Below are 71,149 nucleotides of genomic sequence, written 5' to 3' on the forward strand. Positions count from 1 at the left end.
ACCCCTTCCCCCTCAAATTCACATAGTTGTGCTAGTTACCTTTACATTGCTGACACAAAACACCCAACAGGGCTGGAGGGATGGCTTAGTGGTTAAGGTGTTTGCCTTCAAAAACAAGGGCCCAGGCTCACTTCCCCAGAACCCTCATTAGCCAGATGCACAAGGGGGTGCACATGTCTGGAGTTCGTTTGCAGAAACTGAAGGCCCTGGCATGCCCATTCTCTCTCTCTTTCCCTGTCAAATAAATAAATAAATAAAAATAAAATAGTTAAATTAAAAAAAAAACAACAAAGAGCAGCTGATAAGAGGAAAATTTTTAGTTTTGACTTATGGTCTCCAGGGAAAACTTCATGGTGGCAAGGGAAAGTGTGGCATGATCAGAGGCTGGTGAGCATCACCTCTGCCACAGCAGGTGGAAACAGCAGCAAGAGAGGGAGCCAGATTCTCGCCAGGGGGAGCTGGCTGTGACAGCCCTAAACCCACTCCCGCCCCAACAACACACCTCCTCCAGCAAGGCTCTTCCTCCCAGACTGCCATCAGCTGGGACCATTCAGAATGTGTGAGCATTTAGAATGTGTGAGACTGTAGGGTCATGGATTGGAACCGCCACAAGGGGATACCTTGCTTTGTTTCTCTGATTTCCACGGCGCCTCCTCTCTCTTTCCCCCCACCCCTCTCTCTCATCTGCCTTCAGACCCCACAAGACCACCTTCTGCACGTTGCTTCTGACTCTAGGAAAGGCATGATTCTGAAAGGGCTTCTCACCACACCAGCCCGCTGCTCTTCCTTCCTCCAGGATTATCATGGCCTTGGAATGTCTGACCTGATTCCACGGGGCTGCAACCCAGCACCCTGTGACCCCCACCCCACACACCACCCTTTGACTTGAACTGCCCTCATTTGCATGACAGAGATCTCACAGAAGCACCTGGCCAACCAGGACCATTCTTCACCAAGTGTGGGTTGAATGCAGAAAGCAGCACACAGAGAAATTAACCCTAACCACAGAAGACCTCCCTAGGGCTAGAGAGATGGCTCAGGGGTTAAAGCGCTTGCCTGCAAAGCCTAACGCCCGGGTTTGATTCCCCAGTGCCCACATAAGTCAGATATACTGAGTGGTGCATGCATCTGGAGTTCGTTTGCAATGGCTGGAGGCCCTCCATGCCCATACTCACTCTCTCTCTCTCTCTAGCTGTCTATCTACCTCACTGCTTGCAAATAAATAAATAAAATATTAAGAAAGAAAATTCTTTTAAAAAAACAGAAGTAGGGCCGAAAGCAAGCATCTCCAAGTTCCCAAAGAGGATTACAGATTTACGAGAACATGCTCTTCAAGCCCAGGGAGATAGAAGTCCCAGCCGAGGAACACGCGGCGTCCCGTGCCGCACAGCCATTTCACGGCCGAGGCAGAACGTGCTGGGCTGCAAGGTAACTGTGGCTGAGGTGTGCTGCATGTGAAGAGCAGAAGTCGCAGAACAGGGAAGTGGGATGTGACAACTATAGACCCCTGAGGAATTTGTTTATACATTCATACAAACATTTCTTTACACAGTCATACAAAAGAACATATATGGACTGGGAAGATGGCTCAGTGGTTAAAGATGCTCGCTTGCAAAGCCTGACAAGCCAGCATTTAATTTGCCAGTGCCCATGTAAAGCCAGATGCACAAAGTACTTACTCTCTAAGTGAATAAATTCTAGATGTATAGATATGTAGATAGATATAGATATATAATGAGAGAGACAGAGAGAGAGCGCGCGCATATAGACACACCAGGGCCTCTAGCCCCTGCAAACAAACCCCAGATGCATGTGCCACCTTGTGCATCTGACTTACGTGGGTCCTGGGGAAGCAAACCCAGGTGATCAGGTTTTGCAGGCAAGCGCCTTAACTGCTGAGCCATCTCTCTAGCCCAACAAAAATACTTTTAAAAATTAAGAAAGGAATTTAAAAAAATAACAAGCAGCAGAAGGAGGAAGAGAAGAAGAAAAGAAGAAGGACTACATCAGCATGAAGACCTGAGTTCAGGGCCCCAGAGCCTCCAGAAAGCCACATGAGGTGGTCCACATCTCTGATCCCTGTGTGCCCATGGGGAAAAGGGGCAGAGACAGGACAATCTCTGGAAGCTCACAGGCCAGCTGGCCTGAGGTTTACAGGGGAACAAAAGACCCTGCTTCAAATGAGGTAGAATGTCCAAAAAGGGTAGACACCCGAGGTCGTCCACTGACCGTCACACACACACACCATGGCACGCATGCACCTGCGCTCACACACTGACACATGTACATGTCATTCACACAAAAAGATAAAAATATATTGCTGTGGTGGTGTATGCCTTTAGTCCCAGCACTCAAGAGGCAGAGGTAGGAGGATCGCTGTGAGTTCAAGGCCACCCTGAGACTACATAGTGAATTCCAGGTCAACCTGGGCTAGAGTGAGACCTTACCTCAAAAAAAAAAAAGATAGGTCTGAGAAATCTTAGAAGTTAAGGTATTTGTGTGTAAAGCCAAAGGACCCAGGTTCCATTCCCCAGAACCCATGTAGGCCAGATGCATAAGGGGTGCATGCGTTTGAGGTTTGTCTGCAGTGGCTGGGGCCCTGGTGTGCCCATTCTCCCTCTCTCTCTCTCCAATAAATAAATAAATAAATACAATATTTTTAAAGGATAAAAATCTAATAACACCAACATCAACAACCAAGCCACAGAACATCTCCTCGTCTCAGCTCTCCTCTCAAACCCAGGGCCGGCATTTTCCCGCGTTCGGCAGCTCAGTGGTGGGGTGTTTCGTCTGCTTGCTCCTCTCCCCTTGCAGAGCAAACTGCTTTGACCTGGCCCATGTGGTGAGCAGAATTAGCTGTAGCCGAGTTGTAAAAAGCAGCAGAAGGGTGAAGATGAGGAGCAGCGTGAAACCTTACCCCAAGCCCCACACAGTCTGGCAGGAATCTGCCAGCTCCGCAAGCGGAGGCGGGCAAGGAAAGGGAGAATCCATCCTCCAACGCAGCCACAATCAACGGGACCTCTCACCGTCAAATGAAAGCCGCCCAGCACCTCACACTTGAGGTTGCGGGTGGACTCTGAACTCGGGGGTTTCACAAAATGCCAGAGATGAAGAACCTGGAAGAACCCGTGCTAAACCCTGGTGCAAGAGACCCTGTGTGGTCCTTTGAGCCGGTTTCCTGGGCTTGAGCAGGCCCCAGGGACAGAGGCAAGCGTATGGTTGAAAATAGGACTAAGGGACCTGGGGAGGTGGCTCGGTGGATAGAGTACTTCCCCAGCACCCCCGAAAGTGGCAGGTGGGCTTGGGAGCCTGTCTGTAGCTCTGGAAGGCAAGATGGGATCCCTAGAGCAAGCTAGCTAGCTAGACTAGCTGAATGGGTGAGCTCTGGATTCAGGTGAGAGGCCCTGCCTTAGTCAATAAAAGGGAGAATGATCTAGAACAGCCAGTATCTGCCTCCACACACACACATTCACATGCGCACCTAAGCACATGTGTGCCCCCCACAGAAACATGCATGCACCTATGCATAGACGCCACACACAAACACATGCAGAAAAAAAAAAGTAGACATAGGGTTGGGGAGATAGCTCAGGGGTGAAAGGAGCTTGCAAAGCCTGTTTACCCCAGATTCAATTCCCCAGTACCCACTTAAAGCCAGATGCACAAAGTGGCACATGCCTCTAGAGTTCTATGCACTGGCAAGAGACCCTGGGGCACCAATTCTCTCACTCTCATAAATAGATGGATAAATAGTCTTAAAAATATTTTATTTACTTATTTGCAAGGAGAGAGGGAGAGAGAAAATAGGCGTGCCAGGGCCCCTTGCCACTGCAAATGAACCTCAGACATATGTGCATCTTTACGTATCTGGCTTTACAAGGGTACTGAGGAAGGGAACCCAGGCCGTCAGGTTTTGCAAACAAGCGCCTTAACCTCTGAGCCATCTCTCCAGCCCCTATATATAATACTATTTTTTTAAATAAAAAAGGCAGGACTAAGCCGGGCGTGATGGCGCACGCCTTTAATCCCAGCATTCGGGAGGCAGAGGTAGGAGGATCGCTGTTTGAGGCCACCCTGAGACTCCATAGTGAATGCCAGGTCAGCCTGAACCAGAGACCCTATCTCAAAAAAAAAAAAAGGAAAGGTAGGACTAAAGATGCAGAAAGAAAATCTGACAACTCTTGGGACAGTATGGTTCTTGGATATTGTTAACTGTTTCCCAAAGTACAACAGACACCCCGCTAGGAGCCTTGTGGGAGGTTGAAAAACAACAGGCGCTCCACCCCATCCCGTGGTCCCATATCTGTTCCCAAAGAGGAGCAGAAGAGGAAGACGTGGTGCCACATAAAAGATGGACCCGGGAAAGGAGCGGTGGAGCTGGGGCCCCGCCAGGCCGGGCCCCGGCGAGCGGGCGGGAGAGCTGACTTTGCTTTGCCGGGATAACGAGCCGGCCTCATTATAAGATTAGCTGCTGGGCTGAACAATGCCCTTAATAATGCACAGATCGCTATGACAACCACCCACTTTGGTACCTAAAGATAACTTCACCATGAGGCAGCGTGCCCTTATTGGAAAAGAAACACAGTTGGTTCACTGTGAGCCCCAACACGACGCCCCTCTCCAAGGCCTTTGGCTCTTGTGCCTCTAAGCGTGTGCAAGCAGTCCTGTGCATGTACGCACGGGCTGTGTGTGAACAGATACGAGTGTAAGTCCAGCGCAGGTGCAAAGCCCAAGTCCCTGTGGCATGCCTGGCTACAGGGATACTATCTAGTTCTCAAGGTTGGCAAAATTTCTCTGGGGCCCAGGCACCCGAGCGTGTTGACATAATTATTCAGGAAGACAGTCTTGGCAGGAATTAATACTGTGATTAATTATGGTGGGTGACTTCCACCAGCGGGTGCGTGCTTGGGGGGGTCAGGAGAGGACATGACAGCCTCTGGCTGGCCGGCAGGATGGGCGGGTATGCGGGGTGTTGAGTTGGGAAGCCAGCCGCCTGGGCCTGACGACTGTAATGAGGAATGAGAAAAAGTACTGAAAAATTGATGTTACCCACAGATTGCACGGCTGGCTCACAGCAGGGGGCCCCCAGCAGCCAGTGAGCCAGGCATGGTATGCTAATGCAGACGCCTGGGCCCAAGGAAAGAGAGGGAAAGAAGAGCCAGCACAAAGGAGAGAAATGCAAATGACAGGCCCGGAGATCAGGGTAGGGAATCCGGATTAAGAGTGTGGGGAGCTGGTGCTGGCCTGCGTTTAACCCGTTCTGGGCCAGAGGGCTGCAGTGGGGTGCTTGGGAGCGGTGGTCTGGATCAGATCCAGGGCAAAATGGGGGGTGCAAGGAAAATGGAGTTGGGAGGTGCCAAAAAGCTGAGGGAAGAGGCCAGCGCCTGTTGGAGCATGACTTCTCTGAGAGCGGCCTGGGGAAAGGCATGCCTGGTGTGTTTGGAAATGGGGGCAGCTCACAGTCAGGTGAGCTTTTGCATAGACCAGTGGGAAGGGAGGGGCAGGACAGGAATCTGGGGGGGTCTAGGATGGCCCGTGCTGATGGATGGCCACAGTGTCATTTTCTAAATACTTTATGTATTTGCATTTTAACGTATTTTTTAAAAATATATTTTACTTATTTATTTGATACAGAGAAACAGGCAGAGGGAGAGAAAGAAAAAGGGAGAGAATGGGCGTGCCAGGGCCTCCAGCCACTGTAAATGAATGCCAGATGCACGCGCCCCCTTGTGCATCTGGCTTACGTGGGTCCTGGAGAATCAAACCGGGATCCTTTGTCTTTGCAGGCAAATGCCTTAACTTCTAAGCCATCCCTCCACCCCCTTATGTATTTATTTATTCGAGACAGAAAGAGAGAAGAGGGAAGAGAGTGGTTGCATCAAGGACTGCAAATGAACTCCAGATGCACTCGCCACTTTGTGCATCTGGCTTTTTACATGGGCACTGGGGAATCGAACCCAGGCTGTCAGGCCTCGCCAAGCAGGCATCTGAGCCATCTCTCCAGCCGCAGCGATGTGTACTTAACATTTGAGATACACCAGTTCTTCAGTGTTAAGTCATGAAGTTACACTAAGTCACGCTGCCACCAAAAAGTAATGAAACCAGGCCACAGAGAGGAACGGAGCCTATCTAGAGCATCTGGGACTCGCAAGGTGGGGGAGAGAACCTTGGAGGAGGCTTGTGAACATCAGGAATTTCAAAACACAAGCCCGGGTCCAATGCCAAACATTCCTGTCCCAGGCTCCCCTCCTGGGGAAGTGTGCTGATGGGAAGGCAACAGTAACTCCAGGAAGCCCCTAGTAGAGGCACAACAGGAAGAGGTGGGTGGGAAAGTCCAGCTGACAGGTCTGTGGAAAGATGGGCAGACCTAGATGGATCCTGATGGGGTACAATGTTTGATTGACAGTCAGACACGTAGATTCCATGCTTAGGTAGATGATAGCAAGATAGAGATATACACGTGTAGATGCGTAAGTAGATGCCATAGAAATACACATAGACATACATCAGTGCTTACTCACATACATCAATACTTACATACATACATCAATACTTAAATACATACCTCAATACTTACGTACATACATCAATACATACATACATACATCAATACTTATGTACATATAAACATAGACAGACTGTTGGCACAAGAATAAGAAGGAGAGAGAAGCATCAAGATTAACATGGAAGAGCTGGAGAAATGGCTTAGCGGTTAAGGTGCTTGCCTGCAAAGCCAAAGGATCCTGGTTCAATTCTCCAGGACCCACATGGGCCAGATGCACAAGGGGGTGCATGCATCTGGAGTTCATTTGCAGTAGCTAGAGTCCTTGCCATGCCCATTCTCTCCCTCCCTTTCTTTCTCTCTTCTTCTTTCTCTCTATCAAATAAATAATATACATATATAATATATTATATATAATATATATTAAATATATAAAAAATATATATTTTATATATATGTATGTATGTATATATATATAGTATATAATATATATATACTATATATATATAATTTTTTTAAGTTTTTTTGAAGTAGGGTCTCACTTTAGCCTAGGCTGACCTGGAATTCACTCTGTAGTCTTAGGGTGGCCTCAAACTTGTGGCAGTCCTCCTACCTCTACCTCCTGAGTGCCACCACGCCCGGCTATAATAATATATTTTAAAAGATTAACATGGAAGGCTGGGGATGTTGGTGGGTTAGCAGAGTACTTGCTCAGCATGCAATAAGACCCCGGGCCCCATCCCCAGCGCCACATACAGTGAGCACAGTGGCTTATGCTTGTAATCTCAGCACTCAGGAGAGGTGGTGGGAGTAGGATCAGGAGTTCAAGACCAGCTTTTGCCATATAGCTAGTTAGAGACTAGCCTGGGCTACACACAACCTTAACTCAAAAAGAAAGAAAGAAAGAAAGAGAGAAAGAGAGAGAGAGAGAGAGAAAGGGAGGGAGGGAGGGAGGGAGGGAGGAAGGAAGGAAGGAAGGAAGGAAGGAAGGAAGGAAGGAAGGAAGGAAGGAAGGAAGGGAGGATTAACATGTGAAAGAAGTCAGATGGCCAGGTGGTACAAAGACTGGAAACCTTTCCTGCCAGGGCCACCTGTCTGTGTGTGATAAAAGCCTGTAATAAACAAATACAGGAGCGGGAGGGCTGTATGTTCATAACCTAGAAAGAACCACCATTCGCGCGTTGCAGGGTCTTTGTGAGGCTGTAAACTCCCCGGCTCTGTGACCCGCTTCCATTCTCGGGATGCTTTTCACACTTAATAAATGTCTACTTCTACCATGCTCCATGTGTCCCTGATCCAACTCTCTCTGTGATCCAGGACACAGAGTCCGGATCTCCCATGGGGTGCCTTTCAGATCCATGTATCTAACCTTCTAACATATTACACACACACACACACACACACACACACACACACACACGGGAGCAGAATCCAAAATTCCATTTATGAAACAGAATGTGTTATGCAGATTTATTTATAAATTTTTTAAGGTTGAACAACCATTAATAATAGCTCCCTCTGTAATAAACTAGATCTTTCTCTGCTGGATTTGAATTTACCAAAAAAAAAAAAAAAAAGTTTCAGTTATGGGGAACACGCAGGAAACAGGCATAAAGACAGCTCTATTTTGAAAGAAGAAAATGGCAAAGTCACTGGGTCCAGAGAGGAAGGCCTCTGACATGGAAGGACCAGGGGCAGGAGGCTTCTCTGTGGGGACTCCGCAAACTCTTCACCAGAGAATCCACACCTCCCTGTCCCCCAGCTCCCATCCGTTCAATGCCTAGTAACCTCCTTCAACGAGACAGGAAGGACATGCCCCACCCCTCAAAAACGGTGCTAGAAGGGGAGGTTTTGGGAAAAGAGTCTTCAAAGTTCTTCCTAAGAACTCACAAGTGCACCAAAGTGCTGAGACTAAGTGACTGTTGAGGGCTCAGTGCTAGTGAGTTAGCTGTAGCTCACGCTGAAGGTTCAGGGAACGTTGCAGGAGAAGCGCTAAAACTAAAGAGTTGAGAACTCCCCACAGGGACGTGCGCCCTTGACAGGCTTCTCCTGATTGATAACCCTCCCTCAGCTCCGAAAACCTCGAGGAAACAGAAACCGTCTGCTGGGATATCCTCCCTAGACAATTTGCCTAAAAAAGCTTATTCTGAGCAAGGACACGAATAACTACAGTTCCTTATCTACTTCCCTTGGACCTGCGGCTGGTACAGTCTGTTTATCTTAGGGTCCCCCTTACAAGCTTGCACCCCAGCCTGGCCCAGTGCTTCAGCCTCCATCCCGCGGGAAGGCTGCTGCCCCTCACTGTTTCTCTCGATGAACAGTCTGTCTGCAGAGATCAAATCCGGCGTTCTCTTTTACTTTTCTCTTATACTTTCCTTACATGGGTATGGTAGCTCACGCATTTAATCCCAGCACTCGGGAGGCAGAGGTGGGAAGCTCACCATGAGTTCAAGGCCACCCTGAGACTACATAGTGAATTCCAGGTCAGCCTGGGCCAGAGTGAGACCCTACCTTGAAAAACAAAACCAAACAAACAAACAAAGAATGTAAGAGCCCAAGGATGGGGGGGGACTGTGAAACACTGTCTCCTAGCCATGTTGCACCCGTAAACTGACCCTGACTACCGCTGCCAGACCCGCAGGAGATCGGGCCCCGCCCTCCCCTGAGGAGTGACTGGCATTTTCTGCAGTGGTGTAGCCGCTAGTGAGTTGCATACGGTCTGATAAATAATCCCCAACTTGGTGCCAACAGCCCTAATTAAATTCAGTGGGAAACACGAATACAAAAGAAAAAAAAATGAGACATTAAAGTAGAAAAAGGGCTGGTTGGTAAGAAGGGCACAGTTGAAAGGGGGTGGGAGAGAAGGCAACTGGAGGGGATTGTGATCAAAATACATTGCAGCAGTACATAAAAATTGTCAAAAACAAACATATAATGAACAAGGAGAAAAGTTCCTCCTTAGGAATGGCACTGCACCTGCCCAAGTGAGCACAGGGCTTCACGTGTCCTCACCTCCGGAAACCAAGCTCCCAGCCCTATGGACTCGCCTTGCAGAGAGGCTCAGGCCGTGGATCTAAGGGCAGAGTTGCGGGGTGTCTGCAGACAGCGCAGGAGTGGGGGTCCACACCATGCGGGGCATGCTGGGAGCACCACCTCAGACCACGCCTCACTCACCATTCCCAGCAAGGGGCTGCGAGTGAGACCACCTGTGCCCAGGGAAACTCCGGCACCATGGAATGACTCTTTAGCCTGGAATATGGCCAGCTGGGGGAGGGGGGTCTCACACACAGGGTCCAGGACAAAGGCAAAGGTTGTGTTGTTGCTTATTTGTTTAATGAGCTGCAGCCTCCATAAATATAACAATGCAGATTGTCTATGATGCTAACCAGAAAAGTTAGTCTGCTCCGAGAGGCAGGGTTACAAGACGCTTTTTAATGTTTTATTTATTGATTTATATTTGAGAGAGAGAATGGGTACACCAGGGCCTCTAGCCCCTGCAAATGAACTCCAGATGCATGCGCCACCTTGTACATCTGGCTTATGTGGGTCCTGGGGAGTCAGACCTGGGTTCCTAGGCATTGGAGGCAAGGACCTTAACCACTAAGCCATCTCTCCAGCCCTACAGAACATATTCAATGGCCTCCTTGTCTCCTTCCCATGCAAAACCCCAGTGAACTCCAAACTCCAGAGCATTGGCCAGAACACAACAGAGGAATGACGGCAGGGAAGGCCTCTAAGGCCCGCGTCCGTGCGGGGCCTGTGTGAGCTCAGGCTGCGGGAAGCCCCGCACAGAGACCAGCTTCCTAGGCTCGGCCCAGCTTCCTCCACCAGGGAGAGCAAGGACTCTAGAATTGTTATGGTGCTTGGAGATGGAAAGCACCAGAAAGATGGTGGGTGGGGTTTGTGCCTGGGCTGGTCACTGTGCAAGGCAGCTGCCTTAGAAGCCTTCCTAGTAAGAGAGAGGGAGCCCTTACCTCTTTCTCTACCTGTGCTAAAGGATGGCTGAGGTTGAAGTCACGTGGGTTAGGACAGCCCCCATCCTTCTTCACTGGCCCAACCAGGAAACCCGATACCACAGAGCACTGCTGGGTCCTTATCCAGCTTTCGATTCCTGGTTAAGAGGTATGTTTACATTGTTCTGGGAGTGGAGTAGGCCAGAGTCTCTTCTCCCTGCAAAAGAATGCAAGATTGAGGTCCCATTTACTGGGTGCTAGGGACTCGAACCTGGGCCAGCAGGCTTTGAAAGACTTTAATTGCTGAGCCATCGCCCCACCTCTGCTTTTGATTTCCTGTTAAGAGATATGTTTACAGCTACAGAGATGGCTTGGTGGTTAAGGTGCTTGCCTGTAGACGGGACGCAGGACTCAGCGCCTTCAACATGAGCTGCAGACAGCAGTGCGACTGACCTGAGGAGAAATAGGTGTAAGAAGGTTGCTGAAAGAACAAAGGTACCCCAAGAAGGAATGAAGAGTACCAGTATCCCACTTAGCCATTTGGGGGGCCACAGACATGGTAGATGAACCCTAACTCTTCATCCATTGGAGCAGGATATCTACAATCACTACTGAAGCCACTATTATTGTCTGGTAAACGGGTAGGCTGTGTCCACCAAATTGCCCTCTAAATATACTTGTACCCGTAGAGCAGCACTGCTCTCACCTCTGGTCAGAGAAGCTGCTTTCTGCAGTTGGCAGTGTCCACCAGGGAGACTCAGAACTCATCAGAATTGCCAGGTACAGTGGCACACAGTGTGAATCCCAGCACTCAGGAGGCTGAGGTAGGAGGATCACTGTGAGTTCAAGGCTAGCCTGGAAGTACAAAATGAGTTCCAGCTCAGCCAGGGCTACAGTGAGAATGAAAAACAAACAAACAAACAAAAAATGATCAAAGCACTGAGAAGAGGTGACTGTTGAGTGCTCAGCGCTAAATGAAACACGTCCATCACGGCTCCGAGGCTCAGCGAGCACAACAGAAGGGAGGACAGGAGGAACGTAAGAGCCAGCGGAAGGGAGGCGTGCTAGGGAATGCCGTCTTCCAGACGCGATGTGACTATTGGATTCATGACCACACAGAAGTGGTCATTACCTGTACAAGACTGGGTTCATGGACATTTTGTCATGGATGATGGAGGGCACAAAGAAAATGATAACATCAAAATAGAGGGGCTGGAGAGATGGCTTAGTGGTTGAGCACTTGCCTATGAAGCCTAAGGACCCCGGTTCGAGGCTCGGTTCCCTAGGACCCACATTAGCCAGATGCACAAGGGGGTGCACGCATCTGGAGTTTGTTTGCAGTGGCTGGAGGCCCTGGCACCCATTCTCTCCCTCTCTCTCTCTCTCTCTCTCTGTGTGTCTGTCGCTCTCAAATAAATAAATAAAAATATTAAAAAAGGGTTGGAGAGATGGCTTAGTGGTTAAGCACTTGCCTGTGAAGCCTAAGGACCCCGGTTTGAGGCTCAATTCCCCAGGACCCATGTTAGCCAGATGCACAAGGGGCGCATGTGTCTAGAGTTCATTTGCAGTGGCTGGAGGCCCTGGCGCGCCCATTCTTTCTCGCTCTCTTCCTCTTTCTCTCTCTGTCTGTCACTGTCAAAATAAGTAAATAAAAATTAAAAATATATATATTAAAAAAATAGAAGAGGGGCTAGTTGAAAGAAGGGGTTCAGTGGAATGGGGTCAGGAAGTACTAGAGGGGATTATGATCAAAATGCATCGGGTATGTGTATGAAAATTGTCAATAAAAAAAGCTTATAAATTGGGCTGGAGGGATTGCTTAGTGGTTAAGGCCATTTGCCTGCAAAGCCACAAAAGACCCAGTTTTGATTCCCCAGGACCCACGTTAGCCAGATGCACAAGGGGGCTCATGCATCTAGAGTTCATTTGCAGTGGTTGGAGGCCCTAGTGTGCCCATTCTCTCTCTCTCTCTCTCTCTCTCTCTCTCTCTATATATATATATATATATATATTTATTTATTTATTTATATACATATATATATAGATGTATATGTATGTATGTGTATATATATATATATACATATATATATATATATATATATATATATATATATATCCTTCTTTCTCTGTCAAATAAATATATTTTTCTTTATAAATTAATTACCCTCCTGGAGTGATCAACCGCTGAGTTGTAGCAAAGTGTACTTTAACACCCTGGAGGGGCTGGCGTGGTGGCACGTGCTTTTTGTCTCAGCACTGTGAAGGCTGAGGTAGCAGAATTGTCATGAGTTTGAGGTTAATTTTGGGCTAACGAGAGAGTTCCAGGTTAGCCTGGACTAGAGTGAGACTCTGCCTTGAACAAATAAAAATAAGTACTAAAGGCAACACATTGAGAAGAAAGTCCTGGAAGCCTTGGCCAGGGAGGCCTTGCAGGAGTGCAGACTTGGGATGGGAAGATGAGGAAGATGAGGCAAGGAAGGGCGGTTTTGTTTTACGAGTCTTTGCCTAACATTTTGATTCTTTTTTTAAAGCAAGAACATGTGTTATCCCATTTTAAAAATCCACATTAAACACACAGTTAAAAAAGAAACTGCACAAAACAATCTGGGGCTTATTGTGATCTCCTGGATATATGTTTTCTCAGTTGTACAAAACATATTGACAGAGTTAACAGGAAGACAACTCGGCAAGGGGAGGATTCTCGATACCACTAACTACCGGGGTTTCTTAGTCTTGGAGCGGTATGTCTCTAAATTATTCATGTTTTCTTTTATGTCACTCAGTAAAATTCTTGTCTGTTTACAGACTATTTCTGTATATTGCTTTCTTTTTTTTTTTTTAACCTTTCCACCCTCAGTATTCCACCTTCTACTTACATATTTACTATCTCCTCCACCACGCCCTCCTCTCCTCTCTCCTACACAGCCCCTTTCTAGCTGTCGACTTTTTTTTTTAATTTTATTTTTATGTGTTTACTTATGGAGGAGAGAGAAAATAGGCCCTACAGGGCTTCCAGCCACTGCAACTGAACTCCAGATGCATGCGCCACCTTGTGCAACTGGCTCATGTGGGTCCTGGGGAATCAAACCTGGGTCCTTGGGCTTCCTAGGCAAGCATCTTAACCACTAAGCCATCTATCTCTTCAGCCCTAGATGTTGGCTCTTACTTTAACTCACAAATCTAAAAATTGCAAGCTAGGGTCCTCATATGAGAGACAGCATATGGCATCTGACTTTCTGAGCCTGGGTTACCTCTCTTACTATAATCTTTTCCAGATCTATCCATTTTCCTGCCATTTTCATAATTTCATTTTTCTTTACAGCTGAATGAAGTTCCGTTGCATATATTGCCGTGTCTTTATTTTCCCACGTATCAGTTGATGGACATCTAGGCGGATTCCATTTCTTTTGTGTAAGGTCCTGAGGGTATATACCTAGGAAATGCACAGCTGGGTCGCATGGCGGATCTATTTTGAACCATCTCAGAAACGTTCGCACTGATTTCCATAACAGCCGCACTAGTTTCTACTCCCACCATCTCACTGGGTCTCCTTCCCAGACTGAGCTGAGCAGAGGCAGCTGGGACAGACGCCAGGGTGGAAGCCCCCGCTGAGCATCTTGGGAGATCCTGACAAGGAGCCGGGGTTCCTCTCTCTTCTGCCCTGGCAAGCCTCTTCCCCTGTGGGGCTTGAGCTCTCTCCACCTGGACCTGTTCAAGCCCTTAGTCCTTCCAGAAAAGTGCCCACAGCCCAATGTTTTAGTCATGTTTGGCCCAAAGGAATGCATTAGTGCACAGGTACATCTGCAGGTAGCAAAGAGACACTCAAATAGGCTGAGTCTCGTCCAGCAAAGGCCACAAAACACACGAGAAGCACACCCACTGTCAGTCCTAGTTGACACAGATGAGCAAGATTGCATCTAGGAGCCGGGCGTGGTGGCGCACGCCTTTAATCCCAGCACTTGGGAGGCAGAGGTAGGAGGATTGCCATGAGTTCCAGGCCACCCTGAGACACCATAGTGAATTCCAGGTCAGCCTGTGCTAGAGTGATACCCTACCTTGAAAAACCAAAAAAAAAGATTGCATCTGGAATTTGTTTACAGTGGCTAGAGACCCAGCACATCCATTCTCTCTCTCTCTCCCTCTCCCTCTAGCTGTCAAATAAATCTGGCTCACATGGGTCCTGAGGAATCAAACCTAGGTCCTTTGGTTTTGCAGGCAAGCACCTTTACTATTAAGCCTTCTCTCCAGCCCAGAAAAATATTAAATAAATGAAATGAAATGAAATATAACAGAAAGGGAGAGGAGATGGTAGAGAGGGAGATGGACTACTGAGTAACAAGCCATTCCAACTCTGTCATCCATCCCTGCAGAGGGAGAGCAGAGGTGACTGGGACTCACATTTCCCCTAGGGCAATGGCTCAGTATTCCCTAGCCCAGTATTCCAAGAGACTCAGTAACTACCACAGATAACAAGACTCAACAGGGCTACAATGGAAGAACAAAATCTTTCTGCATGCCTGGATCTGACCCCTGGAGCCAACCGCTCTTCTTGGCCTACTTCCTGTACCCCTTCCTCCAAATTGTCCCCCAAATTAGCCAAATCATCATTATACCCATCAAGGGCCTGAGAAACCACATCCCTTGCGACTGTCTTATAAACCAAGTCCTGGGAGGCATCATGAACAACTCCATCCAATTGGGTGTGGTGGCCCTTGCCTTTAATCCCAGCACTCAGAGGCAGAGATAGGAGGATCACCATGAGTTCAAGGCCACCCTTAGACTCCATAGTGAATTCCAGGTCAGCCTGAGCTGCAGCCCCTACGGAACTCCATCCAGCATAAATGACCAGATGACCAGCCTGTCTGCTGATTATTGACAACTCCCCCATTGCCTTTTTAAATTTATTTTATTTTAGTTTTTATTTTTTGAGAGCAACAGACACAGAAAGAGGCAGAGAGAGAGAAAGAATGGGCACACCAGTGCTTCCAGCCACTGCAAATGAACTCCAGACACATGCGCCTCCTTGTGCATCTGGCTAACGTGAGCCTATATCCAGGGTCCTTAAGCTTCACAGGCAAGCGCTTAACCGCTAAGCCATCTCTCCAGCCCCCATTGTCTTTTTTTAAGTGAATATCAATGCTCTGCCCCCATCAAGCACACTTCCTGGGTGGCTTCCAGCCCCCAGTGAGCACTTCCCCCATGGGCTCCCTCTTGGGATTTATTTATTTATTTATTTTGGTTTCTTTCAGAGTAGTGTCTCACTCTAGCCCAGACTCATCTGTAACTCATGCTATAGTTCCAGGCTGGCCTCCAGCTCACAGCGATTCTCCTACCTCTGCCTCCCGAGCACTGGGATTAAAGGCATGGGCCACCATGCCTGGGTTATTTGGGATTTTTTTATTTTGCATGTGTATGTGGCGTGTGGGTGTGTGTACGTGGATGTGCATACATGTGTGTGCACATGTGTGTGGCAGCCAGAGGTCAACATTGGTATCTTCCTCATCAGCATTTTCTGCCTTATTTTGAGATAGGGCCTTTCGCTGAACCTGCCGGTCTCCAATCTGGCCAGACGAGCTAGCCAGGAAGTCCAAAGGGCAGTCGGCTCTTTACTTCCTCTGTGATGGGATTACAGTCACGCGTCCTGTCCCCAGCCACAGCACATGTGTGGAGGTCCGACGACAGCCTTGGGGTGTTTCTCTTCTCCTCCCACCTTCTTTTAGGGCCCAGCTTCTGGATTCTCCTGGCTCCGCCTCCCATTGCCATAGCCACTGCAGACGAGGGCCTCTCTTTGCGTCTGGGCACTGAGGAAGATGGAACTCAGGTCCACCAGCTTGCAAAAAAAGAAGCCTTTAACAACTGAGCTATTTCCCAGCAGCCCCCCACCCCAACATTTCACATTCTAATAGCCGCTGCCAAGTCGTCTTCAAAGTGGCTGAACCAGTTAACACTCCCACCAGCCTTGTGAGCCAGTCTGGGCTTCCCACACTCTGGCCAACACTTCATTCAGCGAGCATCTCTGGAATCTGAATCTTCTGTGCTAGCAAGCAACACTAATGAGGTGACGGGGCTGGAGAGGCCGGTGGCAGGGCGACTGCTCCCCTGAGAGACAGGCACGGCGAGCCCAGGACGAGAGGTCTCCCTGCCCTGCCCCCGCCCAAGACCACCAAGGACTCACAGAACAGAATGGTAGAAATCAAAAGCAAGCAGGGGATTCAAATAGTATCCTGTGGGGGATTCAAATATTATCCTGTGACCCACCTATAGAAATTAACTCACTTTGGAATGTTACAGTGTATCGATACTGATGATGCTACCCTAAGACTGCTGTTTGCTTAGTTTTCTACATGTGGATCTACATTTGGCTATGCACATCCGAATACTCTTCAATCACGCATGACAATAACCAAGCAAATTCTCTGTGTGTGTGTGGGTAGGTAGGGTGTGTGTGTGTGTGTGTGTGTGTGTGTGTGTGTAGACAGAGAGAGAGAGATTCAGTGATTAGCTCAGCGGGGAGCCCGTCAGTCCAGTGGTTTGCAAACCTAAGATGCTCTGGGAGCCACTGGTATTCCTCCTCTTCTTCCTGATGGGGAGGGTCGTGGACCAACACAGGCCTGGAACTGCTGGGGACACTGGGCTGAATAATCTTGAGAAGAACTGATTGTCCTAAAATGTGGTTCAAACCCAGGGCATCCAACCCTTTATGAAAACATGCCAGGACTCCAGTTATATAGGGCTAATCAAGTCTCTCTTCTCTTCTCCTCTTCTTCGTCCTCCTCCCCTCCCCTCCTATTCTCTCTCTCTCTCTCTCTCTCTCAGTGGTAAGGTGTCGATCAGCCCAGGCTGATCTGGAATTCACTTTGTAGTCTCAGACTGGCCTCAAACTCACGACAATCCTCCTACTTCTGCCTCCAGTGTGCTGGGGTTGAAGGTGTGCACCGCCACATCCGGCCTCCCTTCTGTCTTCTCTTCTCGTCTCTTCTCCTACTGTCTCTTCTCCCTCCCTCACTCCCTCATTCTCTCCTTTGCTTCTTCCCTCCTTCTTCTCTCTCTCCCCGCACACTCTCTCTCTTCCTGCGTCTCTCTCACACACATTTTATCTCTGCTCCCCATGAAGATGACCTTGACCTGCCTGGTGGCACAGGCCTGAAGTCCCAGCACTCAGGAGGCTTAAGCAGGAGGATCCTAAATTCAAGGTCTAACTGGGCTACAGAGCAAGTTCAAGGCCAACCTGGATAGCTTAGTGAGACCCTATGTCCAAATAAAAAGTAAAAAGAGGGTTAGAGCTGTAGCTTGATGTTAGAGCATTCGCCTAGCCCTGGATTCAGCCCTCAGTAAGGTTCGGGAGTGACCAAGAGCACAGAGACCACTCTGTGGCAAAGATGAAAGCTTTTATTTGGGAAAAACCCGAGCTGCCAGGGCTGAGTCACAAGAGCGGAGTACAGTCAACTTTGAGATTACAGATAGTGGGCTAAATAGAGCTCTTCAGTTGGGGGAAGGTAAGGAAGGAAAAAGAACTCCTTTGTTCTTTACATTAGCCATTTCACATAGCTAAGGTGTGAGACCAGAAGTGACCAGGTGACCTGGGAGATAAGGGAGCAGGAAACCTAGACCTGGAGGATTGTCAGGCAAGGAAGGGACGATGGCTGGGCGGTTCTTGAGGATCGTGGGTGACCCACTTCCTTATGTCTCTGTCGTCCTCCTGCTGTCCTCAGTGACTCCATTTTGTCCTGATCTAACACTCAGGATCAGAAGAAAAAGGAAAAAAGAGAGAGAGAGAGATTGATCCTGAAATAAGAATCCATGTTCCGTCTCACGAAATGAAAAAGCAATCCCAGAAACCGCCTGTAGGAGGAGGAAGTGGGACAGCAAGGAGTCAGCCAACACAGGGGGCGCTACTGAGCACCGGGGAGCTGAAGAGAAAGAACCCAGGCTCAGCCCCACTTGGGAATTAGTGGAGCCCACTTTTCAGAGGGATGCCATTCGTAGGGCAAAGAAGCTGGGGTGTTCCCCCCTCCTGCCTGTCCCCAGGACTCCCTAATCCACCTTCCTCACTTCTCAGACACCCCTGCAGCCAGAGGTCAGGCTGATGTGCACACTTAAGTGGTGTGTGGGCGATAAGAGACATGCTTGCTTGGTATTGTCTGGTTTTGTGTGAAAGATGCTTGGACTATTTTTTTTTCTGCCATTTGCCTTTCTCCCTCTTTCTGTCTTTTTTCTCTCCCTCTCTCCTCTCATGGCCAAGGTATATAAAACTCCCCACCAGCCTCTGTAACCTTCAGATGGTGCTGGGACAAAGCAGCCCCAGATTTCTTCCTCAGTTGAACCGCATCTCAGACGGGAAACCATGCCAGCTCTAGGAGAAGCCTCTACCAAATGTCCTTTGTGCCCTGGCATTCAGCCTGGCCATGGCCAGCGTGACCATCCATATGGCATCCTAGAGGGGGAGAAACATCAGCCTGTAGCCTCCCAGAATCAGCTGGCTCTCCAGGAAACCAGGACCACTGCCCATGGCACCTGGCTCCATTTAATGCCCTGTGCCCTGCCATGAATGTGGGCAAAGTTTACAGAAATCACATGTGCTTCCAGCAAGCCCAACAGACCCCCTGGCGGCTGCCCAGAGTTTGCCCCTTTAAGGGGCCTCAGAAGAGACAAAAGCATCCCACCCAGGGAGCTAAGGCAACACCAGTAGCAGTGCCCACTCCCATCTGGGCAGAGGTGCGAGGCACAGAGCCGGGCAGCAGTACATGCTGCAGCCCAAGCTGCTCTCTTTGCCCACCGCAGGAGGATGGCTGGACAGAAGGAAGAAAGCACAGCACACGTATCTTCTAGGAGTTAGCTCCAAGCAGATAAATATCTTTTGCTTCTATTGTGAACAAGATCTTTCTTTTCCATTATTTTTTCTAAGTGGTGACTGTTGGAAATAGGAAAGGTATTGATTTTTGTACATTTATTTTGTAACTGGCTGCCTCACTGAACTCTCATTATTTCTAATAGTTTTTCAGTTCGGTTCTCCCAAGGGTGGGTGTGGGTTGAGGGTGAGCTAAGTAATATGACAGACCTGAAGTTAGCCATCACTGCCGTCTGCATTCTGGAGAAGTATGGGGGTCGGGAAAGAAGCGTGTGTGTTACGCACATGTGCTACACGCATGTGCCACCTCTTCCCACCACTTCAGTGTCTCAAGCACCCCACCAGCTCATCACACTCCCAGGGGAGCACTCCTCTCTAATGCGCTCAAGAAAGCCCTAGAGGGCTGGAGAGATGGCACCGCCAATAAAGTGCTTGCCTCAAGAAAGCATGAGGGGGCCTGGAGAGATGGGTTAGTGGCTAAGGTATTTATCTGAGAAGCCTAAGGACCCAGGATCGATTCCCCAGTACCCACGTAAACCAGATGCACAAGATGGTGCATGCATCTGGAATTCATTTGCGGAGGCTAAAGGTCCTGGCGTGTCCATTTTCCCTCTGCCTGTCTCTCTTCTCTCTATCTCTCTCTGCTTGCAAATAAATAAATAATATTTTTTAAAAAAAAAAAGCATGAGGGAGCCGGGTGTGGAGGCGCACACCTTTAATCCCAGCACTCAGGAGGCAGAGGTAGGAGGATCGCCGTGAGTTCAAGGCCACCCTGAGACTACATAGTGAATTCCAGGTCAGCCTGGGCCAGAGTGAGACCCTACCTCGAAAAACAAAACGAAACAAACAAACAAAAAAAGCATGAGGACCTGAGTTTATCCACTAGTATGGATGTATGTCTAAATCTAGGCATAAATGTAAGAACTAAAGAAATAAAAGAACTTATGTATAAATGCTGGGCATTGGTCAGGAGTGGTGGCATACATTTTTAATTCCAGCAGCTGGGAGGCTGAGATAGGAGGGTCACCATGAGTTTGAGGCCAGCTAGGCTGCAGAGTAAGTTCCAGGTCAGTCTGGGGTAGACTGAGATCTTGCTTTAAAAAGAAGTGGGCATGAATTCCAGCCCTGGGGAGGCAGAGACAGGAGGGTTCCTGAGGTCTGCTGTCAATAGGCCGCTCTAACTGGTAAGCTCCAGAGAATGAGAAACCCTGTCTCAAAAACAGGTAAAACAGGGCTGGAGAGATGGCTTAGCATTTAAGGTGCTTGCTAGCAAAGCCAAAGGCCCTAGGTTCAACTCTCTAGTGCCCACATTAAAGCCAGATACACAAAACGGCGTATGTGTGTGGAGTTCGTTTGCAGTGGCTACAGGTCCTGGTGCGCCCATGCTCTCTCTTTCCCTATCTGCCTCTTTCTCTCTCAAGCAAAAACACAACTTTAAAAAAAAAAAAAAAAGGCGAAATGACATCCAAGAACCAACACCCAAGGTTGTCCTTTAATCTCCATATGCATCTGCACACACACAGGTGTGCATGCCCGTACACATGGAAACGTGCGTCCACATTGAGAGCCCGTGTGTGCGCTGGCGCGTGTGTGTGTGTTCTCACAAGGAGGAGATCGTTAAGTACACAGCAAGACAGTGGCTATTTATGAGGGAGAAGCAGAGGCTTCAGAAAGGGGGACACTTCCTGGGTCTTTAATCACGGGCCTCCAGCCTCCAGGCCTGTGGGCTGCAGCTCTGTTGTTCGGGCTGCGGGGTCAGTGTGTGACCAGCTCGCTGGCTGCGATCCTGGAAAAGGCGTCCACTGCATCGCTCAAAGGCCAGTCACCAGGATCTTGTTCCACAAAACAAAATTCCTATGGCTCTGGGGACAACTCTGTCTCACTCTGCAGGAAATCAAAATGAAGCCGTAGTCCAGAGGTTGGCAAACTTAGTCTGTAAAGGGCTAGAGAGTAAATGTCTACCGCTTGCTTGGCAGAGCCGGTGCGTGGGCTCGGTTACAACTACCCTCTCTGCCGAGCCGGTGCCGCGGTGACGGGGTAACAAGTGATGGAGGAAGCGTGGCTCTGCTCCAGGGCAGCTGGGTTTAGCAGAACGAACCTCCGCAGCCCAGGGTCTGCTGACCCTAGTCATACACTCTCGGAACTGGAAGAGAGCTTAGCAAGGCTCAAAGCCACTCCCACTCGTGAAGGCTGGGACAGGCACACGGGGTGTGTGGCAGTCCCCTTCTCGTGGCTGGGACAAAACGCGGGCCCAGAAGCAGCTTGTGGAGGAAAAGGCTGGCTGTGGCTTACAGCCTGGAGGGAAGCTCCATGATGGCAGGGGAACATGGCACGGGCGGAGGCTGGGCAGTCTTTCTGGCCACTGGCCTCTGTCGTATGTCCTGCTGGTCTCCCGGCCTGGCTCTCCTACTGCCGGGCACATCTTGGCGACTCAGTGGCGGTGAGGCTGGGCCCACTCTGTTTCCACTCCTCTGCTCAGAACTGAAGCCCAGATTCATAGGGTGTGAATCACAGGCTTTCATACACACTGGGAAGAGGGTGACATGGTGTCCCAGGAGGGAAGAGCAAACATAGGGTAGGGGAGCCATGGAGGCAGTCATCCGTGGGGCAGGGGCCCCTCCTCAGCATCTCTGAGGCAGGAGGATAATGCTGACCCCAGGAATCCAGGGCCCCATTGTTCTTTGAGGGGTGGGACAAAGCCAGACCCTCCAGCTGCCTAAGACCAAAGTGAGGAACCGGCAGCTGAGGAGCCCGCAGTCTGCAGGGCAGCGGGCAGGAGGCCCCTCACTCACAGGGCACTCCGCCCCAAGTGGGCTCCTCCTCCTCCCCCTCCGAGGCTTTGGCTCCAAGCAGGAAGCCCTAGGCGTGCTCCGAGACGCCGCTGCACCAGCTTCAAAGGTGGCGGAGCTTTCGGCCTCAGGCCCCAGGAAAGGAGAAGGAGACTTAGGGAGCTGCTGAGACCTGTCCCTGGCCCCTCCCTTGCCCCAGACCCCTGGGCTCAGGGTAACTCCTCTCATCAAGCTTTGACTCCTTGCAGTGCCCCTTCCCATCCCCCAGGGATTCCTTAGGGTTCCCTCAGAAAGGCTAGGCCCACCCAGCACGAAAAAATCTCCAAGTCCCAGACTCACCTTTCAAAGAAAGAGATGCAGCGGCAGGAGGGCCAGAGGCCACGTGGGCCCTGGCAGGGGACCTCCTCCTTTCAGCCTCACCACCCAACATACCACCAGCACCCGGAAACTGATTACTTAAAAGCCAGATCAACAAAATTTTGGATTTTCAGTCACTTCAAATTAAATAAAATCTAGCAGGAGTTATTGTAGATTCCTAGGGTAGAGCGAGGCAAAGGGATGGCCGGGCTGGGGAGGGAAGCTTGAATCACATGACTTTTATGCTGCAAAAACTTAATGAGAAACACGCCACATTTCCAGAACCCTCTTTCTAGTCAGGGCTCCCGCTGAGATAAAAGGTCACAAGAAGAGAAGGAGGGAGAGGGCGGCGAGTCCGCCGATCTGGAAGCCACTTCTGCTGCAAAGTCAGTCCAAATTTCATACAAGCTGCTATCGGGCCTGATAGTCTACACTGATTATTTTCTTTGAATGCCAGATGCGAAGAGCTTGCATAAAGAAACCTCAAATATCACGCATTTAAAAACAGATCGACCCAAGCTGCATGTACTGCGCAAAAAAGTCAACTTCACAGTCGCACAACTGCAGGAAGGCCTGGCCAGGTCTGGGCGGCTCGCTGCTGCCCCCTGCAGGCCAGGCCGGGAGCCGAAGGGCAGCGTGGGGTTTGCAAACCCGGAGCAAAGGTGCCAGCCCCCCGCAGCCCTAACTCTGCCAGGTCGGGATCTCAACCCCTTTCACAGAAAAGAAATCAGTGGTCCTTCTGTGGAGGGAAGGACATGAATAAGAGACCGGAAAATGGAACCCATCGGGCTGGAGAGATGGCTTAGCGGTTAAGTGCTTGCCTATGAAGCCTAAGGACCCCGGTTCGAGGCTTGGTTCCCCAGGTCCCACGTTAGCCAGATGCACAAGGGGGCGCACGCGTCTGGAGTTCGTTTGCAGAGGCTGGAAGCCCTGGCGCGCCCATTCTCTCTCTCTCCCTCTATCTGTCTTTCTCTCTGTGTCTGTCGCTCTCAAATAAATAAATAAATAAATAAAATTTAAAAAAAAATGGAACCCATCCCCAGTGAGAAGCTTGGCAAGTTGAGAGACACATAGAGCTGGGGACCCTGAGGCCTGACCCTTGGTGGGGACTGCCTTCATTTGCATGGTCCTGATTTGCATAGTGGAGACTGCATAAATGGAAATTACACACACAGCGAGTGACTCATGTCAACTTCCCAGAACTACACTGGGGATCTGGGGAAGATGGCTTAGCAGTTAAAGGCACTTGTTTGCAAAGCCAGCCAGCCTGAGTTGGATTCCTCAGCACCCACATAAATCCACATGCAAAGGTGGTGGTATGTGCAACTGGCATTCATTTTCAGGGGCAAGAGACTCTGGCATGAGCACACCTACCCACACACATGCACACACATACATAAACAGGTAAAATGTTTCTTTTTTAAAAAAAAAAAAAAACACTATACAAGGCCAGGCACACACCCTTAACCCCAGCACTCAGGAGGCAGAAGTAAGAGGAACTCCAAGAGTTCGAGGCCACTCTGAGACTACATGGTGAATTCCAGGTCAGCCTGGTCTAGAGTGAGATACTACCTCGAAAAAACAAAAACAAATAATAATAGTAATAATGATAACTGTACAGAGCTGGTGTGGTGGTGCTCACGTTTAATCCCAGCACTGGAGATGCATAGGTAAGAGGGTCACCATGAACTTATTAAGGACAGCCTGAAACTACATAGTGAGTTCCAGGTCAGCCTGGGCTATAGCAAGACTCTACCTCAAAATAAAACAAAAAAAAACAAAAAACAAAAAAAAAAAAAACACTAGATACAGTAATCAATCCAAATAGAACCGTATGGAGCTAGAGCGATGGCTTAGTGGCTAAAGGTACTTGCTTTGCAAAGCTTAATGGCCTGGGATCTATTTCCTAGTCCCATGCAAAGCCAGATGCATAAAGTGGAGGGGGCTCATGTGTTTGGAGTTTGTTTGCAGTGGCAGGAGGCCATGCTACATCCATACTGTCTCCCTCCCTCCCTCCTCCTTCTCTCTCTCTCTCTCTCTCTCTCTCTCTCTCTCTCAAATAAATAAGTAATGATATTTAAAGGCCAAGTGTAGTGGCACATCTCTTTGCTCTCAGCAGGAGGCTGAGATAGGAGGATCATCATAAGTTTGAGGCCAACCTGGAGCTACAGAGTGAATTCCAGGTCAGCCCGGGCTGGAGTGTGACCTTGCCTCAAAAGAAGAAAAGAAAAAAAAAAGTTCTCCTTCACATGACACAACTTACATGCAAGAAACTACACACAACAAAAAGTACTTCTCCCACATAGAGACCCTCCACGGCCCATGTTTTTTCTGTGCTGCCCTCGGTTCCCTGGTTGCTGCGCAGCCTGTGGTCCTTGTAGGCTACACTGCATGAGCTGTTCTGCTGGTGGGTCTAAAGGGTGGGTAGTCACTTCCCACTTGCCAACCCCTGCCCGACTTCCATAGTGGTAGACATCTGGACCTCGTCACCATCCATAGTCCCAAGTACTGTGCCTCCTAATAGCCAAGCCCGCGTCTCAGGAACGGCATTGGGACTTGACTAAGAGACTTTCGCCAAGGAAGAAGCCTCGCCCTGTGTTGTGTGGCATCTCCTCCTGGCACCATGCTGCCTGCAGCCTCCTGCTGGGTGTCAACCTAGATTAAGGACTTTATGACCCATGTCAATCTGCGTTCTCCCTTTGTGCACTCCAGAATCCCAACCAGGGTCAGCTACAAACATCCCGACCACCTCTGCCCTCCAGAGTCTCCTGGTGGCCTAGATTTGTCCCACTGCCCTGGCTGTTCAGTTCTGCGCTCAGGGGATGACTATGGACGCTATTCCAGCATGACCCTCTTCATGCAGTGACCTCAAGAGGGACTGGAACTTGGGGGCTAGAGGGATGTCTTAGCAATTAAGGCGTTTGCCTGCAAAGCCAAAGGACCCAGGTTTGATTCCCCAGGACCCACGTTAGCCAGATGCACAAGGGGGCACATGGTTCTGGAGTTCTTTCACAGTGGCTGGATGCCCTGGTGCGCCCATTCTCTCCTCTTTCTCTCCCCACCCCCGTCAAATAAATAAATAAAAATATTTTTTTTTTAAAAAGGACTTGAACTGACAGGACCTTTCCAAGCGAATGCAAAGAGGAAGATCACAGTCCTCCAAGCTCCTGCTGGCCAGGTCCTGCTCATGTCCCCTGGCCTGGCCTGGTCCTCCAGAGAGTGTTTGGTGATGTCACTCTAAGACGATCATGGCCTCTTGACACTTCCTTCCTCTTCAGAGTTCTCCTAAGTGCTCCAGCCCCCTCCGACATTAGTTACATTTCTTATGTGTGTCTGCGTGTACGCGGTGTGCTGTTTGCATGTGGATGTGACCATGTGGCGCCTCATACCCTCACCTGTGGCAGGGTGTGCTTGACTGCCGTGGGCAGAGCCACACATCAGGTGCCCCGCTCCATCGCTCCGCCACACCTTCTTACTTGAGCCAGAGCCTCTTACTGATCCCAGAGCTCACCCTTTTGTAATGACTCCCAGTGATCTTCTGGACTCTGCTCCCCCACAGAGACTGGGGTTACAGACACCTGTGGCTACACGCAGCTGTTTATGTGGGTCCTGGGGATCAAATTGGAGTCACCAGTCTCTCTGATCCTCATGCTTGCCCAGGAAGTGCTCTTAACCACAAAGCCGTCTCTCCAGCCCTAGTTACTTTCTCTTTACTGCAACAAGATCCATGACAAGAAGCAGCATTGAGGGTTTATTTCAGTTACAGCCCACCATCATGGAGGGGAGGGCATGGCGGCAAGAGCTGGAGGCAGCGGGTCACATGAGTCCGCAGTGAGGAAGCAGAGTGATGAATGCTGCGGCTCAGCTTGAGCTTGGTATTCTTGGTATTCAGTTCAGGACCCCAGAGCATGGAAAGGTACCACCCACGTTTAGGGCTAGTCTCTCCACCTCAATCTACCCAATCTAGAAAGTCCCTCGTAGACATGCCCTGAGATTGGTTTCCATGGTGTTTCTAAATCCTGTCAAATTGGCAATGGGAAATTAACCACCACACCTGTCCCATCTCATCACCAGGATTCCTGAGCCAGCAAATCCAGAGTCCGCCACTCCTGCCCACCCACTGGCCCTTGCCTAAGTTGCTCATCCCTACAGACAACTCCTGTGGCTCTCTGCCCCACTCTGCTGCCGCCAAACCCCTCAGCACCCACCGCCCCTGCCAGGCATTTCAGCATGGCCTGCCTTCCTGCATCTAGTGAGCATTTAACCACTCCCTTAGTCATTTTGCATGTGCATATGATTGTCCCCATGGTCTGGGAGCATGCTCACCCACAGTGATGATTAAGACTTGAGACCAGCCCACAGGAATAAATATTTGTCTTTGGAATTGTCTTGGGAGAAGAGGCATCCTTCCAGAAACACTCCTGCCCCAGAGAGAGAAGTCAACTGTATTCTAGTATTAGTTGACCAAAGTTTGTGGCTGACCCAGGGAGGTGTCACCCAGCCATGGTGGCAAGTCCTCCCTACAGAGATCTGCTGCTGCAAGGTGGAAGGGTTAGTTAAGCTTCTGTGTGTGTGTGTGTGTGTGTGTGTGTGTGTGTGTATGCATTTGTGTGTGCATGTTTGTATGTCTGGGTGTCTATTTACATGCATGTTTATGTGTGCATTGTGTGTGCATGCTTATATGTGTATGTGTGTGTGTGGAGGGATGGCTGGGGACCAATGGGAGCTTCCCCATACTGCTTCAATTCCTTTTGTTTGTTCCTGCAACTGCTGTCTGGAGAATGAGGCTGAAAAACCTTGTTTATGGTTCCTGTATAAACATCAGGCCAACAGCCCATCCGTCATTTGCACCTTAGTGAAAACAAGCCAAGTGAGGGGCAGCAGACTGTTGGGACGGAGAGGGACCTTAATAACCAGTGCTCTCTGCCCCCCGCCCTTCCCTCCACGAATTCTGGGCTGGCGGTGTAGCTCAGTACATTAAACTCACCTCTCCGCCCCTTCATGCGGCATCGTACGCTTTTCTAGTCAATGTGAAAAGCAGACACTAACCGGCCACGCATCTTGCAAAACCCACCATGAAGTTACAGAACTGTAAAGGTCCAGTAGCTATGAGGTGCAGACGCTCCCCATGTCCCGGAAGCTCCTGACCCTCTAGGTTGTCTGAGACAGAAAAGGAGAACACGAAATCAAGTCTGTCTGTCCATCTAGCTTCGTCACCGTGAGATCGAGGCCGAGGGGACTGCCTGTGAGGTCCTGCGGGCAGTGAGTGTTGGGATGTTCGCGGATGGGTGACGAGAGGGAACTTAAACTTTCCGAAGTGCGGCCAAAGCCATCCCTGCAGCCCCAGCTGGTAAAGGAAGACAGAGCCAGGCCTGCTGCACCCGTGCCCTGCTCACCTCCTCCCAGCCAGACCCCCTCGGGCATTGCCCTCCGCAGAAATCCTCCCTCGATCCCCCTTCAGTTTGCACGGGGAGCCTCCGTCCTGGGCTCCTGGAGCATGCTGTTAACCCGCGTGGCCACCTGCCTCTGCTCCCCTCCACGCGACTCTCTCTGAAGACAAGAACTGTGCTTCTGACCGGGTCCATGCCACCCAGCACTGAGCCCTGTGCAGTAGGTGCTGGCGCCCCTCTGTGGTCTCACTCAGGCGTGAGCCCTTCCTCCAGCCTCCTTGCTGACTTTAGGGCACGCAGACTTCATAAAGCAATGAGGACGTCCTGGGTTTATAGTAGACAAATGGGATTGCTGTTGTGTGTGTGTGTGTGTGTGTGTGTGTGTGTTTATAGTAGATGAATGGGATTGCTGTCGTGTGTGTGTGTGTGTGTGTGTGTGTGTGTGTGTGTGTGTGTGTGTGTGTGTGTGTGTGTGCTGGCCGCCTCTGCAGCTGGCCCACTCTGCAGGTGTGGCCACTGAGAAACCCATCCGTTATCTGTCTCTGTCTGCATCTGAGCGCCACCTAGTGTCAGGTACTGTGCATTGCACCCACCTGCACATTTCCATTTGTTTACATTTTAGAACCACTCAGGGTAAAACGGAAGCTTTTGTTTGCCTCAGCACCCCTGTAAGCCTGACCTTTTGTGATCCCACCCACAGGACCTGCCCTTTGAGAACCCCATTGGCTTTATCAACATTGAGCCGCCTGGACACACTAACCCAGCTAACAATTGCCCTGGGGCGACCCTTCTGCACCCCATAAAGCCCCAAGGGCTCCACGGTGTGTGAAGGGCTTGGCACACAGCCACAGAGCAAAGTAGAAAGCAATCCCATAGATGCGGGTGTGCAAATACATGAGTTATCATTCCACCAGCTTCCCAGAGAGTTAAGTACTGCGCTTGCATCAGCCATCCAGGGCGCTCCACATCCACATGCCCAGCTGTAAAATCAGGATGATAGTTCCCACCCTGACTTGGCATCATGCTGTGGGGAATGCGTTATGCAAATACCTGACACCACCAAGAAGTCAGCCAGTGAGCACCCCCCCCAAAATCTCCATTTGCATCTAAGAAATGGGCTGCAGGATGCTGGAAAGATGACCCAGCAGTTAAGGGTGCATTAACCCCAGGTTCAATTCCCCAGCCACCCATGTAAAGTCAGACCGCCCTCCTCTCCCAAAAAAGTGCCACGTGTTGGGCTGAAGAGACGACTTAGCAGTTAAGGTGCTTGGCTGCAAAGCCAGGTTCCATTCCCCAGTACCCACATCAGCCAGATGCACATGCACAAAGTGGCTGGAACATGTATTGAGTTTGTTTGCAGTAACTAGAGGCCCTGGCGTGCCCATTCTCTCCCTCTCTCCTTCTGCCTCTTTCTCTCTCTCAAACAAATAAATTAAATACTTTTTAAACACTTTTTAAAAGTGGCACATGTGTCTGGCATTTGTTTGTAGTGGCAAGAGACCTCTACACACACACACACACTTTTTGAGTTAAGCTGGAGGAACTCCCCTTTTTCATTTCTCAGAGAGAGGCTCTGAGCAAGGCCTCCACTCCTCCTGTGCAGGGAGAGGCCCCGCCGGGGCCTGTGCGAGCGCGAGGACGCATGGGCCTCCTCAGGGCGTCTGCTGCTCAGCACCAGCCAAGCGCTGCCACACGGAGACAGGACGCAAGATGCTTACCTACTCGTCACGTGTTTTTCATTTTATTTCATTATTTATTGTATTTTAATTTATTTAAGAGAGAGAATGGGCATGCCAGGGCATCCAGCCGCTGCAAATGAACTCTAGATGCATGCACCACCATGTGCATCTGTTTTACATGGGTACTGGGGAATGGAACCTGGGTCCTTAGGCTTTACAGGCAAGAGCCTTAACTGCTGAGCCATCTCTTCAGCCCCTGGTCACGCCCCTTTAAAGACTATGAGCACTACATGGGCCCACATCAGACACAACTACAGGTATGTCCAACCATGTCTGACTTCGCCACGACGTCACCATGTTTGGCCATGACTGACTTCACATGTGATGGCATCACTGCACTCAGTAGAGGAAGAGACCCTTCTCAAGTTGTGAGTCCCAGGACAGCTACAGGATTGTTCAAACACTGGGAGCAGAGTGTGGCCTGGGCCCCAAGAGAGCATTGTGAAGAAGATGGAGGGGCTGGGGCGATGGCTCAGGGAGTAAAGTGCCGCCCACGAAAGCATGAGACCCTGGTTCGGATCCTCAGCACCCACGTAAAATGCCTGCGGTGGCAGCACACGCCGGAAGTCCCAGTGCTGGGGAAGTGGCGGCGGGAAATCCCTGGGGCTCACTGTCCAGCTAGTCTGGCAGAATCAGTGAGTTCCAGATCTCACAAGAGACTGTCTCGATAAGATGGAGAGCAACTGAGGAAGACCTCCCCAGCATGGATCTCTGGCCCTCACATGCCTGTGTGCACATGTGTACAGGTGTCCCTCCATGCATACGAATCCACACGCAAAACAGAAGATGCCTGGTCAGCCTCAGGCCTCTACACACATACACACGTGCATACACACACACTCACTCATGCCATGCGTACATACACATGTAAAAAGGAATAAAGAAAATAAATTTTTAAAAGATCGAGGCAGCTGGAGGGATGGCTTAGCAGTTCAGACACTTGTCTATGAAGCCAAAAGACACAGGTTTGATCCCCAGGACCCACATAAGCCAGCTGCACAAGGAGGCACACGCATCTGGAGTTCATTGGCAGCGGCTGGAGGCCCTGGGGCACACATTTACACACACACACTCTCTTTCTCTCTCTGACTCTCTCTCTCAAATAAATAAATAAAAATAAAAATCCTTTTTTAAAAAAAGATTAGGGAAAATGAACAAGACCCCCACTGGGTTGCTCCTGGGCATGTAATTGCATTTTAAATAACCTGGGGCGGCTCCTGGCGGTTGGTGTTGTTTGGTTCTGACGCCGGGTTTCTGTTGATTGCTTTAGAAAATGTGTTGAGGTTGGTTCCATTCTCTGGGTTCTGCTGCTTTAATGAAAATTTATCACCAGCAGAGCTGTCTGAACTGGAAAGGAGAGAATTGAAAAAACAGATCTGTGTATGAGTAAACAGGCGTGCAAAATGAACACATGCTTTTTAGATGAGCTGCTGGGCTTACCTAATGAAAAATGAGTCAAGGATAGTTCCACACTACAAATGGAAGAGAACACTGGGAACAGCAATGAAACAACAGTATTCTCAGGATCATTTCGGATAACTGAGAGGCAGGGAAGAAAGCACCGGGTTTAGAGTCCTAAGTTTTGGGTTGCCGCATTCCAGGTAAAATACTTAAGCTCTGGGTGTTAGAATCCTAGTCTCCTGCACTACCCGCATCATTTCTTTAGCCAGTGAGAGTGAGCAGAAGAGGAAGCTGGGAGATGGCTTAGTGGTTAAAGGCGCTTGCTTGTAAGCCTGCTGACGCGAGTTAGGTCCTGCTTGGCACCCAGCACAAGGCACCATGTTCCTAACACAGACTGACATCCGCAAACACTGCCTCATAACAGAGGAGGGCATGTGGCTGCGCCGGCAAGGAGGCGCTGAATCACCCTCTCCATGATGGGATGTACACGATGCACTCCGCTCTCCTCCTCTTTATACTTTACAAATAGGAACGGGGTGATAGGGTTATAGTCCAGTCTTTTCATCTATAGGTCTCCAATACCAAGAACACCCAGTACGTCAACAAACAAGATGTAATTCTTCCAGACAAATTCGGAACAGATTTCACCATTAGTTCAGACAGGTTTATCCTTCATTAGCCATCAAATACATGCAAATTTAAAACCACAATTAGGGTCTGGGAAGATGGCTAAGTGGTTAAAGGCCTTGCTTTCAAAGCCTGCTAGCCTGGGTTAGATTCCACAGTACACACATCAAGATAGATGCACAAAGGGAATATATATCTGGAGCTCATTTGCAGAGGCAAGAGGCCTTGGAATTCCTGTTGCCCTCCCTCCCTCTTCTTGCAAATAAGAATATGTAAAAAAAAATAAATAGGGGTGGGAGAGATGGCTTAGCAGATAAGGCACTTGCCTGTGAAGCCTAAAGACCCAGGTTTGGCTCCCCAGAACCCACGCAAGCCAGACGCACAAGGCGATTCATGTGCACAAAATGGCGCACACGTCCGGAGTGAGTGCAGTGGCTACAGGCCCTGGTGTGTCAGTTCTCTCTTTCTCTCTCGTTCTCATAAATAAATAAACAAACAGAAAAACACACTGCATATGGTGCTCCAAGAGTGGGCAGGAGACTGCAGATGTGGCTTAATGACAGGACATTAGCCTAGCTGGTGTGAGCCTCTCAGATCAAGCCCAGCACTGCCAAAGGAAGTGATACATTTAAAGGCACAACTGCTCTATAATGATAGAAATCAGAGGAGTGGGCTATAGAGATGGCTTAGTGGTTATGGTGCTTGCCTGCGAAGCTTAAGGACTCAGGTTTGATTCCCCAGTACCCACGCAAAGCCAGATGTACGAGGTGGTGCGTACATCTGGAGTTCATTTGCAGTGGCTGGAGGCTCTGATGCATCCAGCCCCTTCTAAGTAAATAAATAAAGTAAAAAATCTTAAAAAGAAAAGAAGGAGGGAGAGAGGGAGGGAGGAAAGAGAGAGAGAAAGAAAGAAGGAAGGAAAAAGAAAGAAAGATAGATGATAGATAGATAGATAGATAGATAGATAGATAGATAGATAGATAGATAGATAGATAGATAGATAGATGGCAAGAAAGAAAATCAGAGGAATGGCTACTTCTGAATGGTGTTGACCAGAGGGGATAAAGGGAACATTCAAGAAGGATGGAAATTTCTCTGCCCTATTTTGGTGGTCATATTGAATATAATGTTGTCAAAACTTCTCAAATACATGCTAGAGAGATGGCTTAGTGATTAAGGGGCTTGCCTTCAAAGCTTAAGGAGGACCCATGTTCTACTCTCCAGATCCACAGTAGCCAGATGCACAAAGGTGAGGCAAGTGCAAGGTTGCACATGCCCACTAGGTGGCGTAAGCATCTGGAGTTCAATGTCAGTGGCTGAGATCCTGGTATGCCAATTCTCTCTCTCTAAAAAAAATTTTAATGAAAATGAAGAAACATTTAAAAATTTCTCAAATACTTCAGACCTGTGTTTATATTCTAATTATATTTCAATGAACACAGTCTTTGTCTCTTTCCATCATAGTAGCTTTTGTGCATTTTTAAAATTTTTATTTTCTGATTTTGTGTGGGCATGTTCAAGTGTGTGAGTGAGGATGTCTATGGACATGTGGAGGGCCCTTGCCTTCTACTTTTGAGTCAGGATCTCTCATAGCTCACTGCCCCAATTTGCCAGGCCAGACTGGGCCACAAGCTTCTGGGAGATCCTGCCATCTCCCTATAGTCATGCTGGGATTACAGCCGCTAATGCCACAGCACCCTGCTTTATATGGGGTCTCTGGGGATCTGAACTAAGATATTCATATTTGAGTGATTAACCTATGGAGCCATCTTCCCAGCTCTTGTTTATTTATTTATTTATTTTTGGGTTTTCGAGGTAGGATCTCAGTCTAGCTTAGACTGACCTGGAATTCACTATGTAGTCTCAGGGTGGACTTGAACTCACGGCGATCCTCCTACCTCTGCCTCCCCAGTGCTGGGATTAAAGGTGCGTGCCACCACACTAGGCTCGTTTCTTGCTTCTGGTTTAATTTGTTTGCTTTGCTGGAAGAATTCTAATTTAAAATTTTTCACTTTCTGTTGTGAGGGGGATAAGATATATTCCATAAAAACACAGGGGAGATGTTAAGAGAACAGAACATTCCTGAAGACATTTTGCAATGCAATCCATAGATATTTCTGGATATTATTCAAAAGTAATGGCCAAGAAGGAGGACTTTGATTATAAATAATTCTAGGACTGGAGAGATAGTTTGGCAGTTAAAAGCACTTGCTTACAAAGCCTGTTGCCCAGGGTTCAATTACCCAGTACCCATGTAAAGTCAAGTGCACAAGTGGCACATGTGTCTGGAATCCATTTGTACTGACAAGATGGCATGGCACACACAGGCTTACTCTGTGTCTTCCTCTCTCTCTGTCATTTGGCTTAAAGCATATTTATTCAGGCGCTGGGAAGATTGCTCAGTAGTTAAAGGCACATGCTTGCTAAGTCTGCCAACTGGGGTTCAATTCCCAAACCACCCATGTAAGCTGGGCACAAAAAGTGGCACAAGTGTCTGGTGTTTGTTTGAGATGGCAAGAAGCCCTGGAGTGCTCATATATGTGCAAATAAATGAATAAATGGGTTTTTTAAACAAAAATATTTTTTCACTTGTCAATTTTCATTCTGATGAATGCGACCCAGACTTTCCTTTACATAAATCTCTCTGTAAGCCAAGATGCATTCATTCTCTTGGCCAGGAGATAAATGAACAGAAATAGCTTACAGTTATTTGTCTGTGCAAATAATTCCATTCTGGGACCAGAGATACTCAGAAAAGCCCAGGGCATTCTGTCACTGACAGACCACCTGGTCTTAGGTCTGCTTTCTGACTCATCACTTTTTCATGATGTATGGCAAGAACCTCACCGCGCAGGAGCAGCGCATACAAACGACTGCTCTCTTTGGAAAGGAGAGGGCCTGGTGCAATAAGCCAAGCCCTGGCCCAGACAGCTTATGTCTTTAGAGGTCTAACGATTTTTCATGAATAAGGGAAGCTTCTCCCAGAAAGAATATCAGCTCTGGGGCTGGAGAGATGGCTTAGCAGTTAAGACATTTGCCTGCAAAGCCAGAAGGACCCAGGTTTGATTCCCCAGAATCCACATAAGCCAGATACACAAGGTGGCTCATGCATCTGGAGTTCGACTGCAATGGCTAGAGGCCCTGGCGCATCCATTCTCTCTATATATCTGCTCTCTCAAATAAATAGATTAAAATCTAAAAAAAAAAAAAAAAAAAGAATCTCAGCACTGGAAACTCAGCAAGTTTTGAAAATAAGCTTTCAGAAAGCCAAAGGATGGGGAGAAGTGCTTTGGAACACTGTCTTCTAGACACAAAGTGGCTGGTATGTTCATGACCTCACAGCAGGTGCCATTACGTGCACAAGACCTACATTCTATTAAGCCTATTGACATGTTACCGGAAGGAGGGCTAAGTGGTTAAGGCACTTGCTTGCTTGCGAAGCCTAAGTACCCAGGTTTGATTTCCCAGAACCCACATAAGCCAGATGCACATGATGGCACATGTGTCCGGAGTTCGTTTGCAGTGGCTAGAGGCTTTGGCACACCCATTCTCTCTCTCTCTTGCACTCACTCTCTTTCTAATAAGTAAATAAAAATTAAGATGGGCATGGTGGTGCACACCTTTAATCCCAGCACTTGGGAGGCAGAGGTAGGAGGATCACCATGAGTTCAAGGCCACCCTGAGACTACATAGTGAATTCCAGGTCAGCCTGGGCTAGAGTGAGACCCTACCACAGAAAACCAAAAAATAAATAAATAAATAAATAAATAAAAATTAAATGATGACATCAAAGTAGAAGACAGGGGCTGGAGAGATGGCTTAGCGGTTAAGCGCTTGCCTGTGAAGCCTAAGGACCCCGGTTCGAGGCTCGGTTCCCCAGGTCCCACGTTAGCCAGATGCACAAGGGGGCGCCGCGTCTGGAGTTCGTTTGCAGAGGCTGGAAGCCCTGGCGCGCCCATTCTCTCTCTCCCTCTATCTGTCTTTCTCTCTGTGTCTGTCGCTCTCAAATAAATAAATAAAAATTTAAAAAAAAATAGAAGACAGATTAGCTGGGAAGAAGAAAGGGTTAGGGAGGGGAAGGGGCAGGGAACAGGGAAGGTGGTAGGAGGGGATTATGATCAGGGTACATTGTGTATGTGTATGGAGATTGTCCATAAATTTATTAATTTTTAAAAAGAAAGAAGTTTTCACTAACAACAGGGGGGTGGTTTTCTAGACCTGAGAAGCATGAGGGATGGCTGGTACATCCTCCTAGCCAGGGGACACCTAGTTCTCAGTAACATGAACATGGAACCCAAGGGCTTCCCAGGCTCTGTATCTAGTCTGACCAAACCACTCTGTCCTTGCTAGGAGTGTTTTCTAGCTCCACTTAAAAACATCTGGCAAAAAAAAAAAAAACATCTGGCAGAGGCCAGGTATAGTGGCGCACGCCTTTAATCCCAGCACTTGGGAGGCAGCGGTAGGAAGATCACTGTAAGTGGAAAACCAAGGGCCTTGGCAATGGCCTGTAATGTTTTGGAGGTGACCGTGATGAAATTCTGATGGGCCCAATATTGTGCAGGTTGTCTGCAGGTCATGACAGCACCGTGAGGCCACGAACGCACGTATGGAGACAGCACACCAAAGCACGCCTCCCACCCTCTAGCTGTGACATGCTTTCTGCCTCCACTTCTGTAATGTCCCCTGAGCCTTGCAGCACATGATAGAGATGTCACACTTAGTGCTGAGCACCCCACAGTCTCTTGTTCTTCACACCTACGTGAGTTTAGAGTCTATTCAGTAGTCACCATAATCTGCAAAAAGAAGCATCATTGACCAAAGGCGAGAGCAGCACTATTCTATAAGCATAAACATAACTATTTTAGGGACAGTTTGATGGGCACAACACATCCATTTAACCAAACAACAATAGTAACCTCCCCTCCTGGACCCATGATCTTTTCCCAGCTATAGACCTCTGTGCGTGTGTGTGTGTGTGTGTGTGTGTGTGTGTGTGTGTGTGTGGTTTCTCAAGGCAGGGTCTCGTTCTAGCCTAGGCTGACCTGGAATTCACTATGTAGTCTCGGGGTGGCCTTGAACTCACAGCAATCCTCCTAACTCTGCCTCCCGAGTGCTGGGGTTTATGGCGTGTATCACTATGCCCAGCTCCAGTTAAAGGCTTTTCACTAGCAGGAATGAATTCCACCTCCCACCCCCCTTCCCTATGGAGTAGGCCTCAAATACAATGAAAGAGCAGTTGGTTACCCTCATAAGAGACAAGCCACTGCAGGACCATCTTGCTGGGTTGGCACATAGACTTCTTCTTCTTCTTCTTCTTCTTTTTTTTTTTGAAGTGTTTATTTATTTGAGAGAGAAATAGGCAGAGAAAGAGAGAGAGAATAGGCATGCCAGGGCCTCCAGCCTCTGCAAACAAATTCCAGCTGCGTGCACCCCCTTGGTCATCTGGTTTACATGGGTCCTGGGGAATTGAACTTGGGTCCTTTGGCTTTGCAGGAAAGTGCCTTAACTGCTAAGCCATCTCTCCAGCCCAAGACCTTTTTTTTCTTAAAAATAAGAGTACTCAGCTTCAGATATAGCAACAGAAAAGCAGACTAGTAGTTTCTTCTTGTAACATATCTTTAAAAGAAAAATTTTTTGAGAGAGAATTGGCATGCCAGAGCCTCAGCCACTGAAATTGAACTCCAGATGCTTGTGCCAAGTTGGCATGTGCAACCTTGAGCTTGCCTCACCTTTGTGCATCTGGCTTACATGGGATCTGGAGAGTAGAACATGTGTCCTTAGCTTCGCAGGCAAGCACCTTAACCACTAAGCCATTTCTCCAGCCCTAAAAATGTTTTTATTTATTTATTTGCAAGCATTGAGAAAGAGAGTGAATGAGTATAGGTGCTTCAGGACTTTTTGCCACTGCAAATGAACTTTAGATGCACGCCCCACTTTGTGCAACCGGCTTTACATGGGTTCTAGGGAATCGAACCTGGACAGTCAGGCTTTGTAATCAGGCACCTTTAACCACTGAGCAAGTCCCCGTGCATTGTGTCTTAAGGCCTGTACATTGTGGGGTTTGTTCCGTTTGATGCCCATTGGGTTAATATGATGTTCATCAGGTTTCTCCACCAATTATATTTCCTTTTGCAACTAGCCTTTATAGGAGACACTTGGAGTGGACTATATGTGAGTGCCCTGTCCCTCACCAAATCTCCTGTTTGCCCCGGAAACATAGCTCCCACTTATGAATAAATAAATTAATTTGAAAAAATGCAGAGTGCTTGTGGGGTGGTTTGTATAGGAAATGTGTCCCCCATAGGCACATGGGTCTGAACACTTGGTCCCCAGCTGGTGGCGCTGTTTGGGAAGATCGCACAACCTGTAAGAGGTTGAGCCTCTCAAAAAGTGGAGTCTGGCTCACCTTCGGTCTCTTGGCTTCCTCTCCTACCAAACTCCAGCAGCCCCCTCCCGCCCGTCGGCTGCTGCCTTCCCCTCCCAGCGGAGTATTTTCAAACTTCCTTCCTTTCTTCTTTCCTTCCAGTTGCTTTTGCAAATATTTTTTTATAGCAATCAAGAAAAGTAACCAATTCAATTGTAAATGTCCTGAAAACAGTAATTATCTGGGAAGGTCACCTTGTTGATGTCATGACCATCAATTAACGCCCCTTCACAACTGCCAAAAAAAAATCATATTGGATGAGGATTAAACAGGCTGGAGTATGTGTGGCGGGTCTCAGATCCATCCTCCCCTGCACCGTGCAGGCCTGCAGGACGGGCTGTGTTCCGAGCTGGCCGAGGGCTCTGCGTTCTGGGGACGTGGACCCTGCGGGGAGGGGCCAGGCCCAGGAGCGCATCCGAGGGGCGCGGCCCCGGCAGAGCGGGGCCGGGCTCCGCGGGGAAGGGAGGACGGGACCTGGGCCTTTCCCACTGCTTGCCTAGCGCCTCCTGGTCGCCTGCGTTTAGATGGACCCCCGCTAAGCAGGGTGGCGAGAAAGAGAAGGGCCACCAAGGAGGTGGTGACCCAAGGACACCTTCACCATTCACAAGCATGTCCGTGGAGTGGGCTGCAAGAAGCGGGGCCCCCGGACCCTCAAAGAGATCCGTAAGGAGATGGGGATTACAGATGTGCGCATTGATACCAGGCTCAACAAGGCTGTCTGGGACAAGGGAATCAGGAATGTCCTCTGTCCTAATCCGTGTGCGATTGTCCAGGAAACGGAATGAGGAAGAAGATTCACCAAACAAGCTTTACACTTTGGTGACCTATGTCCCTGTCACCACATGAAAAAAAAAAAAAAAAAAAAAGGCGGGTCTGGAGAGATGGCCAGCAGTTAAGGTGTTTGCCTGTAAAGCCTAATGGCCTGGATTCCATTCCCCAGTATCCACATAAAGCCAGATGCACAAAGTGGCACATGCATCTGGAGTCTGTTTGCAGTGGCTAGAGGCCCTGGCATGCCTATTCTCTATGTCTCTTCAATCTCTCTCTCTGCTTGAAAATAAGTAAATAAATTTTAAGTCCTCCTTTGGCCTTTGCACATGTGCACAAGCAACACATGTATACACCATACACACCATATCAAAACAAAAAATGTAATTTCCTCAAAATCTAGGCAAAAGTAAAACAGAGGTGTGAGTGATGCAAAGTTTTGTCCCTCCTCCACTAGGGAAAAAAGACTAAACTTTATTATACACTTCCCTTTTGCTAAATAAAAACATTTACATGCCAGTGTACTTAAAAGACAACTAATAATTTCGAGAGTTGATTCTTCAACTTGTAAGTAAACAATGATTTATAAAATGTCTGTGTTTTAATCAATAGTAAGGCCTGTTTTGCAATTTATAGCTCATGGATCTCATATATTTACTATTTAATCTTCTGGTGACATTAAGCTACAGTGTGAATTATGAGAAAGACAATAACTATTTCTGGAAAGATGCTTTAGTAATTTATTTATTTAAAAAGCAGTTATCAAAAGCTTTCAGCATGTCAGGTACTGTTAGTTATCTGGAAAAGAGTTCTATAAATTAGATGTCAGCTAAGCATAAATTTTTCTTATCTGAAAACAGTACAAAGAATACAGGGCCATTGGCTTAGCAGTTAATGTGCTTGCCTGGGAAGCCTAAGGACCCAGGTCTGATTCCCTAGATCCGCGTAAGCCAGATGCACAGGTGGTGCACGTGTGGAGTCTTGTCTGCAGCGGCTGGAGACCCTGGCATGCCTATCTCCCCCCCACCCCATCTGCCTTTCTCTCTCAAATAAATAAATAAATATTTAAAAACATAAGGGTACAGGTCTACAAAGGACACACGAGCCAAAAGGAAGGGGCTCCTTGTAGCCAAATGGGGGGCAACTTAAGAATAACAGCAATGAGGGCTAGAGACATGGCTCAGCAGTTAAGGCACTCGCCTGTAAAGCCTACTGACCTGACTTTAATTCACCAATATCCATGTAAAGCAAAATGCACAAAAGTGGCACATACATTTGGAGTTCGTTTGCAGTAGCTAGAGACCCTGGCATGCCTATTCTTTCTTTTTCTCTCTTTCCTTGAAAATAAATTTAAAAAAATTAAAAAGAGCAGGGCATGGCGCCACACACCTTTAATCCCAGCACTCAGGAGGCAGTAGAAGCATCAGCATGAGTTCAAGGACAGCCTGGGATAGAGTGAGACCCTACCTCGAATACAACAACAAAAAGAATGGCAGCAATGACTAAAACTGGTTATAACCTATCCAATAATAATTTTGTGTGTATATGAATATGTTTCATGGCATGCACATAGAGGTCAGAGGACCGCCTCTGATGTTAGTCTTTGCCTCCACCCCATTGGAGGCAGGATCTCTGGTAGTTTCACTGCATTCACCAGGGTAGCTGACTTGCAAGCTTCTGGAAAATTCTACTGTGTCCACCTCCCATCTCACCACAGGATGCTGAGATCACAGGCTACCCCTACAGTGTCTGGCTTTTTACATGGGCTCTGGGGATCCAAGAATGCCTCTGATCCCAGCACTTGAGAGGTAGGAGGATTGGCATGAATTCAAGGGCACCCTAATACTACATAGTGAATTCCAGATCACCCTGGGCTAGAGTGAGACCCAACCTCAAAAAAGCAAAACAAACAAAAGGACACAATAGATGTAACAATGACTCCGTGTTTTTGTGTATATTTATTTAAGAAAAAAATCTAAAAAGATTCATGTAGCTATAAAATGTGAGATTAAAGAAAAAAAATCTTTATGCCTAAAGATAGGATTATAGCCAGGTGTGGTGGCACATTCCTTTAATCCCAGAACTCGGGAGGCAGAGGTAGGAGGCTTACTGTGAGTTTAAGGACAGTCTGAGACTACATAGTGAATTCCAGGTCAGCCTTGGCTAGAGTAAGACCCTATCTCAAAAAAAAAAAAAAAAAAAAAAAGGCGAGTGGGCTAGAGAGATTGCTAAGTGGTTAAGATGCTTGCCTACAAAGCTTAACAACTGGGGTTCTAGTCCCCAGTACCCACATAAAACCAGCTGCACAGTGGCGCATCTGGAGTTAACTTGCAGTGGCTAGACGTCCTGGTGGCCCCATTCTCTCTCTGCTTTCAAGTAAACAAATAAAAATATTTTTAAAAAGACAGGAAAGCTGGGCGAGGTAGCACACGCCTTTAATCCCAGCACTCGGGAGGCAGAGGTAGGAAGATCGCCATGAGTTCAGGACCACCCTGAGACTAGTGAATTCCAGGCCAGTCTGAGCTAGAGTGAGACCCTGGCTCCAAAAACAACAGAAAAAAAGCAAAACAAAAACCAAACCAGGATTGTGCACTCCGGCTCTGCTGTGAACTGTTGATGGCGTATTATGGCTTGCATACGGCACAGTACCCTGCATGGACCTAGGCAAGGCAGCAGGCGTGCTTGTCCAGAAGGCCCTTCTAGTTCTCCGCGGCGGCTCCACCCACGCTCCCTTCTCCAACCCGCAGAGGCCAGGCCTCCCGCACACCCGCTGACCGGCCCAAGCCAAGCCCGGCCTCACCCTCCGGGCAGGAGGAAGAAGCGCACACAGGAGAACCTGCAGCGCTCAGGGCGGCGGCGCGGGGACTAAGAGGACCGGGGGGGCGCTCACCGGGACACCGAGGCCGTGGGCGGGCGGAGGGAGCCCCGGCGGGGACAGCAGCACGAGCAGGGGCCAGGGGGCGGGGACGAGCACGGCCGCGGCGGGGGCGGGGCCCGGGGCGCGGGCGCGGAGCGGCTTCTCCCCCGGGTGCAGCTTCCGGTGCTGCACAAAACTCCCGTACCAGCGGAAGGCCTTCCCGCACACGCGGCAGTGGTACGGCTTCTCGCCGGTGTGCACCCTCTGGTGCTGCACGGACGCGACCTTCTGGGCGAAGGCTTTGCCACACTCGGCGCACCGGAACGGCTTCTCCCCGGTGTGCACCCGCTGATGCACCTCGAGCAGCGACCTGCAGCCGAACGCTTTGCGGCACTGCGGGCACCGGAAGACCTTCTCCCCGGTGTGCAGGCGGCGGTGCTGCAGGAAAGCCGCACTCCACCGGAAGGCCTTGCCGCACTCCCGGCACGCGTACGGCTTCTCCCCGGTGTGGATCATGCGGTGCTGCGCCAGGGCCGTGCTGGAGCTCAGGGCCTTGCCGCACTCCCGGCACTCGTACGGGCCCTCTCCGGTGTGGTTCTTCTCGTGCACGGCGCAGTCGTAGCTGGACTTGAAGGCCTTGCCGCACGCCTTGCACTTGAAGGGCTTCTCCCGGCTGTGGCTCACCTGGTGCCGGATCAGCTTGGAGTTGTGCCGGAAGATTTTCCCGCATTCTTTGCACTCGTAGAACTTCATCCCTCCTCGGAGGATCAGGTTCGGGTTCACACCGACAGCTTGCTGCGCGGCCTGGCTTTCGGATGCAAAGTGCGGAGGAGCATCTCCGAGGACCGTCCCACCTGGAATTCTGCACGGCTCCGGCTCGGCGGAGATTTCCTGCTTTATGACGGGCCCTTCATCCTTCACCTGGGACTCACCACCTGACCAACGGAAACACAAGTGGCCCTGCTTGCTGACTGGAAGGCAAGTGGAGTCCAGCGGCCCCAATTTCTCTGGCTGGGTGACTTGCAGAAATAATGCTTTGAAATAGCTGCAAGCATCCAAAGAGAGAAGGAGAAAGACAAAAACAAGTGACCTACAACAGGACAATGAACATACTAGACGCACACCAGGAAAATGGGTGGCATGTGCACCAAACAGAAGAGACAGCCCGTGAATGAGGACAGGAGAGATGGGAAGGAGCCCCGGGAATGAGAGGAAAAGCTGGATGAGACGGGAGGGTCAAAACAGAAGCCATCCCTGAAAAGACTGAGCCGCACAGGCACAGGGGCCTGGAGATAACGGAGACGGGACTCAATAGAGGCAAGACAGCATTCCACAGTCTCACAGGCTGAAAATGCTCCCCCAGCCTATTCATCCAATTCTTTCCCTCTAATGAATGAAAACAGCCCCAATTCTAAATAGTCCTCAAAATCGGTATGTAAATATCTTATATACTACTCTGACAAGAAATATACATATCTAGACGGACGGCTGAGCTGAAGTCAGCCTGGACAGCTGTGGCCCTGGTGGCAGCACTGCTAAGAAGCCACCGGAGACAACACCCCGGTGTGCGCGAAGACTGAGGCTGGAAGCTCTCACCCTAAAGGAGACCCAAGGGTCACCTGCTCCCAAAACTGGGGACCGTCAGAGGGGAGCGGCGTGTGTGGTGGGCTGACGGCAGGCGGACATGCCCAGCCCTTCCTCCACAGTCCTATCTAGGGCAGATACAACACGGGCCTAAAGGTCTACAGACAGGTGGGACTTTTAGGTGACTTAGATGTGAAAAACACAAAACTACTGATTTCGTGGAACAAAACCTAAAACCACAGTTCTTACCTGTGATACGAATCAGTCTGGCACACAGAATTACCCTTGCTTAATGCTGAAGGAAATCCCACTTCTTGGCAATAACAAATGCAATAAAGAGCTGCCAGCGGGCAGCGGGAGAGAAGTGGCTCTGGAGAGGGCAACTCGGCCCTGGGGTGCGGGGAAGGGCAGGTGAGCAAGCAGGGAGCAGGGTCCACGCGTGGGTGCTGCTCCCAGGCTCATGTCAGCCCCGGGGAGGGCCAGGGGCCCTGGGTGCTAGCTCGGGAGGAGTGCAGCTTCCCTCCTGACTGCAGAAGAAACACTGCCTGCAGACCCCCGAAGGCAGCGAGCACAGCAGCTCGGCTGGACTCACCAGGACTGCCGCTGCTCACGCACTCTGCGGCCCACGGCACTTCACCTCTCTCCAGCCGGGAGACGAGAACAGGTTTGTGGGACGGACATGTAACTCCAGGAGGAAAGACAAAAGACAATTTGAGAAGACACATCCAGCAGGGTTCCCAAGACCTCTCAGCCCCCTCCCAAGCTTGGCAGAGAGAAGTGGAAAACACCAGGGTGAGTGATGCAGACGGGTCAAGAAAGCTGGGCACGCATGCCTTTCACCCTAGCACTCAGGAGGCAGAGGTGAGAGGATTGCCGTGAGATCGAGGCCAGCCTCAGACTACGTAGTGAATTCAGGTCAGCCTGGGCTGGAGTGAGACACTATTTCGAAAAACCAAAACAATTAAGAAAGGCAACTACACTGGGCTCTGTGATGATGCCAGGGAGGTGGGACTCTCCTCAGGAACTGACCGGGCCTCAAAAGAGAAGAGAGTAAGCTCTCCCAGGAAGGGTGCACGTGCTGCTTCCCTGGGGGACCCCTCCACGGAGGGGAAGACCAGTTCCTTTGCCCCCAAGTGGAAGGGTGACTAGAGAGCAAACCTGAGGTGACAGGAAAGGTTCTGGCCCTCAGGAGAATAACCACACCTTTCCTTGGAGGACAAGGAAGTCTGGGGGAAGTCAAGGTGACCCACAATTTCCTCACCGATCCTCTGGAGGCTGGTGACCCTAGTTCCTTCTAAACTGGCTTAACCTCTAGACTCCTAGGGTCCCCAGAGCTCCTGCAAAAGAGCACAGACTCCCCCAAAGTCTCACCCAGGGAAGCCACATGTGCATAGTTCTCCAGCATCACGTCCTTGTACAGAGCCCTCTGCTCAGGCTGCAGGCTGTCCCACTGACTCTGGGTGAAGTATAAGGCCACATCCTCAAAGGTCACCAGCTCCTGAAACAGGTAGGGTGAGGACAGGAGGGCACCCTGAGCTGCTGGGCAGAAAGAGCTCCCCTGGGCCCACAGCCCTGAGCCGCAGGGGAGGGTCAATCTAGTAACAGCAGCCAGCACCTCAGCCAGTGCTCTGCCTCCTATAAGAAAGAAATGTATGTGTGGGGCAGAAGAAACTAAATCAAAGAATGAAATAAATTAGAACAGTTTCTTGTATGCCTTTAATCCCAGCACTTGGAAGGCAGACGTAGGAGGATCTCCACGAGTTCAAGGCCACCCTGAGACTCCATAGTAAATTCCAGGTCAGCCTGGGCTAGGGTGAGACTCTACCTTGAAAAACCAAAAAAAAAAAAAAAAAAAAAAAAAAAAGAATGTAACTATCATTCATGATTGTTAATATGCTTTATATTTAAGACTGGCATATAAAATCATTTTCATCTTAAAAAATAAAAAAACAGTAAGAGAAAACTGGGCTGGAGAGATGGCTTGGCAGTAAAGGCACTTGTCTGCAAAGCCTAATGATCCAGGTTTGATTCCCTACTACCCACATAAGCCAGATGCACAGGGTGGCACATGCGTCTGGAATTCGTTTGCAGTGGTTGGAGGTCCTGGCGCAACCATTCAAAAAAAAAAAAAACTAAATCTTCAAAGAAATCAAGGTGTGTATTTCCAACGTGTGGTGGCCCCAGATTCAAGTCCCCAGCACCCATGTAAAGCCATCTAGCCAGACTCATTTGTAACAGGCATAGACTGTCTCAGAGAAGGCAGAGCACAGATGACCCCCCTCTGACCTCCACATATGAATCCATACACACATACATATACATATATAAATGAATTCAAAACGTGTTACTGACACAACTTGGAAGCAACCACGGATGACTTTCAATAGGCAAGTGAATAAACTGGTATAGAAAACAAAGTATTATTCAGTGCTAACAAAAATGAGGGGCTTGGGGGAGATGGCTCAGTGGTTACAGATGCTTGCTTACAAAGCCTGCCAGCCTGGATTCGATTCCCCAGCACCCATGTAAAACCAGATGCACAAAGTGCTGCATGTGGCTGGAGTTCATTTGCATCAGCAAGAGGGTCTGATGTGCCCATTCTCTCTCTGCTTACAAATAAATAAATCCCAGCACTCAGGAGACAGAAGTAGGAGGATCACTGTGAGTTGGAGACCACCCTGAGACTCCATAGTGAATTCCAGGTAAGCCTGGGCTAGAGATACTACCTCAAAAAAAAAAAAAAAAGAAACGAGCTATCATGCCTTGAAAAGCTACAAAGGATCCTTCAACATGCATCACTACCTAGAAAGAGCCAATCTGCAAAGGGTCCCTGCTTTATGATTCCAATCAAAGGCCACTTCAAAAAAGACAAAATAATGGAGAGAAAATACTGGGATCTCAGCGACAGAAGTGAGGGAGGGTGGACAGGAGTACACAGATCATGTAAGGTCGTGAAATGCTCTGTATGATGCTATAATGATGGTGTCATTATACACTGGTACAGCCCGTAATGGGAACCCTGAAGCAAACTATGGACTTTAGGGGACAATGACATTCAAAGTGAGTTCAAGTTCATCCCTTTCTACAACTGTACTACTGTGGTGTGGGATGGACCTTCTGCCAGGGCGGTGTGCTATGTGGTGGTGGGAGGTGTAGGAGACACACTGTACATTCTGCCCAGGTTTACTGAGAACCTGAAGCTTGCCTCAAACACAAATGCTTACTTTATTTAAATTTTCATTCATTTATTTGAGAGAGGGAGGCATATATAGAGAACAGGCATGCCAGGGCCTCCAGCCACTACACAAACTGCAGACACATGCACCACCTTGTGCATCTGGATCCTGAGGAATCGAACCTGGGTCCTTAGGTTTTACAGGCAAGCGCCTTAGCCACTAAACCATCTCTCCAGCCCCAAATACTTCTTTTTTTTTTTTTAATTTTTTTTGTTCATTATTTATTTATTTATTTGAGAGCGACAGAGAGAGAAAGACAGATAGAGGGAGAGAGAGAGAATGGGCGCGCCAGGGCTTCCAGCCTCTGCAAACGCGTGCGCCCCCTTGTGCATCTGGCTAACGTGGGACCTGGGGAACCGAGCCTTGAACCAGGGTCCTTAGGCTTCACAGGCAAGCGCTTAACCGCTAAGCCATCTCTCCAGCCCCCAAATACTTCTTAAATAATTTTTTTTTTTAAAAAAAGACAACACTTAATGTGAACTGTAAAAGCCTTTAAAAAAGAAACTTTAGAGACAGAAGTAGCAGAGCAGGGCCTCAGCCACCGCAATGGAATGCCAGAAACTTGCGCCACCTAGTGGGCACGTGCCACCTTGTGCTTGCCTCACCTTTGTGCATCTGGCGTGTCAAACATGGGTTCGCAGGCAAGTGCCTTAACTGCTGAGCCATCTCTCCAGCCCTGTAAAAGCCTCATAAAGGACTTACACCCACCCACAACCATCTCACAGCTAAGGGTGGAGGGCAGGGTCTCAAGCAGTCCAGACTACCCTCAGACTAACTAACAGCCAATGACGGTCCTGAATTTCTGATTCTCGTGTCACCAACACCGAAGTGCTGGGGTCACAGGTGTGCATTACCACGCCTGGCTTAAGCATGCACAGTAGGTAAGGACTACCCAGGAGAGGAACTATATCCCCAGTCCTGGGCTTAGCAGTTAAGGCGCTTGCCTGGGAAGCAGAAGGACCTGGGTTCGATTCCCCAGAACCCACATAAGCCAGATGCACATGGTGGCACATGCATCTGGAGTTTAGTTGCAGTGACTGGAGGCCTTGGCGTGTCCATTCTCTCTGTTTGTAATAAATAAATAAAAGTTTAAAAAAAATCTTTTGCTATATAAATCTACCCCTGGCACCTTCCCCTGCTTAAAACTCTTCAGCGGATTCCTTCTGGGCCGGAAGTCAGTCGCCACCATGACCTACAATACCTCTGTCTACCTCTCCTGGAACCATCTGTAAACTCAGCCTGTTTATACACTACACCAGCCTTCCTCACAGCCCCTGCACGTGGCAGTTAGAAAACGCATAAGTGGAAGCCAAGTGTGGTGATACACACCTTTACTTCCAGCACTTGGGAGGCGGAGGTAGGAGGACTGCCTGAGATCAAGGACACCCTGAGACTATACACTGAACTCCAAGTCAGCCTGAGCTAGAGTGAGACCCTACCTTGGGGAAAAAAAAGAAGAAGAAAAAATAAAAGCCTAAGGACCCAGGTTTGATTTCCCACTATCCATGTAAAACCAGATGTACAAGTTGGTGGTGTGCACATCTGGAGTCTGTTTGTAGTGGCTACTCTCTCTCTCTTTGCTTGCAAATAAATTCTATATATATATTCATTCATATATATATATATATAAATGAGTCCGGGTGTGGTGGTACACGCCTTTAATCCAAGCACTTGGGAGGCAGAGACAGGAAGATCTTCGTGAGTTCAAGGCCACCCTGAGACTACCAAGTGAATTCCAGGTCAGCCTGGGCTAGAGCAAGACCCTACCTCGAAAAAACGAAACAAAAAAAAGAAACACATTCATGGTTTTAATCCCAGCAATGGCGGGCGGGGGGGAGGAGGGGATGAAAGTACATACATGCAGAAGGGGAGGGGTCTCTGTGACACCCACAACTGCTGGGGGAAAGTATTCAATGAGGAATTTGTGACTTTGGTAAGGGAGAGAGAGAGAGAGAGAGAGACAGAGGTTCGAGTTCAACCAGAGATCCAATGGGGAAGTAAGGGGAAGAAATTCTTTCCCTTTCCCACTTCTGAGACTTGTGTGGACGCTGCAGAGGTTGCATGGGTAGCTGAGAAGGGCTAGAGAAGTTCAGTCAGTCAGCTGAGCTGCCAGTCAAAATCACCTGTTATTCCAGCTTTGTTCTTTCAACTGAATTCTAAGTTCACGTCAATAAACGTTTTGAAACTTGATTTTTAATGTTTGTTTGTTTGTTTAATTTGCGAGAAAGAGGCACAGACAGAATGGGCGTACCAGGGCCTTCAGCCACTGTAAACAAACTCCAGACGCACGTGCCTCCTTGTGTAGCTGGCTTACGTGAGTCCTGGGGATTCGAACCTGGGTCTTTTGGATTCACAGGCAAACGCCTTAACTGCTAAGCCATCTCTCCAGCCCAATAAACTCTCCCCACCCCCGGTCTCACTGCTGCCCAGACTAACCTGGAACTCACACTACTTCCAGGCTGGCCTGGCGCTCACAGCCATCGCCTCGAGTACTGGGATTAAAGGCCTGAGTCAACACCTCGCCCGGCTGAACTTTCCACAGACAATCCAATAGGACCCCTCCAACTGTAGAAAAGGCCTGCCTAACATACTTCTATGCCCAGAACTTAGTTTCTCACTTTTGGGGGTCCCGACTCAACATTCCCGACTGGGTGCTCTTCTTGCTTGGGGTTAAGCCTGCCTGATCACTTCTCTCTGTGCTACACATTCTTGTCCCCGAGTAATAGCTGGCTGCAGGATCCTCCCCCCGGCGCGCAAGGGAGCCGGCGGCCCGAGCGAGGGAGGAGCGGAAGGGAAGCGGCGCTCACCTGCGGCCCGGCGGCCCGGGGCATGGCTGCGGCCGGGCGCTTCGCCGTCGCCCTCGGCTCTCCGGCCCATCACGCGTCCTCCCTGGCCCGGCCGGCTCGGCCTTCCGACCCCTCCGCCCGCCCGCGGGTCCCGAGAACTTTCCAGGGCCGGTCGCGGAGACCGAGGCCCACGACCCCGGGCAGCCCAGAGCGCCCTGCACTCGCGCGCACCCGGAAACGCGAGCGCGCCCGGGGCGCTCTGGGCCGCGCGGAGGCCGGCGTCTCGGTGGTCCCGGGGCCCACGTGGCGCGTGCTGGCCGAGGAGGCGGGCTTGTTCCCGCTGGAAGCTCCAGCTAGCAAGAGCTGCCCTGTGTCTGCCCATGATGAGTGGCACCAAATACTAACACTGAACAAAACAAACATCTTCAAATTAAGATTTGGACAGTCCCCGATGTTTCTTTTTCCTTTTTTCCAGGCAGGGTCTCATCTCACTCTGTAGTTCCAGGCTGGCCTCCAACTTCAAGGCGATCCTACCTCAGCCTCCAGCGCTGGGATCCTTGACTTCTTGGAAGACTAGTTGGAAAGAAGGTTTCAGTGAAAGGATAGAGGGAGACATAAAATTATGGACGAGGATTATGATCAAAATATGTTCATGTGTGAAAATGGCCAGTGCGAAGTTTTTTTTCTTAAAGCCACTAAACAGAAAAAACAATGAGGGCTGGAGAGATGGCTTAGCGGTTAAGCGTTTGCCTGTGAAACCTAAGGACCCCAGTTTGAGGCTTGCTTCCCCAGGACCAGATGCACACATCTGGAGTTCGTTTGCAGTGGCTGGAAGCCCTGGCGCGCCCGTTCTCTCTCTGCCAATTTCTGTCTATTGCTCTCAAATAAATAAAAGTTTTAAAAAAATTTTAAAAAGAAGAAAAAGCGATGAGCAACAGGACATATAAAGGTCCATAAAAACAGGACACATCTATGGGACATATTGTACAAGTGGAAGTGACTGCAGAAGGCCAAGAGCCAGACTAAGGAATGCTCAGATCCTGATTCTGGAATAGATCTGCATATGAACCAGACCTCACAAAGGTCACCCTCCTCAATGGAAGTCTGAGTCTGATCCAGAGGGCTTGAATGGACACACAATGGCACAGAACTTTGCTCGTCCTCAGCCAGCATGTATCCACACGAGTGTGTGCACATATAATACACACATTCATAGTGGGCATACCGATTGCCCCGTTACATGGATTGTCTCTCTGGAAACTTGCTTAGCTGACTAAATTAAAATCCCGAAAATCTGTTTTGTATGAAGCCAGCTGCAGAACACGCAGCAGCTGGTGTTTACCCACCAATCCAAGTGGGGAGGTGGTGTCTGTAAGGTACTTGCTGCACAAGCCTGGGCAGCTAGATTTGGACTGCCAGCACTTATGAAACAGCCAGGTACGGTGTTACACATCTGTAATGCAAGTGCTGGGGAGACAGGAAAGGAACCTGGGGTTGAAGGACCAGTCTGACAGAACTGGATCACCACTTTTCAAAAACTAAAGTGGAGGGCTGGTTTGGTGGTTAAGGTGCTTGCCTGCAAAGCCTAAGGACCCATGTTCTATTCCCAGAACCCACATAAGCCAGATGCACAAGGTGGAACACTAGTCTGGAGTTCCGTTTGCTGAGGCTGGAGGCCCTGGCATATCCATTCTCTTAAATAAAAAAAAAAATTAAGGTGCAAAGTAAGGCGTGGTAGTATGTGCCCATAATTCTGGTGGGCTGGAGGCTGAGATAAGACCACGGAGTTCAAGGCCTACTGAATGAGTTTCTGGTCAGCCTGGGCTAGCGAGACCCACCTGGAGAGAAGGGGTTAATTAGGACTTTTGTCAACTACTTCTGACCTCCACATGCATATAAACACATACATGCAAACAAAACCACCAAGCAATCTATTTTGATGCATATGAAAATGCAAAGAAAAGAGCAAGGCAAGAGCTTTCTGCACTGTACTGGATTTTATGATGATGTAAATGTATCCGTGGATTCTTTTAAAAATTCAATAACCTGGCCGGGCGTGGTGGCGCACTCCTTTAATCCCAGCCCTCGGGAGGCAGAGGTAGGAGGATCGCCATGAGCTCAAGGCCACCCTGAGACTACATAGTGAATTCCAGGTCAGCCTGGGCTACAGTGAGACCCTACCTCGAAAACCAAAAAAGAAAAAAAAATTTCAATAACCTGGTTATTTGGAGGGAACCCTGAATTTAGTCACTAAAGGCTAAGCAGCTGGCTGTGGTGGCACACACCTGTAACCCCTGCACTTGGTAAGCTAAGGTAGGACTGGTGGATGAAACTAGCCTGAGCTACATAGTGCTATCCTGATTCCAGGTGTTACTTCCCAGATGGAGTACTGCTACAGCACTTCTCAGACCTTCTTGAAAACTGCCCCACTTCAAACTACCCAGAGCGTCAACTGCCGTGAGCCGTCCTCAAAAATCCCTCAGAAGATCCCTGCTGCAGTGTAAGGCAAGGAGGATTGCTAGTTTTAGATGACAAGCCATACAAGATATTTTCCTGACCAGCAGGATTTAAACCAGGATATGACTTCAGTCAAGTTCCTCAGGCCATCAACTCCAGCAACTGCTCAAAAGACATAGCTGTGACCCAAGTGGATTCTAGGTGCCTGAGTGGCTAAACAATTTTTCATAGTCTCACTCTAGCCCAGGCTGTCCCGAAATTCACTGTGAACTCCTGTCAATCCTACCTCTGCCGGGGAGCGGTTGAACAATTAATTTCCCCTCTGCCTTCTAAACCAGGTCTTCATGTGCATCCATTTGTTCCGCCTACTTGCTGCTCCTTTTCAGGGGTTTCACGGACCACCCCCAGGCACCTTAGAGGACCTTCTACCTGCTCTGTACAGAGCCACTTCCTGGGTGCAGCCTAAACTGCTTCCACCCAGAAGCCTTCTTTCTCATCAGAGCGTTCATGAAAGAACTTCAGGCCCCAGATGCCAGCCAGGAGAGGAAACTCTCCTGATCAATTCCACTGTACTTCCCGTAACCTACAGGCAGGACCTCCTTCCTCAGTGTGTCCAGATCAAGTGAAAGTCCTCCACTTATTGGGAATAAACCTACAATTATGTAAGCCCCTGGCACCTCACTTCTACCTTTCTAGACTATCCCATCCTTTTATAAGGCCCAAGCTTCTCTTCTGCACTTATCTTTGTCAATAGTCACCTGAATTGTAATGCCAAATCCTCCCGTTTCCCTTGACCTTCAGCTCCACAGGGTGTGCCTGCCAGTTTCAAACTCCTTTTTCAATCCCCACTCATCTCAGCATTCTCTCCTAACCAATGTGACTGCTTGTGCATACATCCACTCATGTCCAGAGACCTCTCTTATGGTCACAAGCATGCTAAGCACTCACAGCGTTACCAGCACCTCACTGTTGGACCAACGCAGGACCCGTTTTGTTTTTTTCTTCTACCAGTGAGGAGAAACCTAGTACCTTGCCCACCATGTGGCTAGCCCAGCTGTCTCTTTCTGTGCTGGAGATACACCCAGGGCCTTCTGCATGCTGGCGAGTGCCCCACTCCAGCCCATGGTACACTTGAAAGACTAAGCTCTGGTGTACTGAATGTGGGAGATATATTTGTACAAGGAAGTCACATTGCTGTTAACTGTCATGCGACTTTGTCATAACTGGACACCATCCATCCAAGCCTGGCAGTGAGTGTGGTTAAGACATCCTGTTTAGAATTCCAACTGTTCCTTACTGCAGCCTCGGCAATAAGCTCTGAAGTTCACATGAAAGAGATGTGCCACCACGTCAAAAAGAACCTTTATTCCTTTTAATGCCACTTATGCTTTTTTGCCAGATGCCTTTGGCGCTGAGGCTTTCTGGGCCGGAGCCTTCTGGCCCTTCTGACCTTTGGGAGGTGCTGCCTTCTGAGCAGCCGTTTTCTGGGCCACAGCCTTGGGGGCGGCAGCCCCCTTCTTGCCGGCAGCTGCCCCCTTCTTTGCAGGGACTTTAGCTTTGGCAGCGGCTGCTGCAGCAGCTGCAATGGCGGCCTTAGCCACAGGGGCTTTTTTGGGAGAAGCTTTCAAGATAGCTGCTCTCTGAAGTTTCTTCACTTCATTCTTGATTATTCTGTTCCTCTGAAAAAAGGCAATACAGGAAGCATTGACTACACAGGCATACATAAAACGCAACTCACCCACGCTGTTTTCAGAAAAGCAGTCAGCTGCCTCTCCCCCACAACTGAGTGAAATCAGTGAATTTTAAAATGGGAATGAAGTTAGATTTACCATTTTCTTTGCCTTCATGACTTTAAAACGATCAAAATCTGTCATCTTGGCTTTCTGATAAAAGAAAACAAGATTTTCATTACACCTTCCAACCTCAAAAAGAAATGTTCAGAATTGAGATGAACTAAGTAATTCATTACCCGTTCTCTGGCTTCAATCTTCTTGGCCCATCTTGTGGCGGCCCACTTAGTATTGATATCTGCCTTCTCCCAGGCTTTTCGCACATACTTCTGGCGGGCACTATGAGAGTGAAGACCACAGCGTAAGGAAGAGCTCTGAAGCCACACACATCCAAGGAGAACACTGTCCTTGGACAAACAAACGCCCTTCCCACTCACTCAGCTCTGGTTGTCTTCACAATGCACACACCACCTTGCACTCTAGATCCTTAACCTAATGAACAACATTCAGAAAACTTAGCTCAATCACCTCTAAACATATTTAAAACTGAATTTGAATAGTGAGTGGATTTGCAGATAACGGTTCTTTTTGTAACAAACAGGGCAGTTACAAGTTGAGCCTGCTTTTACTTTAACTCGCAGCCAAGCACCTTAAGTGTTTCACAGCCATGAACATCCACAGGTACCCTTGAAAGCCTAGTACTTCAGACAGTGCAGCACGGCCACATCCAATGGGAAAGGTTCTGCTTGCCCAGCTACTGTCACTATTTAGCACACAACAGTCCCACTGGATTTTTACTCAACTTTTTAGGAATATTGATGGATATGAAGAGATGACACAAAATCACTCTGGAGCATTACCTAGATACCCTAACACACACAATTCAGAGGTAGTCTATCAGTGACAGTCACATAATGCTCCACTGAAGCCAAACACCACACACCAGTGCTTTAGTTCATGTCTAAAAGGCATGGCTGCCAGGCTGGAGGGATGGCTCAGCTGTTAAGGCATTTCCTTGCAAAGCCAAAGGAGACAGGTTTGAGTCCCCAGTACTCATGTAAAGCCAAATGCGCCAGGTGGTACATGTGTCTTGAGTTCATTTGCAGTGGCTGGAGGCCCTGGTGCGCCTATTCTCTGACTGCCCAAGTGTCTTGTATGACAGTAAGCTGGAAACAGAATCTCCGATATTAAATGCTCTGTATCTGACGCACATTAAAGTTCAATTAGGGGGCTGGGGAAATTGCTTGGTGGTTAAGGCGTTTGCCTGCAAAGCATTAGGACCCAGGTTTGAGTCCCCAGGACCCACGTTAGGCAGATGCACAGGCAGGCACATACATCTGGAGTTCATTTTCTAGTGGATGGACGGTATCTCTTTTCTCTGCCTCTTCCTCTTTCTCTCAAATAAAGCTCAATTAGGGCCAGAGAGATGGCTTAGCAGTTACGGCACCTGCCTGCAAAGCCAAAAGACCCAGGTTTGTTTCCCCAGTACCCCATTAAAGACATGCACCTGGTATTTGGTTGCAGAGGCTAGAGGCCCTGGCGCACCCATTCTGATTCTGTCCCTCAAATAAATGAAACATTTAAAAGGCAAACAGGCAGATTAACAAGCAACAAAAAATAAAAGTTAAATTAAGGAGACTCCAACACTGACATTTTTGTATTTTAAAAATACTGAGTAGCAGGGCATGGTGATGCATGCCTATATCCCTGTCCTGAGAGGTCAAGACTAAAGAACTGCAAATTCAGAATATAGACCAAGACCCTCTCTAAAAGCACCCAAACCAACAGGGCGGTTAAGTGCTCTCCTATCATAAATGAGGCCACAGGTCCATTCCCAGTTTTGGAAAACAGGAATAGTGTAAGAATAAACAGGAGCTGGTGTGGTGGCGCACACCTTTAATCCCAGCACTTGGGAAGCAGAGGTAAGGGATCGTCATGAGTTCGAGGACACCCTGAGACTAGGTCTGCCTGGGCTAGAGGGAGATCCTACCTCAATAAAATACATACATACATACATAAACAGGACATTTAACAAGTATATGATGCCTTCTCACGACACAAATCTTCTGAAACAATCCTAAACCTTCCTTGCCATTTACTCTATGCTCGAGGAGGGGGGGAAAAGTGGCACAAGACTAAATGGCAATCCAAGGGCGGAGGACAGTTACCTGTGTGGGAACTTGAGGATGAAATCAGTGAGCTGCATGCACTTGAAAGGCATGGCCTGCCTCCTTACCCGGGTGCAGGGTCCATCCACCAAAGCCTAGGACAGACACAAACTGGATCAAGGTCAACGCAGAACATGAAATCACAACCGCCATCTGTAATTCGTTGTCCTTCGGAGGACAAATACCCCCTACTTAAATTAAGTACTTCCTGTGTACTCAACAGGTTCTCAACTGGTATCGTGCAGTACTTCGCTTAAATGTCATCTGGTTTCCCTCCTGGTGTCTGCCTAGTTTGACTGGCATTAATGGCTAGCTCAAGTCTGCTCCAAACCCCGTGCTCAGGGTGCTTGCTCCAAGTCAAAATAAAGATCGTCTCGTGCGGAACTACACCCGGGGACCACGGAAGCATCCATCAGTGCCATTCAGGGCGACGTCGGGTGAAAACCGGTGACAATTTCCCTTACACATACCCTATTCTGATCAATCACGTCGACAATCGCGACCAGCTTTCCGGCATGAGGCCCGAAGGAGACGTAGGCCACCCGGCCAACCTCCACGAAGCGCCTGAACACCTAAAAGGGGGGAAGAAAAGGTGATTATTTGCTTTTAAATGTTCTCTAGGTTTATAAACCCGAAACTAGCATGAAGCATGGGTAATCGGGAGAACGACTTCGGGGAGCACGCCCAAACGTGGGCTGGCCCTCCACCAGAGCCCAGGCCCGCACGCCCCGGGTGCAGCCCCGACCCTGCGTCCGCGCCCGGCGGCTGCGCACGCGCGGCCCAGGCCCGCCCGCCCGGCCTGCCTGCCTGCCGGCCTCCTCCCCACGCGCTTGCCGGCCGCACGCCCTGAACCCGGGGCCCCGGCGGCCCGGGGCCCCTCCCCACGCGCTCCCAAGGACGCTTGGGACGCCGACCCCCGCCTCGGCTCGGACGCCGCGGCGCTGGCGAGGCAGCCCGGCCGTCACCGCTCGGAGCCCCGCGGCGCACGGACTCACCATGTCGGCGGCGTTGGGCGAGAAGGAAGACGGCCCGCCCGCCCGTGCGCATGTGTAGAAGGATGCCCCGCCTCTTCCGCTAACGAGAGGCCGACGCGTGCAGTGATTGGTGGAGGTGGAGGTGTACGTGTGCGCATGCGCGCTGGGAAAACTATGGCAGCGCCGGCTAGGGCGGGTAGAATAGCCGCACGCATGTGCGATAAAGTTAACTTGCGCCATACTTTTTTTTTTTTTAATTTACTTATTCATTTACTTTCGAGAGGAAGGTAGAGAGAGAGAGAGAGGAGAATTGGCGTACCAGGGCTTCCAGCCATTGCAAACCAACTCCACCCGCGTGCTCCACCTTGTGCATCTTGCTTTACGTGTGTCCTGGGGAACTGAACTTGGGTCCGTAGGCTTCACAGTCAAGAGCCTTAACAACTAAGCCATCCGTCCGGCCCAGGACTGTTTTTTTTTTTGTTGTTGTTGTTTTCTTTCTTTAAAGAGCTTACGCCTTTGGGAGGCAGAGGTAGGAAGATCACCGTGAGTTTGAAGCCACCCTGAGACTACATAGTGAATTCCAGGTCAGCCTGGGCTGGAGTGAAACCCTACCCCGCGCGCCCGCTCTCTCTCTCTCTCTCTCTCTCTCTCTCTCTCTCTCTCTCTCACTCACACACACACACACACACACACCGTAAGGAAAGTGTAAGAGAAAATCAAAAGACAACACTGGACTTGAACTCTACAGACAGTTTATTGGGAGAAACAGCAAGAGGCCTCAGCTTTCCCATGGGATGAAGGCTGAAGCACTGGGCCAGGCTGGGGTGCAAGCTTATAAGGAGGATCCTAAGAAAAACAAATTGTGCCAGCTGTAGGTCCAAAGAAGTAGATAAGGAACTATAGTTATTTGTGTCTTTACTCAGAATAAGAATTTTTAGCAAAAATTGTCTAGGGAGGAAATCCTACCTGACAGTTTCTGTTTGCTCAAGGTTTTCTGGTCTAAGGGAAGTTTAGTTTATCATTCAGGACTGGACAGGCCTGTCAAGGTCGTGCTTCTGAAGTTTTTTATTGCTTGCTGGTCTTTGGGGATAGTTATTAACTCTTTAGTTCCCTCTAGTTATACATATACATACGTGTGTGTGTGTGTATGTTTATTTATTTAAGAGACAGAATGGGCCTACCAGGGCCTCTAGCTACTGCATACAACAAATGCATACACCACCTTGTGCATCTGGCTTTGTGTGTGTGCTGGGGACTTGAACTTGGGTGGTCCTTAGGCTTTGCAGGCAAGTGTTTTAATTGCTTAGCCATCTCTCCACCCCTGAGACAGGGACTCTTACATTGTCAAGGCTGAACTCAAAGTCGTGGTCTTCCTGACTCAGTCTCCAGAACACTGGGATTACAGTATAGGTCATCACCACACACAACTCTATAATTGTGTGTTTTCTAACAGTAGGTATTGTCTTAAATCGTCACTTCAGTTATCACAGTCAGAAAATTAGTAAAGAAGTAAAACTGCATATTATCTAACCTGCAGTCCATGTTATGTTGTCCCGCAAAAGTCCTTTGGAGTAAATGGGGAAGAAAACTGTTTTCCCAAACCCATGATCTAAAGTGAGAATTAACTGTAAGCTGCACTTAATTATTATAACGCTCTTTTTCTCTTTGTGTGTGTGTGTGTGTGTGTGTGTGTGTGCGCGCGCGCATTAATGGGAACCAATGCCAGGGCTTTGCCCATATAAGTAAGTGTTTTATCACTGAGCTATAACCCACCTTTTACTTTATTTTGAAAATATTTTATTTACTTAATATTGTTTTGAGAGAGCAAGAGAGAGAGGCAAATACAAAGAGAATAAGTACGCCAGGGTTTCTAGCCACTGCAAATGAACTCTAGATACATGTACCACCTGGTGCATCTGGCTTTATGTGGGTACTGGGGAACTGACCCTGGGTCCTTTGGCTTTGCAGTCAAGTGCCTTAACCTCTAAGCTATGTCTCCAACCCCCTTATTTATTTGCAAGCAGAGAAAGAGAAAATGGATGTGCCAGGGCTTCCCGATGCTGCAAACACACTCTAAATTCATGTGCCAAGGTGCATCTGGCTTTATGTGGGTAATGGGGAATTGAAGCTAGGTCCTTAGGTTGTACAGGCAATCACCTTAACCACTGAGCCATCTCTCTAGCTCCACTTTTTATTTTTTAATTTTCCCATTGTCCTGCTAGATGTCCAAGTTGACCTTCAATGGCATTTTATCTCAGGCAGACCATGAACTCTCCATTCTCCTGCCTTAGCCTACCCAGAACTGGACATGGCTTGCATCTCTACTCTGAAAAAGCTCCTGACCCTCTCTTGAGCATTCATGATACTGATGTTGAATTTTCTTTTTTTACATTAAAGAAAATTATTTAAGCTGGGTGTGGTGGCGCACGCCTTTAATCCCAGCACTCGGGAGGCAGAGGTAGGATCAGCATAAGTCTGAGACCACCCTGAGACTACATAGTGAATTCCAGGTCAGCCTGGGCAAGAGTGAGACCCTACCTTGAAAAAACCCAAACCAACCAAACAAAAACAATTTGCAAATAGAGAGAGGAAGAGATTGAGAGGAAATGAGTGCACCAAGGCTTCCTGACACTGCAAATGAACCTCAGATGTACACGCCACTTTGTGCACGTGGCTTATGTGGGTACTGGGGAATCAAACCTGGGCCGGAAGGCTTTGCAAGAAGGCGGCTTTAACCACCGAGCCATCTCCCCATCCCCAGATGCTGAATTTTGTTAATGACTAGATGCTGTCTGTTCATTTATACTGGAAACACTGTGCCTTCAGAGCATCACAACACATTGTGGTGGTGGAACCTTCTGTCACCCAATTAAGGTGTGATCTTTGTGTGGGCAATCCCAAATCCCAGTCCTTTCCTCTTACATTCATTTATTCTCTGCTCAGCCATAAAATGGATCTCTTAAAGAACTAATTCAGATTGTGCCACTTCCTGTTTAAAATACTTAGTTTCCTATAGTATTTAGATTAAAATCTAAAGTCCCTACTCAGGGCTTATATCATTTGTTGCTATCTGCAAATCCACTGTATGCCATCTCTTCTTCCCTTCCACTGTGTTTCAGCTGCACTGGTCTGAATGGGTCAGGCTTTCTCCTGTTCATTTTGTATGGTGTCTGCCCTGCCAGGAACCCTGTTTCCTCTGATCATGTGAGTTGTGTGGCAATGCCAACTCATCTACTCTGCCCCTCCCCCAACATTTCTTCTGAGAGACAACCAGATTGTCTTATGTTGTAGTTAGGTTTATATTGCTGGCAGAAATCACCTGACCAAGAGCATCTTGTGGGGTGGGGGGAAAGATTTATTTTGGCTTACAGACTTAAAGGGAAGCTCCATGATGGCAAGGAAAAATGATGGCATAAGCAGAGGGTGGATATCACCTCCTCATCAACATTAGGTGAACAATAGCAACAGGAGAGTGTGCCAAACCATGACAAGGGGAAACTAGCTATCTTACCCATAAGCCTGCCCCCAACAATATACTGCCTCCAGGAGGCGTTAATTCCCAAATCTCCATTAGCTGGGAACCTAGCATTCAGAACACCTAAGTTTATGGGGGACACCTGAATCAAACTACCACAATCCTCCTGGCCCCCATAACTGATAATCATCCATGATGTAAAATACAATGCATTCAGTCCAACTTTAAAAGTCTGCATAGGTTTTTTGTCAATCCTAATGATGTTCAAAAATTCCCACACGCCGAGATCTTTTAACTGAGCCATGATACAAAAACAAAACAGAAAACAACCCATAATGACACAGAATAAACACTCACATTGCAAAAGATGGCACTGGAAGCCTAGCACTCAGGAGGCAGAGGTAGTAGGAGCACCATGAGTTCAAGGCCACCCTGAGACTACAGAGTCAGCCTGGGCTAGAGTGACACCCTACCTCGAAAAATCAAACAAACAAACAAAAAGATGGCATTGGGTATAGCATAGAAATATTCACCCAATACCAGATTTAAACAGGGCAAACATCAAACTCTGTAGCTCCAAGTTCAACAACTCTAGCCAATAACAAGTCTCCAAGTCTGGTAATTCTTAACAGCAACAAGTCTCTGGAGTTCCGACTCCCCCACTCCAGCTCAGCTACTCACAGTCCTGGAAAACTTCATCAGGGACTAGTAGCTCTCTTTAGCAGCCATCTCATGGTCCCAGCATCTCCACTGGGTCTCCACTGCAATCCACAGTCCATCCTCACAGCTCCATCGGATCTCCATGCAGGCATCCAGCAAACCTGCTACATGCTGTCTATGGCCATTTTCCAAAACAAAAGACTGTTGCAAATTCAATGATCCTCATTCCTGCATTTCTTATACTCCACAATACCAGATGGGGTGCCAATTTGTTAATCCAGGGGAGAGTAAAGCAAACTTTAAACAGGACACTCCTTGAGCATTCAGGCTCCTTCAAAGACTGCATTCTTCCTGTTTCAATGCAGGTCAGCTAACCCAATCTCAATGGTTGTAATCTCTCATTTGTAGCTGAACAGGTAGCAGATTTACCCAAAGATTTCATTTTTTCTGTGTCATATCCCTCTGCTCACATCAGTACATTTCTATGTAATGCAACACTGCAGAAGTTCTCAGGACATGTCCATAACAGCAAGCCTCTCACACAAACTACTTCTAGCCCAGTCCAGGGAAAGCTCTTTCTCACCCTCATAAACCAAACCTCCTTACAGTCTATAGTGCTTACTGCATTCAGGTCTTTCATCTCTGAACAGAATAGTCCATCAAGCTGTACTTACTGCACTGCAAGGCATGTCTTAGGCCAAGGTTTCAAACCCTTTCACATTCCTCTCAAAAATCAACTCCAAAAGGCCAAAAGCCACACAGTCGGGTGTCTAGAAGCAATGACACCACTCCTCGGTACCAACTGTACTGTTGCAGTCAGGCTCATATTGTTGGCAGAAATCACCTGACCAAGAGCAGCTTCTGGGAAGAAAGGTTTACTTTGGCTTACAGACTCTAGGGAAAGCTCCATGATGGCAGGGGGAAACAATAGTATGAGCAGAGGGTGAACATCACTTCCTTGCCAACATCATGTGGACAACAGCAATAGGAGAGTGTGCTAAACACTGGCAAGAGAAAATTGGCTATAATACTCATAAGCCTGCCCCCAACAGTACACTGCCTCCAGGAGGTGTGTTAGGCACTACATTGTAACAAACCTCCTCTACAAATCCCTATATAGAAGCGATAGCCCCAATGTAATGGTATATAGAGACTGGGCCTTTGGTAGCTGTGACAGCCAGGTTCACATTGCTGGCAGAAAACACAGAACCTAGAGCAGCTTGTGAGAGAAAAGGGTTCATTTGGCTTACAGACTCGAGGGGAAGCTCCATAATGGCAGGGGAAATGATGGCATGAGCAGAAGGTGGACATCACATCCTGGCCAACATCAGATGGACAACAGCAACAGGAGAGTGCACTAAATGAATTAAGTCTTTAGGCTTTGAAATAATGCTTTGTAACCTACACACACACACACACACACACACACACACACACACACGAACAAGATTAGCCCTATCAATATTATTATTATTAATAATATTATTAATGGGTTGCATCCTGAGGCAATGAAGTCTGCAGCAGTTTCATGGAACAGCATGGGTGCATTTTGCACATGACACTGTGTGGATAAGTTGGCACAAAGAATGTATACTGTATGAGTCTATAAACTCATAAAATTTGAAATAGTGGCATGGGTCTGTAATCCTAGTACTTGGAAGGCAGAGACAGGAGGATCAGGAGTCTGTGGTCATCTCTGGCTACATACCTAGTTTGAGGCCAGACTAGGATGTCTCAAACACACACAAATCTTAACAAGCATGTCGGAAATACTGATGGCGTTTTACCCTGGATGCTGACAACAAAGGCTGGAGACCAAGTGGAGACATGCTGATTCCTCATCCATGTATTGGTTATGGAAGTGTTAGTCTGAAAATCTATTCTTGGGCTGGGGAGATGGCTCTGAGGTTAAAGGTGCTTGTGAAGCCTGCCAGACCTGAGTTCTAGTCCCCAGTACCCACATGAAGCCAGGTGCACAAATTGGTACATGTGTTTGAAGTTCGTTTGCAATAGCAAGAAGCCCAGGCATGCCTATTCTCTCAAATAAGTTTACTCTTTTCTCCAATTCCTAAGGGAAATTTCCTGGCTTTACACCCACAGAATTTAATTTGCAGATCTGGGTTGGGGTGAAAGAGTTTACATTTAAAATCAGGTGTTTTGGGCTGGGGATACAGCTGAGCAGTTGCAGGTGCTTGCTTGCAAAGCTTGGTGGCGTGGGCTCAACTCCCCAGTGTCCATGTTAAGCCTGACACAAAGTGATGCATACGTTTGAAGTGGCAATAAACCCTGGCTTGCCCAGCACACATATAAATATATTTCTTAAATCAACTCTTTCACAGAATACACACTGGAAAACACCTGGAGACTATTCAGTTTACGGGTTATTTTCCCCAAGGGTACAATGTGATTTTTATCACCCCCTCCCACCAGCACCTTCAACTCTTCCAGTGTCCATTTTTATCTCTTATCCTTCTGATAAAGCCTAATTTCCCTCGCCAGGCATTCCAGGCCCTGCACACTCTCAGCCCGAAACACCTTCGAGCCATCCTCCCACCCTCTCCCTATATCGACATGGTGACAGGTTCGAGACTCTTCCCGCAGGAAGCCCCTCTTTTCTCCCGAAGCTCCCGCGCACACCCCCAGGACATCTCAAGACCCTTCCCAAGCAGCGTCAGGCTGCCGCAGATGTCCTTCAAGCTCCATGTCAACCGCAACCTAACTTTCCTACTAAGTCCTGTCTCCACCCAGGAGAAGGCGTCTGGGAGCCAGTAAGGGACGATTAACACCCGCAGACCACCGCAGACAGAGCGTGAGCAGAGCTCCAGTTGTCCTGCGGGGGCCTTAAGGAAGGTCCTCCCGGCTCGCCCATTCACTGAGATGAAGGGCTTCGAGAGGGTGACGCCAGCGTTTGGGAGGCGGGTGCAGGAGGACCAGAAGTCCTAGCTCATCCTCAGCCTCACAGCAAGTGGGCAGCCAGCGTGGGCTGCATGCCGCGGCATCCCAACCGGCCAGAAACAAAGCGAGCTCTCCTGTGCTCTTCTTCAGCCATGGTGTGCTAGGCGCGAATGTCTACTCTCTCACCACCCCCTTCTGTTTTGTAGCCAATGTGAAATATTTCACCCATAAATGTCAGTACGTATCCCCAAGTGGCAGCTCTCCCGCCTCAGTCTCCCAAGTGCTACAGTGACAGGCATGCGTTGCCATGCCTAGCTTCAAAAAGCCATCATGCTCAGAGGCCTTGGAGACCCTCCCCCAACCTGATTCGCCCATCAACTGTGTCCTCATCTCCCTCGCCTCCTCCAGCCACAGTGGCCTCCTTGCCGCTCTCCAGGTGGAACCGGAGAGCCTGCCACACCTGCAGGGCCTCCTCCCTCTCCCGGACCCTTGCATTGGGACCTTCCCCAGGCTGGCTCCCATCAAACGTCGGCTTCTCAGCGAGGACTCACCTGGCCAGCCTGTTTTAGAACTGGCACAGAATAGGTTTCCATATGACATCATTATTTAACTGTGTGTCCGTGTGAAACCTTTAATCTCTGGGAAAATAAAGAACATTCTCACCTCCTCCTCCACAGCATCTCTCCATGTAGCCCTGGCGGGCCCAGAACTCAATAGGAAATCCAAGATGACCTCAGGCTTGTGGCAATCCAATCTGCCTCTGCCTCCTGGGTCCTGGGATCACAGGTGTGTGCAACCACCCCAGCTCAAAAGTGTCTTTTGTTCTTTGATGTAACCCAGGTACCCTCAACCATTGCCGCGTTCAGTCTTATATCCCCAGTAAATATTTGTTGAATCAATGGGTTACATATTTTCTTTTTTCATTTTTAAATTAGTTTTGTACTCAGTGAATGCAGTTAGTTTGGTACCATTATTAGGCTCATCTGTGACCTACCCCCTCCCTTTGACCCCTCCTTGTTGAGGTATATGGGTCATGCATTCTGGAGTTAGTCCACAGTTATGGGTAGGATAAATGTCTCTGCATTTCATGACCCAACATGTGGCTCTGACATTCTTTCTGCCACCTCTTCCGCAAAATTTCCCTGAGCCTTGTTGGGTTCATTTTTGGTCTGCTTCACTGATGAGGTGTTGGGGGCCTCTGGGTCTCTGGCTCTCTGATTTGGTAGGAGTTGATTTTTCTCTGTGTTGATCTCCTTCACTCTTGTGCTGGTACCCGGTTCACCAAGAAAACAGCACCCTTGCTTGTTTCACTAATTATTCTTAGTTTTAGCCAGGGCCCTTTTGAGGTATGATGGGGTGGCTCTCTCCTTAGGATCTATATCTATCTGAAAAAGAGAAGTAGATTCTCCAATGGAGAGAGTAAGTTAGCACCAGACAAATGAGATAACCCTTACTTTTTTTTTTTTTTTTTGGTTTTCCCAGGTAGGGTTTCACTGTAGCTCAGGCTGACCTGGAATTCAGTCTGTAGTCTCAGGGTGGCCTTGAACTCACAGCAATCCTCCTACCTCTGCCTCCCGAGTGCTGGGATTAAAGGCGTGCGCCACCACGCCCGGCTACTTTTTTTTTTTTTTTAATAAAGAATTTAATAGGTGTAAGCCCTCTTGTAGCCCATGATTGATGGTAGCTTGATAATGGAGAGTGGGCTTAGGGTTATATACTTTCTTAATAGTGATGCTCAATCCTAACTACAGGGTTGGGAGGCCCAGCTGTGGATGGGGGAAGAGGCACCCATGACGTGCTTGGAGCCAGGTCCCATGGCCCTGACTGTGGGAAATGAGTTTGCTCTTCAACACCTCTGTCCCTTTTTTCAGCCACCTGTGTCTACCCTGTGCTCCAGGCTGGGGCAAACGCGTCTTCTAGCCAAGGAAAACACACTGGCTAACTCACAGCCAGAGTGACAAACCCTGAATGTCAAACATGACCAACACGGAGTACTGTTGTTGTTGATGTTGTTTCTAGGGAAGGCCTCCCTAGTCCAGTCCAACCTGGAGTTCACTCTGTAGGGCCAGGCTTGTCTTGAACTCACGGCAGTCCTCCTACCTCTGCCTCCTGAGTGCTGGGATTAAAGCCGTGTGCCGCCACGTGCCCAGCGCTCCCTTTTTTTCTTTTTCTTTCTTTCTGTTTTTTTTTTTTGTTTTGTTTTGTTTGTTTGTTTGTTTGTTTTTTGGTTTTTCAAGGTAGGGTCTCACTCTAGCCCAGGCTAACCTGGAATTCACTATGTAGACTCAGGGTGGCCTTGACCTCATAGTGATCCTCCTACCTTTGTTTCCTGCATGGTGCACCACCATGCCCAGTGCCCCCTGAGTATTTTTTTTTTTTTTTTGAGTTAGGATTTCAGTCTAGCTGAGGCTGACCTGGAATTCACTATATAGTCTCAGGGTGGCAATCCACCTACCTCTGCCTCCTGAGTGCTGGGATTAAAGGTGTATGCCACTACACCCAGCTCCCTGAGTAATTTTTAAAAATACTTTTGCCAGGCACCACTTTGTGTTTCTGGCTCGATGTGGGTACTGGGGAATTGAACCCATGCCATTAGGCTTTGCAAGCAAGCACCTTTAGTCACCATCCCATCTCTGCAGACTCCCCCAGCTGAGTGCTTATTAATGTGTTTCAAATGTTCATTTGAGAGAATCTAACAGACTTATCAAGTAATTTCACAGTAGAATATGTGTTAATCTTAGGCTTTGGATTTTAAACCAACAATTTTGTAAGACTTTAGGGAAGGGCACAGACAACTTTAGGAGCCTTAAAAGAAATTATTTACCACATCACAGCATATGATTAGTGTAAAATTTCATATGAGTTTCTTTTGTGTTCACAAGGATTTGTTACTTTTCCCCATCATGCAGCTGATGTGTTTGAGAAATTAAAACATGTGATGTTTATGGAGTAAACGAGAAATGCTCAGGGAATTTTCTGGGTAGCATGTTTAATTACTCTTGGACTTCATTTAGTTGAACATTAGTCACAGAGCAAGTTAAGCTGACTTCCAGCTTACATGGGAACTACTAGACATAAAATAAGGATGACAATAATGCCAAACACTCCACGTGCTTGCACTGTAAGGTCACTGAGAAATCAAGCCGGAGCTGAGCTGAAAACCTCCTCTGTGTAGACCAGCTGGCAGAAAGCTGGGAAAAGCCATGCTGCATGCAGCCCTACGGGGGAGCGGAGTCATCAGTGGAGATAAACAACGGTGGACACTAAGCCTTAAGTTTGGCCAGCTAGGTCAAATGAGCCAACGAGTGCAAGAGCAGCATGTCTGTTGTGGAAGAAACCTACTGTTCTTTTTTAAAAAAATATTTTTTGTTCATATTTTATTTATTTGAGAGCGACAGACACAGGGAGAAAGACAGATAGAGGGAGAGAGAGAGAATGGGCGCGCCAGGGCTTCCAGCCTCTGCAAACGAACTCCAGACGCGTGCGCCCCCTTGTGCATCTGACTAACGTGGGTCCTGGAGAATCGAGCCTCGAACTGGAGTCCTTAGGCTTCACAGGCAAGCGCTTAACCACTAAGCCATCTCTCCAGCTCAAACCTACTGTTCTTAATTGCACTGGAGGCCCGCTCCATGAGAGGGAATACATGCCTGGTACTGAAAACCTATGACAGGAGAAATCATGAGTCCTAGGGGGCGTAACGCCTGCTGGTATCTGATGAAATGCATATATTTTGCTATCCAAACTGCCCAGTAAGCACTTCTCCTAACGTTCATATATTAATGCTGCTACTCTCACTTTTGGTTAGAGAAGATTCTCTTTTCAGATGGTGGTGACCTCTGGGATGACTCAAAAGGCAACATAGTTCTGAGAAGAAGTGATAGAGGAGTGCTCAGCTTTGAAATATCTCTATATTCAAGGCTTTCAAGGGTCAGGGTCCACTGCAGAAGAGGTGGCAGAAAGAATGTAAGAGCCAAAGGAAGCGTAGGGCTGTTTACAATGCAATTTTCCAGACACAAAATGACCTGGATATCCATGACCTCACAGTGCCTGGTACTACCTACATAAGACCCTCATAAAAGGAGGAAAAGATGATAGCAAAATAAAAGAGATACACAAGATGGTTTGTTCGTTTGGGGATTGTTTGCAATGGCTAGAGGCCCTGGCACACCCATTACCCATTCTCTCTCTCTCTCTACTTCTTTCTGAAATATATATGTGTGTGTATATATATACATATGTATATATGTATATATATGTATATATCTCATTTTTATATATGTATAGATATATATGTATATATATCTATGCATATATATAAAAAAATGTTCTTTTGAGGGTATGGTCTTGCTCTAGCTCAGGCTGACCTGGAATTCACTATGTAGTGTCAGGGTGGCCACAAACTCATGGTGATCCTCCTACCTCTGCTTCCTGAGTGCTGGGATTAAAGATGTGTGCCACTATGCCCTGCTAAATAACATATATTTTAAAAGATTTGTAAATTGAAAAGGGGGGAAACCTAGGCTTTTATTTATTTAAAAAATTATTTACTTATTCATTTGTGTATGTGTGTGTAAACGCACGCCAGAACCCTTGCTACTGCGTGCTCTCACCACTTATTTGAGCTACTGTTTGCTTGGGAGTTGAACCCTGACTTGCAAGCTTTCCAAACAAGTGCTTGAGCCATCTTCCCATTAGGGGACTTTTGCTCATTCATTCGTTTGTTTGTTTGTTTTCCGAGGTAGGGTCTCACTGTAGCCAGGATTGCTCTGAGTTCGAGGCCAGCCTGGGCTAGAGCAAGATCTTACTTCAAAGAACAAAATTTAGGGCTGGAGAGATGGTTTAGTGGTTAAGGCAAAGCCAAAGAACCCAGGTTCGATTCCTGAGGACCCAAGTAAGCCAGATGTATCTGGTGGTGCATGTGTCTGGAGTTTGGTTGTAGCAGCTAAAGGCCCTGGTGTGTCCATTCCCTCTTTCTGCCTGTTTCGCTCTTAAATAAATAAGTTTTAAAAAATTAAAAAACAAAAAATAAAAAAGTATGTAAATAAATAAAAGGAACACCAAGCCAAACAAAACCAACAAACCAAAGGAGCAAACAAAAGGCCCCTCAGCCAGCTGGGAAGTCCCTTCTCCACAGCTCCAGCAGAGGGCCATCGAGTTCCATGTGTTGCAAGAACTCCCTTCTGTTCCGGTCATGCATTAGCTCAGGGCTTGGCAAGACAGTTACCTTTGTGTGAACACATGATGAGCAAATGAATGAATAAGTAAACGTGAGAGAAGTACTTTTAAAAAACGTGTGTTTTGGCCGGGCAGACCTGGAATTCACTGTGTAGTCTCAGGGTGGCCTCAAACTCACGGTGATCCTCCTACTTGTGCCTCCCTAGTGTTGGGGTTAAAGGTGTGTTTCACCACACCTGGGCTTGGCCTTGAACTGCTAATCTTGCTGCCTCTACCTCCCATGAGCTAGGATTACAAACATTCTCTACCATACCTTGCTTATGAGGTGCTGGGGATCAAAACCAGGGCTTGCATGCTGGGCAGTTACCGTAACAAGTGAGCTGCATGGCCAGCCCCTGCCCTTTCCATATGCGAAGAAATCAAAATTCAGAGAACTGAAGATCACAACACCTTAAAGCAGTGCGTCCTTGAGAGAACTGAGGTCTGTAAGCCTCCCTTCCTCCCCTCCCCCTCCCTTCCCATCTTCCCTCCCCTTCCTTTCCTCCCTCCCTCCCTTCCTTTGTTCCTTCCTTCTCTCCCTTCCTCATTACTGTCTTTCTGTTTCCTTCCTTCATTGCGTCAGGGTTTCACTGTGTACCCCAGTGGGCCTGGAACTCCTGGTACCCCGCTTTAGCATCTCGAGTGCTCAGATGTCACGTGGCACCACAACACCTGGCTTAGAACTTTATTTACTTTTTTTTTTTTGAGGTAGAGTCTAACTCTAGCCCAGGCTGACCTGGAACTCACTCCCTAGGTTGGCCTTCAACTCATGGCAATCCTCCTACCTCTGCCTCTGGAATACTGAGATCAAAGGTGTGTCATAGTATGCCCAGCTCAGAACTTTATTTATTTATTTTTGGTTTTTCGAGGTAGGGTCTCACTCTAGCTCAGGCTGACCTGGAATTCACTGTGTAGTCTCAGGGTGGCCTGGAACTCATGGTGATCCTCCTACCTCTGCCTCCCGGGTGTTGGGATTAAAGGCGTGCGCCCCCACGCCCGGCTAGAACTATGTCCTAGAGGACGTACGGCAGGCGTCGGAGTGCAGAAGTGGACCTGGATGGAGCAACACGCATTATTGAAATGGGTGGAAGGACAGTTTCGGATGGGAGTAGCCGTCCTGGGTGGGAATCGTGCTCTGAGTGGCAGGCGTGGCCTCACAGAGGGTTAGAAATGTTTGCCTCGATTATGTCTGGAAACCAAGATTTTGTCAAAGCAAAAGCATTTTGAACTCTCTGGAGTAAGGGTGATATATTAATGTATGATTTTCTTTCTTTCTTTCTTTTCCTTCCTTCCTTCCTTCCTTCCTTCCTTCCTTCCTTCCTTTCTTTCTTTCTTTCTTTTTTTTTTTTTTTGAGGTAGGGTCTCATTCCAGCCCAGGCTGACCTGGAATTCATTATGTAGTCTCAGGATGGCCTTGAACTCACGATCCTCCTACCTCTGCCTTCTGAGTGCTGGGATTAAAGGCGTGCACTACCACGCCTGAATGATTTTCTTAATTTGCTAAATTAATTATTATTTTTGGATGCAGGGTCTAATGTAGCTCCATTCCTGACTATTAAAAAATGTGTAGGGCAGCCAGGTGTGGTAGCACATCCCTTTAATCCCAGCACCAGGGAGGCAGAAGGAGGAGGATCATCATGAGCTTGAGGCCATCCTGAGAGTGATATAGTGAATTCACATAGTGAATTCCAGGTCAGCGTGGGCTAGAGCAAGACCCTACCTCAAAAAACAAACAAACAAAAAACAAGAAATAAGTGCTGGGGGATGGAGAGATGGCTTAACAGTTAAGGTACTTGCCTGCAAAGACAAAAGACCCGGTTTGATTCCCCAGGACCCATGTAAACCAGATGCACAAGGTGATGCATGTGTCTAGAGTTTGTTTGTAGTGGATGATGCCCTGGTGCATCCATTCTCTCTCTCTCTCTCTCTCTCTCTCAAACAAAAATAAATCAAATTAAAAATATTTTTGAAAATGTGCTAGGCATGGTGGTGCACAACTTAATCTAGAGGCTGAGGCAGGAGGATTGTAAATTGAAAGCCAAAAGTCTATGCAGGAGGATCCTATCACCAAATCCCCAAAGACTGGAGATGCAGTCCAGTGGTACAGCCGTTGCCCAGAATGCACAAGGCTCCATACCAAGAACTGCAATCCATCAATTAAGTTCTCTGAAAAATATCACCTTGTATTATTATGGATCAGTAACCTTCTCCATGTGGGTCAAAACACCTGACAAAAATCAGTTTAGGGCTGGAGAGATGGTTTAGCGGTTAAGGCACTTGCTGTGAAGCCTAAGAAACCAGGTTTGATTCCCCAG

The 71,149-nt window shown here is 48.5% G+C and overlaps 2 protein-coding genes across 2 annotated transcripts; both read right to left on the reverse strand.

Moving 5' to 3' along the window:
* Positions 1-41,643: 41,643 nt before the first annotated feature.
* LOC101609768 (zinc finger protein 621-like) lies at positions 41,644-49,407 on the reverse strand. Its single transcript, XM_045136946.1, has 4 exons — positions 49,283-49,407; positions 44,611-44,737; positions 43,832-43,924; positions 41,644-42,590 (listed from the first exon to the last, which is right to left on the reverse strand). The coding sequence occupies exons 1-4, from the start codon at positions 49,304-49,306 to the stop codon at positions 41,644-41,646; spliced, it is 1,191 nt and encodes a 396-aa protein (XP_044992881.1). The 5' UTR covers positions 49,307-49,407.
* A 3,656-nt stretch (positions 49,408-53,063) lies between these two features.
* Rpl14 (ribosomal protein L14) lies at positions 53,064-56,673 on the reverse strand. The gene is made up of 6 exons (XM_045136604.1): positions 56,612-56,673; positions 56,087-56,188; positions 55,617-55,711; positions 53,688-53,787; positions 53,548-53,601; positions 53,064-53,397 (listed from the first exon to the last, which is right to left on the reverse strand). The coding sequence occupies exons 1-6, from the start codon at positions 56,612-56,614 to the stop codon at positions 53,101-53,103; spliced, it is 651 nt and encodes a 216-aa protein (XP_044992539.1). The 5' UTR covers positions 56,615-56,673; the 3' UTR covers positions 53,064-53,100.
* Positions 56,674-71,149: the final 14,476 nt, after the last annotated feature.

The sequence above is a fragment of the Jaculus jaculus genome, chromosome 17 (assembly GCF_020740685.1).
Source record: "Jaculus jaculus isolate mJacJac1 chromosome 17, mJacJac1.mat.Y.cur, whole genome shotgun sequence".
Classification (NCBI taxonomy): Eukaryota; Metazoa; Chordata; class Mammalia; order Rodentia; family Dipodidae; genus Jaculus; species Jaculus jaculus.

Excerpts from the sequence above, each read along its gene's own strand:
- Rpl14 (XM_045136604.1), bottom strand. Across the intron at positions 55,712-56,086 it reads ACGTGATTGATCAGAATAGG|GCTTTGGTGGATGGACCCTG; the intron begins GTATGTGTAAGG and ends TGTCTGTCCTAG. Across the intron at positions 53,398-53,547 it reads TCATGAAGGCAAAGAAAATG|AGGAACAGAATAATCAAGAA; the intron begins GTAAATCTAACT and ends GCCTTTTTTCAG.
- LOC101609768 (XM_045136946.1), bottom strand. The coding sequence starts at position 49,306 with ATGCCCCGGGCCGCCGGGCCGCAG. Across the intron at positions 44,738-49,282 it reads CCCGGGCCGCCGGGCCGCAG|GAGCTGGTGACCTTTGAGGA; the intron begins GTGAGCGCCGCT and ends TACCTGTTTCAG. Across the intron at positions 42,591-43,831 it reads CGTGAGCAGCGGCAGTCCTG|GTGGTGAGTCCCAGGTGAAG; the intron begins GTGAGTCCAGCC and ends TCCGTTGGTCAG.